Source organism: Mytilus californianus, unplaced genomic scaffold (assembly GCF_021869535.1).
Source record: "Mytilus californianus isolate M0D057914Y unplaced genomic scaffold, xbMytCali1.0.p SCAF_8, whole genome shotgun sequence".
Taxonomy (NCBI): Eukaryota; Metazoa; Mollusca; class Bivalvia; order Mytilida; family Mytilidae; genus Mytilus; species Mytilus californianus.
This window is the reverse complement of record NW_026262734.1, coordinates 46,799,218-46,871,306: the sequence shown is the minus strand read 5'-3', so window position 1 is coordinate 46,871,306 and position 72,089 is coordinate 46,799,218. Positions and strand designations below refer to the sequence as shown.

General features: G+C 31.6%; 2 protein-coding genes across 2 annotated transcripts; one reads left to right on the top strand and one right to left on the bottom strand.

Annotated features, from left to right (window-relative positions):
• Positions 1-38,029: 38,029 nt before the first annotated feature.
• LOC127711665 (uncharacterized) lies at positions 38,030-41,988 on the bottom strand. The gene is made up of 3 exons (XM_052217781.1): positions 41,894-41,988; positions 40,512-40,631; positions 38,030-38,982 (listed from the first exon to the last, which is right to left on the bottom strand). Exons 1-3 carry the CDS (start codon positions 41,918-41,920, stop codon positions 38,317-38,319), a joined length of 813 nt encoding a protein of 270 aa, XP_052073741.1. The 5' UTR covers positions 41,921-41,988; the 3' UTR covers positions 38,030-38,316.
• Positions 41,989-64,907: 22,919 nt separating this feature from the next.
• Positions 64,908-65,843, top strand: LOC127712052 (uncharacterized). Its single transcript, XM_052218244.1, has one exon. The coding sequence runs from the start codon at positions 64,908-64,910 to the stop codon at positions 65,841-65,843; it is 936 nt and encodes a 311-aa protein (XP_052074204.1).
• Positions 65,844-72,089: the final 6,246 nt, after the last annotated feature.

Here is a 72,089-nt window from a genome sequence, read left to right as displayed (position 1 = left end):
CTGATTCATATCATGATATTTTCTTTGATATTGACACAGATTGGGATAACTTTAAAACTATAATCTATGACAAACTTGATGATTTCAATTTTCTATATTTCAGCTTTCCATTTCTCACCAGTTATATACCCTCTGCTTTATCATATGACGTTTGAATAGCTCAGTTAATAAGTTACGCTCGTCCATGTTCATTCTATAAGAATTTCATAAACAGGGGTATTCTCCTTACAACAAAATTGTTTAAACAGAGTTAAGAGGAATGACGACTGAAATTAGCACATAGGTTTAACAGCCACAATCACAAATTGGTTGTTTCATTCGAATTGTCAGTTTCTAAACTAAGAAGCAATATGTTTGCCCGTTTTTATATCTGTAATTTAAGTTCTATTCTTGATATTAACAAGTTTACTGGATTTACATTCGCCTGGCTTGTGATGCATAGCATGATACGATTACCGTGTCGATGCATCCCTCCTCTCTCCCTTCGAAGATTGTGCGATTTCTTCAGGTTTTGTTCGTAACCTTGATTTGCCGCTTCTTAAGCGATTCTCAAAATTTACAAAAAATCGGTAAACTACTGTTGCCATGACCAATTAACAACGTCCACTCTAACCTGAAATAATAAAATTACCAAATGTATATTATTATTATCTCAGAGGTACACGAAGATACCTGTTTGTTTTCATCATTTTCAAGCAAAGATGCTTTTTTTATTTTTTTAAACCAAATTTGGAGGAAATCAATCGATTATTTGTTTTTGCTTCCAATTCTGTTAAATAATTAATTTATCGATTTGTCACTGCATTTCGTTGTTATTTGTCGTTTGAAATGTAAAAATAACCTTTTTAAAATGAGTTTTAGAGAGAAAAAAAAACAATGATCAATGATTTTAAACTTCTATGAAACGACATGTCAAAAACGTTTAAAGTATTATATTTACTTATAAGATATAAGTAAATATATTTAATTCAAGACGATCATCACAGAATTACTGAAGTTTAAGACAGACATAATTCTTTAAACGTTTGTGATTTTTAGGAATCTATTTTTAGGAACCTCATGTGGAATACGTTTTACAAATAAACAAGTGCATTGTGATGACAATAGTCAATGCATATATGCGTATCAGCTCTGCGATGGATATAGTCAGTGTCGAGACGGATAAGATGAACGAGAAGATTTCTGTACAGGTGCGGCAAAACATAATATATATTTATATGCAGAGAAACCTTGTGTAATTAGATAATTTTACTGTTGTTTTAAGCATACATAACATTTAATGATCGCCATGCTTGTCTTTTGTTTGACAAATATCACTCTAATTTGTATTTGTTTAATTATAAATACCTGGTGCATAACATATTTCTAAAATTTTGTCTTTTTTCGAAAGGTATGATTAAATTTTGACACAAAACAGAACAAAAACAAAAAAAAAAACATTTATTCCAAATCATCTCATATCTCTTTAAAACTGTGTAGATTTAACCAAAAAACATATCTGCATTTAAGGGTGAAAAAAAATAGGGAAAAAGAATAATAGGGTAGCCATAACCAATATAAATGTTTCGTAATAAAATTCTTCCTTTATCAGATTATCAGTGTCGTGAGGAATACATGTATGTCAAATGTGCTGATGGTCGCCAATGCATATGGAAGCCTGCTTTTTGTAATGAGCATATTGCATGTAACGATGGTTCGGATGAAAGCGAGGCTACCTGTAAAGGTAAACATAAAAGAAATAACATCAGTTCAGTATCAAGCTTTCTCTCTCAAAAGTAATGACATATTGTAACATATTCAATCACTATATCATCAGCGGTTTGTTTCCTCTTGAGATATATAAACGTTGAAAACTCTTTAAGTATAACTTCTTAATAGTCGTTTGACACTTCGTCGAATAGAAGAAACTATTCTATGTTTCAGCGATCGTTTTTGACAAAATATTCGGGATTCAAGAAGGAAAATATATAGTATGACACACACTGAATGTTTTTTACTGAATAAGAAGATACTTGTAGAAGTAAGACAATGTACAAAATGAAAACAACACGTATAAATGTAAAGCGTCGGAAGCGCTTTTCTGGATTTACTTTCATAAGGAAAGCTAAAAACTGAATATTTGAAAGACAAGGATGTGTAGAACCGAAATAGTTGAAGAGCTCTTTAATAAAAAATTACCTTAGAAAATAGCAAAATCTTTCTAAGGCCAACTTTGCCTGAGGGAGTTAAAACCTTAGTTTCTTTAAAATTTCAAATTTATAAACCGGCAAATTTAGAAAGGTTTGATATTAATCATGTCAATATCGAAGTACGGACTACTGAGCTGATGATACACTCGAGGACTGATAGTTCAATGTTCATTAGTTTATTGTGTCGTAAATTAAACGACGGCATTAAAAATAAAGCAATTTAAAAAGTAATTACAAACTAAGTATTAGTAGAGATACAACATTTTTTAACGCATTAGCAGATTTGGCCATTTAAGGGATATGTGTAGTATCAATGGGTTTTCCTGATATTGCAAGTTTGAAATTTTCCAACTCCACGTTTAAACCTGAAATTCCACCAGTAATATATCATGTAGTATCGTAAAGCATTAGCCATACACATTAAACAAAATGTTAAGATTCATCGACTTCTATCTAAAACCTAAAATATTATTTCCATCATAATCAACCTTTGATGAAGGCTTACTTTATGCTTCTAATTTAACCATTATACATTATGTTGCCATTCCTTTAACTGAAAACAAAATACAAAAACATTAATAAAAGCCATTAATTAAAAAAAAACAGTTTCAGTGGCAAAATAATAATAATTGACTACAGTTGTTTTAATGCTCAGTGTATTATTTTGTTCTATAGGTTTTGTCAATATCGTGGCCATTAAGGGACCACATCAAGATCGTCTCAAGTACAGGATCTCATTGGTCCGATTCAGCATTTTTTTTTTAAACAAAATAACATATAATAATAAATAAAATGAATGGCTGCTTCTAAGCATTACGGATCAAAAATAGAAGCTTTGTTTTAATTCAGTGGGGTTGACATGTCTTATAATAATATATGGTAGGATAAGTATATCGGCTTAGTTCCAAGTACAAAAAGAAAAACGTGTAGCTATTTTATCATACCAACAAATATGTTCCCGCTGTTACATGTACTGTACTGAAGTAGCTTGAAATTGCTTCTAACGGAACTAAATAATTATGAATTTGATGATTTACTTTAATTTATATTTTTTTATTAAACCAAAAAAGGAATAAAAGGCCAATTATTAGCTCCCTACAAATAAAGAATAAAAGATCGTTTAGTTTCTATTGTAGAATTTAACAAAGTTACTATAATCACAAATGTCCACTTCTCTTATGGTTGTAGCCTGTTATCTATTTCTTGCATGAATAGATATTTCTCGTATCACACTGCACGGAGTGTGATACGAAAAAGTGATACGAAAATCCGTTTTAATTTTATTGGCTTGTAGAGTATCACAAGACGATACTACGGCATTTCCATTGGCTATTCGTTTGGTCATTGATGACTTCCAAAGGTTAAGACGTATACATTTCGTCCGTGGCAACATACATCTATGTGATTTCTTCAAAATACTCACACATTTCACCTGACAATCTTCTATTTGTCAAACTTTATTACATTCTGAAGCGTACAAAAAGTCTTAAAATATTTGATGTTAAAGTTTGACACTGGAAAAGGAAATATGACGTCATTCTGGAATGTGCAAATGACTAGATCAACATTTCGTGGAATTTTTAATTTAACACATTGAGAGTATTGACCATAAGAGAAATAGGTTTAACAACTTGTGAAAATTGGATATCGCTTGATATCCCATTCTCATTCGTTATGAAACCTATAATTATACTTTTTTTTCTAAATATAACAACATACAAATGCACTTTGACGTCACAAATTTTTTTTTTTCTGTTATCGAGAAAATCATTTACACCTTATCAAAATTGATATTGTTTTAGAATTTACTACTGCATGTCAATATTTTCCCTTTTCCAATGTTTACAAACCTGCTCGTGCATTTTTCATTGTTATTCAACACAAAATAATTATTTAAGATACCTGGGATGATCTCATTTCATAAAGAATCTCTTTTGTTTACTTGTTGTACCTCGAACTTATTTACCCGGTGTAGGTCTTTAAGTTGAGGTTCAATTTACTTAAAGTTAATCGGGAATGACTAATTAGATACGCCCTCTTAAAATCAAGGGGTGCAAAATAGGATCGGGAAAAAACACCCAGCGAAATACCATAATTTACAATTTTTCAAAGTGCTTTTGGTCGCTTTAATATATCCGGACAATAATCAAACGGTGTTATAGTGGGAATACTAACCTGTTTTATTTACAAAAAAAAATCCATATTTCATTTACTTATAGTGGCCGTTATTGATTGTAAATGCATGACGTTTTGTTTTTGGCATTCGTCTACCGTGGAGAAAAAAGAGAGAAGGAGGGCTAATAGCTTAACTTACGACTTCGATCATGGTTCATCTTTATTTTATTACGGCATACGTTTTTCCTCTAGCGAACGCTCTGCCTTATTGTAAAAAGTGCCACTCTAAAATTGTAATAATTTGCTTCAGGTTGATCCACTTTGCATCTCGTCGTGAAAATGCATGACATATTTGCCACTTTACATTAAGGGAGCAATTAATTTATCAGCTTCATTCAGTGATGTATAATCATTTGTCTTCAATTGATAATTGACTCAAACAGTTTTCCAATTTTTATATATTTCATTTTTATTTACATTTGAATTTTTAAGCGTAAATTTAAGCATTTATTCCATCATTTTTCTTTTTGAATTTAATGTTTTTTTTTTCATTAAAAAACGTTGTCGTAGTCTACATCAGGGGTTATATTGTATCCTTTCCAGCAAAACTAAGAGGAGAGGGGATTAGAACAAAACAAATCTTCATTGAGTGGCAATAACTCATATATTGAAGTTTACAATGACAGCAGTCTCGCCTAGGTGACAACATTTGCTGTTACAAAGTTTATTTATATATCAGATTGGTATAATAGTTGTCATAAAAGCAAAAATGGATAAAAAAATTTTGACAACTATTCATAAAAGGATTCAACTTATTTCAGGCGTTTCATTATTTTTTTTAGATATTGTCTTGCTGATTTGTTTTGTTATTTATTTTTTTTTATCTACAATTCTCCTAGCAAAAGTCGCAAAAAATGTGTTAAAATCAGCCAAGCGACTTATTTGAAAAGATTTAGCTCACTTTGCTGTTGTTTACACATTTCAATCATTTATCTCGTGCGTAGATCGTATTTCCCTCTCATAGAGTTATTCAAATGTTTTTAACGCATAGATAGCGTAGAATTCTCACTACACCAGGCATCGGATATACATTTCTATTTCGATCGGACAAAGCTGCGTATTTATATATCCGATAAGCCAAACGAACGCACCCATTTAGCAAGGGTATACTGTGGGACGGGAGAGGTCCAGAGATGTCAATATTTCTATACTCAAGTGAATCATTTGGTTTTGAATAAAAGGAGATAAAGGTATACATTAATGCGACATCAACCCAACGACACAGACAAATCAAAACATTTAGAGTCAACATTCAGTCCTTTTTATAGAAAGATGCGTATACAGAATAATAAGCTCAAAACCGCCCCATGACTAATTAATAGTTATACGGAGTTAATTCAATAAAAGTTACCGTCAAATATTATATATCCCAAAAGGCACATTTGATTCAACATTTTGTTACCGTCAAAGATATCCCAACAATCACAAGTGTTTGGTTGAAAAATTTCACCTGCCCTATTTTAATTTCGATCAGTCAAAATTTAAGAAGGTGTAATATAAACCAGTAGAAGAAAAACACTTCACTGTATAGTATAACGGTAAAATAAATTATGATAATGGATGACGACCAGCGGCAAATAAAATGAATATTCAGGACGATAACATGTAAATATAATATGAGTATTAACCCTGCTTTTTTCTAGACTGACACGCTGATTCGGTTTTTTTAACGTGTAAGTTCACAAGATGATTTCAGTTCGCAGGAAGAAAGTCACCCTACCCTATTGTATTTAAAATGTATGTGTTCTCGTCATGAGCATGCATGAAATATTTGCCACTGGACGTAAAGCAAACAACAATTAATCAATTCAAATTGTTCCATGTACTTAACACACACAGACAATATCTTGTAAAATGCTATAATGTACAATTTCCATTTAAATTTATATGGTTTTTTTTTGGGTTTTTTTTTTCCTTCAATTAACTACATCACTGACTGTTTATAAAAAAGTTTTAAATATTTATTGACTATGATTCTTATCTACTGTTTTAATACGATATATAAGATTTTTTTGTCAGGCAAGGATAAAACTAAGAGAGGTAAAAGTTTTTTCAGGTGTTTTTGCTTCATTTTGACGTGAAAGGGGAATAACGGCAGACTAAAATAAAAGTGTTTGTTTTCATATAATACATTGAACTTGCGAAAATATCTCACCTAAACACGTTTTGATTGGGCCAGTGAAACCTACTTGATGCTATAGATGTTACATTTAGGCTTTTTAATACGATTTGATTCATTGAAGTTTGCATGCATAGTTTTTATTTAAAACAAAACAAACAAAGCAAGATCTATTAATTAATTGGACTGAACAGACAACACTAATTATTTGGATTCGCATGTAACATAGTGTAGGAAAATTACAGAAGCAAAACAAAATGAACATTTACCGGATGAATATTGTGACGGACCTTATGCATCTAGTTCTGTTCGATTAGAAGTTCTGAAACAAGCTGTTTAAATAGCTAATTGTTGGAAGAGTTTACTTACTATTTTCTAAGGTCTGGTCTTTACGAATCTATTTCATGATTACTGACAGATTAAAATCACCAAATATATATAGCAAGAAATTGTTGTGTAGAATATTCATTGGTCAGTTGTAAATGAGGTATGTATAGGGTTTTGATGGCCTCATTTATTAAATAAGAAATCGTTATTTTGAAAAGTTGGGTTCAAAATATAAATTTACCCCCTAATTTTGTAAAACTATCATTTAGTGTTATTTTATTGCTAACAAATTTGTAATAAATAAATAATTATATGATGTACTGTCATCTAATTGGTCCGTTTCCATTGCAATTAGGTAACTGTTAATTGTATATATCAGTCTGAGTACTGTTTAACTATCATTTAAGTTGAACATATTTAGACTCGTCCAATTCAGGGGAATTAGGTTTCTGCAAGTGCTTTTTATTTATTTTTCTTATGTTTTTGGCGGTTTGTAAGTCAGTAAAAGTTCAATGATTAATTTAATATTGACATTAAAAGACCTCCTCACAAAAAGCTCGGGGATCTGAACATACCTTTTTGTGAGGAGGTCTTTTAATATCAATATTAACTTATCATTGAGCTTTTACTATCACAAATGAGATATAGCAAAATAGTAACAGATTGGTTTTTTTTTGTGCAATGTCCATTTCATGTCACTTCACTTTTCTTCAAAACTTCCGGTTTCTTAAGGGATTGGAAATAAGTGTTATTTTTTTTGAACAATTTCCAAATTATAAGTGTATCCGTGTTTAGCTGCAGTGGTAAACAACATTATATTAATTAAAGACAAATATCCACATTTGTATTCAGCAGGATATTCTTGAAAGTCACGTTAAACCTCGCTCTCCGCGAATTTCTAAGCCTCATACATAAAAGTTGATTTTTTTTTTCTGACATTGACCTTCTGTTATATATGCGTAGGATTTTCAAGACAAAAACAATGATCAAAGTCGGTATGCCAATTTCAAAACGCTTTAATATAACAAGTTCTCTTTCATCTAGATTTGTTTGTTCTTTTTAAGATCATAAACTACAGGTATTGAGTGACTTAAAAAATCACAGAATTAATATCAGTGTGTTATTATTTTCCGATCACACATGTACACATGCAAGTGCTGACTTAAAATGTGCTGATGATTTACAGTGTTTTTCATATCTTCATCTGTGTGATGGGAAACAACATTGTAATGACGGATCAGATGAAACATTTAATGTCTGTAAAAGTTGGTATAGCCTTAATCTTCAAGATAAAGTTTTCACATGTTAATATACAAAATTAAAAAACAATTATTTTAACGGAATTGATTTACATAGATTAATGTATAATTCATGTAATTTTCCTTTTTAATTCTTAATTTTATACTGCACTTTGCCTGAATGGGATCATAGTAACACAAAGAAGTTTCTCTTTTTTTCATCCAAGTTGAACAATAATATCTAACGTTAAATTCTGATAGTAAACTAGGGTATGTAGCTTTCGTAGTTTGAAAATATAGTGGTCCGGTAAAACAATATTGTCATCGAAGGAGGTTTTGTGGATTACCACATTGTTATTGTTATTGACGTTTCAACAATTATTTTTGTATTATATGTTTTACTCGAATATTTTAGTTCTGTACACACTCTGTCAGATATTTAATAAAACTTAAACATTATTTTATAGAATTTTTGTAACAAGGATGATATGTGTTTAGATTTGAGGTAACAGCGGTAAAAGCTTGATTCACAATAGGAATAGAAAACACATATTAAAAAGATAAGAAGCTGTGTTTATAACTGTTACGTAGTCACAACTATCAGAAGAAACACTTTGACTACAGTATTCCCATTATATTTAGTTGACCATTCATGCCTGTTCATCTCACCTTTTCCTACCCCTTTTCGTCCATTTTATAACAATAACAGATCAATACGACTTCCTTATAGATGAGAGGTTTTGCTAGCCGTAAAACTAGATTTTTCCATTATTCTCTTCGTAAAATTTCTGTTCCACTATAGGAATATATTAAGAATATTTTAGTTGTTTACCAATCGTTCTGTTGATTGATATAGTCAAATGAAATGTCCTCTTTTTATATGATTCGGGTTTCGGAACTGTAAGCATTACATTTTTTCTAATCGATTGTAAAACATGTAAAAGTCTGCTCATATGAGTTATGTAACGCCTTTTGTAAATTTATGAATTGAGGCTCTTATATGTAATCCAATTTGATATTTAAAATTTTGGGTACAAATTGATTTTAACTAAATTGGTGTTTTGTCTTTTACTTTATAACAATATTGTGGATAACAACAATATTGTTCTGTCCCAATTGATGTTTTTCTGTTTTTTTACAGCCAGGTATTGTGGATGAAGACAACGTTCCTGTGATAATGGAAATTGTGTTTACATCAATCAGTTCTGTAACGGAAAGGATGACTGCGGAGATAATTCTGATGAAAAGGAACCTTGTTTTCGTAACAATCACTGATTTCATGTCCTTAATTCAATGTTCATATAACTACTTGTATTCAATGAATTTAAAAAAAAAAACACTATTATAATTCTGAGTTCTCTTACAAAAAATATAGAAAACACAGAATATAATCAATTTTGTTTGTTGAATGTTAATATTCCTGCATACACGGTGTAAGGTTGATCAGCTTTATTAGAACGTAAGTCCAATATTTCTGGAAGAGATGACACATGCTATCACAAAATTTACTCCGTCAGTGATATGTGGAAGCTAGGGTAGGGACGGTATATAATTTTTGGTTAACGTCTACAGGATTATATCTGTATTGATTGCAAATGACCTTAGATATCTTTTCGTAACCATTTCACGTTCTCCGCATTAAACAGTTTTTTATTGTTACATATGAGAGACAGAAATATACCAAAGGGACATTCAAACACATAAGTCGAAAATAAACTGACAGCACCATGTCGAAAAAAAGAAAAAAAAAAAAAAAAAAGACAAACAAGAGTATACAAAACACAACATACAAAACCAAAGACGGATCAACACAAACTCCACCAAATTCTTGGGGTGATCTCAAAAGCACACGGGATGATAGGCAGAACCTGCTCCGCATGTGGCACCCGTCGTGGTGCCCATGTGAGTACAAACTCGATGATTAGTCTAATTCGGTATTTCACATTCTTTTTTTAAAGCTTTTACAACTGACCAATGTATCGCTTACGAAGTATATCACTCTTACATTTGTGGAGCCCTTGGTGCCACTAACGGTTTTTATGAAATGGTGTATTGTCCCCGATAAAGTGTTTGGTATGTCTGCTTTCCCTTTAATATATTTCTACATCTTGCCAGTTGTATCTTTGACTTTGTGTACTACTTTTTGTCTGTCGCATCAGAATCTTCTGGTTTTATTTAATGACATCCAGTATCTAGTGGAAGTTATAAAATTTAACAGTGCATTCAAAAATATTTCATTGCATTAGATGACAAACAAAATTGAGACATAAAAATAAATGTATATCATCCCAAAAGCAAGTTAACTCTATATTAATGAAAATAATTATTTATAAGAAATTAAATTGGTTAGCTCTGATAGTGATTTATCTAGTACAATATAATCTTTTAGTATGTCTGTTTTGCGTTGAAATCCCATAATGTGTGTTATTTCCCTTGCTAGGGAACTTGTTATTCTATAAGTTGTAAGTGATGTTTTACTTAGATAGGTAGTGTATTATCATTTTTAAAACATTATGTCTGCTTATTAGTTCGTTTGGTATCAATCGTTTCCTTTCATCTTTGTGCTGAATATATATTTTCAAAATACAAACGATGTTTTCTTACATGTACGTTAAGTTATTATCTATTTATCAAATAGTTGTCAGTAAAAGTTGAATAATGGAACTGTTCTACGGAGACTACAAAACCAATCTGCTACAGTTTTTTTATCCGATTAGCCAAGGAAAACCTGCTACAAATTGGTCATCGTGATTTCAAATTATATACTTTTTACAGACTTATGAGGTATTGAGTGAAATTAAAACATTTATTCATCATTAAACACCATTTACATTCATTTAAATAAGTTGGTACGTGTGTACCGAGGTACGAGTTATCAGTGGTACGAGTTTGTAGTGGTACGGGTTTGTTTTTAGTGGTACTAGTTGACATTTGTACGAGCTTGCAATGGTACGAGATAACTATAATTCTATCATCACTTTGATTGATTGAGTGATTGATTTTTAGTGTTTGAATGCCACTTTCAGCACTATCAGTTATCATGTGGCGGCCAGGTTTTATTGTTGATGGAGGAAGTTGGAATGGTAGGATAATACCACCGACATTCGACAGGAAAACTGGCAATCTTTGTGAATTAAGATTGGAGTTGAACGCACCTACTACATGCGGGATTCGAAATAATTTCAGACCTGTGATTACCAAACACATTATCAATTTGTTACTGCTAATCATTTTGTACAATACTGTTTTCATTTCTAGACACACTACTGTATAATTGAATGATGGATCTAAGAGTGAAGAATTGACAGCACACATGGAAACTCAACTTATCCAAATCCACTGATTGCTAATAGTCTTCCTATACTTACAAGATAAACCCAAACATTGTTATCTAAAGGTTCGAAATATTCCTGACTTAAAGAGGCAATATCAACGGAAAACACAAAACTGAAAACCGTGAAAAAGCTGAAACTTTATTATTATCGCCGACAAAAAAGTGTGTGTCATGTCAATTTTTGAACTCCAATATAATCTCATTCAGAAAAAATACCCTTTTTTTAATCTGTTATATCGTAGCTCGTTTATCATTCTAGAATCTTTACTTCTGTCACGATCAGTTACCTAGATCGTTTTGAAGAATTAGCTCACAAATAAGATAAAATAATATTAACTCTTGATTTCATTTGCGTGATACACTTTTTAAAATCGTATATTAGTAGATTTGTTAAACTTTGAAAGTATCGTATGTAAATCAGTAAGGATTTCTATTTAGACAGAATAAATTTATTCACTTAATAAGTTCAAGCATTATTTTGCACAAGATGCTATCAAGAGTGATGTGTTTGCAATGGAGATAAAAAAAAAAACAAAAAAACAAAAAAACAACATATGTTGCCATATACGAGTGATTTCGGGTTTTTTTTCTATTATTTTTGAAACGGAGAAATGTAGATATAGCTTGCCAATTACGATACAGTTAAAAGGGTTTATCTCATTGAAACTTACTTTTATCAAAAATATTGAAGATGAGAAGAAAATTCTAAAAGGATTTTTTTTCTACAAATATATTGTAATCAGGAAATATGTTATCAAAATTCAAATATTTACTTAAACGGGTACACTGGATAGGGACATACATTTTCCATTTCAACAGGCCACCTACGGACTCCTCATATAGTTTTTTAAAGAATTGTTTAACGCGCAGAGAGGTGATAGTCATTCTACATAAAGTATCAAGTTCAAGAAAAAAAGATAAATATTTGTAATCTAGAATTTCAGACATTTGGAAATTGATCCGTTTATATCAAACATTATTAAAGAGGAAAACTAAGCAATAAATGGGCATTTGAATTATAAATGAACATATTTATTGGAACCTTTAGTTTTCATTCATAAACATTTGTGAGTTTCATTCGTTTTCATAGCCTGGTTTATTTTATTAGGCGTTTTCTCTAAGCTCCCTTACAAATGACTTGATTGTACCTCGTTTTTACATTTTTACTAGTTTGTAGTTTTTATTATTCAGATTCAAAATATTTGTAAAGCAACGAATGATACCATTGTGAAATAAATTGAACAATTTTGTATGCAATTAAGGCATTACTTCGCATAATTGCAAATTTAATTAACCTTATTATTTTTATTTATTGCATTTATTAAAACAAGCACTTCACTTTTCAAACTTACTTGTTTTGGCGTCCGTAAATATTTCGATGGAATGACTTTTACTTTTCCACTTAAAAAATCCTTGTTCACAAGTTTCCGAGTAAGCAGCAGCCCTCTACCAATTACTTGTATTTCTTTTAGTTGATAAACTATATGTATTCCAGAGCTTGCGTTTAAAATCATTATTCCTTTGATAGAAGGCTGCTTATTGAATTAATGACAGAGTCAATTAGCTGTCAGAAAAAAAGGAATGACTTGTGCAATGCAAAAATATAATATATTTATCTATACATGTTCATTGCTGCATAAGCTCTTTTATGTATTAATAACAAAATAAATACTATTTGAAAAATATGTAGGTGCCGATAAAGATACCTAATGAAAACCGATTTATAGACTCCCCGACGTTATAACGTGAATTAGCAATATATCTACATAGAAAGGAAACTTTACAATTGAGAAAAAATTGTAAGATGTGTGCAAGCATCAAACAATCTATTGATTTTATGGTATTTGAACAACATTATCTGCCTATCAATGTTATTAATTTTCGTTGAAAATGTATTTAAGATAAATGAAGACATGTTAATAATCTTATATATGAAGGTATATTATCAAAACATAATTTGACCATAATGATCACAGACATCCCCTTACATATCTACCTAAACGACCTTGAAAACAGATTTGTTTGTATGTTATCGGTTGCTATTAGTCTTTAATATTTTAATGTATTTTAAAAGGTGAAGGTACGATTTGAGACCAATTTCGACCTAAAAGCGAATATAATTTGAACTATCTCAGATTTTCTGAGTTTAACAGTGGATGTATGTGCAACATTTTGACTATATTTTAATAGAGTAAAACTTTTGCCAAAAACGATACTTAAACAGTATTTGTGTTTTGTGTATAAGTTCACTATCAACACTTTTGGTTGAAGCTTGTAACCTTTGTTTGTTTAGCCGAATTGTTTTTATATTTTTTTCTGCAAACAATCTGACCAATCTCGCTGATGATGCCATATTGCCAAACATCCATGTACAAAAAAAATATTCCAATGATGATCCTAATGATAACGAAAGGTAAATAAAATTCACTGTTTTATTGAGGTGTTTTTTTCAGTCGAGACAATTCTTTTAGAATGTGATTACTTTGTTTTACTGAACATCTTAATGATAACCCGTTAGTAGTTGTGAATATGTTATCAGACTTTAATAGGAAAATACAATATTCCAAAGAAGTCGCTTTGAAAAAAATAAATGAATGTATATAAAGTGGAGTAAAACGAATAGGAAAACAAAATAGTAATTATTATTCAATGACTTCTTATTTTATCGTACATTCAAGTTACATTTAGCCTATATAATTTTGGATACATTTCAAAACATTTTTTAGTAGATTTTACAATTGAGATGACCCCTCATTTCAAACAATTTTATATCACATGTTAATAGTCATATGTAGTTTTGGTTCGATATTTCTCATGCATTTCTGTCGTTTTCGTTTACCTGCACCATCTTACTTTTTTAAGTCGAATAGTAAATATTACAATAATTAGTCAACGAAACCAATCAAAAAACATTATACTTGGTTATTCTTTAATCACAAGCTAATGACATAAGCCTTAAGCCTTAGCTCGTCTTTTTAAGTGGTACAGTTTAGTTAATGATGGTACATGTACCTGATTTAAAAATGTACAGCATTTCATTTATGTACTTTCAAATTATGGTAATGATATGAGAAATTAAATTATGAATCAATTGAAATAAAAATCAAATTTATCTGTCCTAGTACAGGCACGGTTAACTGTTAACTGGGAAAGCAAGTTTTTACCATAATCATTCCCAAGTTATGAACTTATATCTTTGTTTTTTATATGATATTTCATTTAGATAAACAGAAAAGCCACTGAAAGAAGACAGACGATACCAATGGGACATTCAAACTCATTAATTGAAAATAAACTGACAACGCCATGGCAAAAAAAAAATGAAAATAAAACCAAAACACAAACAACAGTATACAAAACAAAACATAGAAAACCAAAGACTGAGCATCACGACCCCCCACACCCGAAAACGTGGAGTGATCTCAGGTGTTCCGGAACGATAAGCATATCCTTCTCCTCACGTGGCACCCGTCGTGCTGCTCATGAGAATACAAACCTAGTGAAAGTGATACGACATGATTATGATATATCATCATAAAAAGAGAGATGAGTGTCGTATTTCATTTTATAAGAAATGTTTCTTAAACAGTATCACAACAATTGGAATATTCATCAATATGTGATTGCAAGTGACAAATGTATTATCATGACTAATGTTTGTAACGTGGTATTTTGTATGATCAGATGATAGAACGATGTTTGTTTTAAATTTGTTATAACATAACCAAAATCATAATTGTTGGGGTAACTAAATATACTTGAATTAACCTATTGTAGTAGTTATCTTAAATAATTTCCTTGCCTTCGCATTATCGCATATGCTGTAAAATCCTTAAAAGAAATACTTCTTAACACAAATCATGTGCTTCCCTACGCACAACCAAATTTTCATGTTACCCTCCATCAGGTGGAATCGAAAATTAAAGTTTGTTGCTGGAAAGCATCAGATATGAAACTCAAGAGAACACAGACACATGGTTCATCAACAAAACTTAAAAAAACCATCAGAGGTCACCCATTCGTCTTATAGAGGCTTTTATGAGTTGAGTTAGAACACCACAAAACTTCGGGGAAAAAATTAAGACAACACCTTATGAATTTGATGCGTTGGAATCGCTTTTCTGGATTTACCTTCATCAGGAACGTTCAAAGCCGAATATTTGAAATGAAACAGCTGAAAAGCTATATTACTTAAAAATTACATTCCACAAGCACATGTGTTAACTGTATGCTTTGCAATAGAATTGTCCTACACACAGCACCTGTGTCTGGAAATATCTTTATAGGGTGTGCTACACATCAAAAGCTTGAAAGCCCTTATATTTAACGCTGCTTAATAGTACTTAACAAAAACTGTCTCAAGTCAGCTAAAATCCCTCGCTCTAGCACTAATGTATAATGGTGAGTGTAAAACTTGTATTGTCGATATCATTCGTACCAAGTCAGGAATATGACAGTTGTTATCCATTCGGTTGATGTATTTGAGCTTTTGATTTTGACATTTGATTAGGGACTTTCCGTTTTGATTTCCTCGGTAGTTTTGTTATGTTTTCTTTTTATTGATTGCTTGATTGTTGTTTACTTTACGTCGTTCTGAACTCTGAAAGAGCAGGGTTAGTGTAAGGAGCACACCCCTATTATTGACGTCCGTAAAGTGAGTGCGTATACGTGAAATTGATGAATTGTTGTTTTCATTTAACACACATGGAATAAAATATACTAGCGTTTACGGTGATGTTGTTTATAGAACTAGTAAAGTTAGATATGATACATGCAAACTTATCGATCTTTTTAATACATTTAACAATTAGACTATTTACCGGATTTGTAATAACATAAGCAACACTACGTGGAGCAGGATCTGCTTACCCTTCCGGAGCACCTGAGATCACCCCCAGTTTTTGGTGGGGTTCGTGTTGCTTAGTCTTTAGTTTTCTATGTTGTGTCATCTGTACTATTATTAGTCTCTTTGTCTTTTTATTTTTGGCCATTGCGTTGTCAGTTTGTTTTCGATCTTTGAGTTTGACTGTCCCTCTGGTATCTTTTGTCCTTCTTTTAATCTTAAAGGTTAACAATTTTAAATCTTAGTTCGATGTCGATTGTCTTTGGCTCTATCAAAATTTTACAAAATATTTCCAAACATGAACACTTACGTTCCTACATGCAGTCGATACATTGCACAATGGTCATGATTTTCTCAGAAATTTAATGATCTCTTTTCATCAAATCCGATAGATGTGTACGGATTGGTATTTTAGTCTTAGAAATCATAAGTTATTGATCAGTTGTAATTTGATTTGAACTGGTTTTCTGTTACTGCGAGTAATCTTGGTTATATTCTTTGTGTCGTTTGTCTTTTTCTTAGTTGTTTTGTGTGCTTTGTCCCGATTTTATAAGTGGCACCTTTTCCAACTATTGTTGACAATTTGTTTCTTTTTTGTGCTGTTACACAACTGTCTTAATTTCAGGAGAGTCATCACAAACATGTTTAACTCTACCATATTCCTGAATGTTTATTTCCAAAGTCAGGAGCCTGTGACTCGTTTTTTCATTGATTGCTACTTGCAAAATCTGTTTTTTTTTTGTATTGTTCTACCATAATGCAACGCGTGGTTTTTTATTTAGAATGTTTCACATATTTTTCTGCTTGGAATTTTAAAGCTTACTGAATATCTTCTATTTTGCTCATTGTTGAAGGCCGTTCGGTGACCTGTTGTTGCTTAAATCCACGTGCTGTGTCTCTTGGGGAAAGATGTCTCATTTATATTCACACCAAATCTTTTTTTCCAAATAGCATAACAAGTGTTTATTTTTTTGCAAAGGAACAGTTATTTTTTGTATATTTCTAAAACTCCCTAAAAGGCAAACAATAGTTTAGCATAGGTATTTCACAATCATCTGTTTTATAAAAAAAAAAACTTATACACATCGGATGCAACTTCTTCTTCTTCTTCTTCTGGTTAAGTGTAGGACTCATTTTGAGCATATTCACACTGATGCATACGTGCAATGGCAGTACAGCTCCCCTCTATATACAGCTTAAATCCAATAGTTACAAGTTCGGAGATGGTGGAGGTTTCCAGTGCCTGTTTGAACCAATCGATAGTTGGCAAACTGATCAGTGGCTGTGGCAGGTAGTTCCAAATTATGAAGGCACACGGGAAGAAGAAATGTTGGTATAATAGGGTTCGACAGTGTGGTTGAGGTATCTGATTTTATGTCCTCTAGTGGAAACATTTCTTGGTATGAGGTATGGTTCTGTTGGAATGTCTACGAGATGGTAGACTATTTTGTATATAAAGATGGTTTTTACTTTGGCTCTTCTAGATTTTAGGGCTTCCCATCCAAGACTGGTGACCATGGAACTAACACTGCTTGTTTGTTGATAGTCATTGGAAACGAACTTGCCCTGTCTACGTTGTACCATTTCAAGTTGGTTGATGTTCTGTTTTGTGTGGGGTCCCATGCACTTGTGTCGTACTCTACATTTGGTCTGACAAAGGTGTTAAATGCTCGTTCTTTAGCTTAAGGTGGGAAATGTCCGATGTTTCTTCTTAGGAAAGCCAGGGTGTTGTTACCTTCTTAGTAACAGCATCAGTGTGGGTGTTCCAAGATAAGTTTTTCAGTCAGTCAAACTTTGTTTGAGATTGGACTTTGCTGAATATTGCAAAACAGATACTATGTCAATTTAATTGAGTAGGTATCGTTACTCAGTTTTTAAACAGATGAATACTCAAGAAAACATGTTTGGTTAATCATAATACTACATATTACATAATACTACATATTACATAATACTACATATTACTGTGTTGGCAACACAGTTTTCATGAAATCATATCATAAGTTAAAAAGTTGGTCGTACATAATATTATAATCAGGGCACATCTAGTAATATTAGGGTATATAAGTGCCCATAATGAAAGTGGAAAAACCAAAACATACACATTTTTCTTCTTTTGTCATTTGTATCGCAATATGGAAAATGATTTACCCTAATTTGTTCGTAATTAAAATGAAAATAGACTAGTAAATATGCAAGATAATTTAATACCAATATCATATGATAAAATATCCTTTCAATTCATAATGTATTGTGTTCTATTGATATCACAGATAATGCTTCTGGAAAAATATAATCAGTAGCCGATTTAAATATCAATATTTGAAAATGAAAGGGTGTTTTTTCAGAAGCATTATCTATGATATTAATAGAAAACAAAACATTATGAATTGAAATGATATTTTATCATATGATATTGATGGATGACATTTTCAAATTATGATATTCAATTCGGCTACTAATTAAAGGATGGATAAAAAAAAAACAAACGAAAAAATAGCAGTAGTTTTAAACTAAAAGTAACAGTATAATGATATCTTGACAGGGCCAAAAATTGTAATTTGATTTAAAAAATAAACACACAGTTTGCTTAAATTACAACAAGGAGGACCAACGGTTAGGACTGCATCATACAAAAGTGAAATGAAAAGGTTTCAAGCACTTATATCATCATTGTTTGAAATCATGATTAATTTAATAAGTGTTAGTGATTACGCTGTAAACAAATATTTATTGGTCCATATTCATTTCCAGTATGGTCGGGATTAAGATTAAAATATCAAAGCTTATTAACAATATGGTTTTCTTTCTAAAACATCAACATCGTCATCACTGTCATCATACCTGTCTCCGGAGTAATGTCCCCTGACCGAATACTTAAGGACTCGGATTTTTATTTCTCTACTTCGATTTTTTATTTTGTCAGAACGATTTCTGAAACGCTTAACCACTCTTTTGAAGTCAGGATAGTCTTCGTCGTCAAAAAGATAGGTTTCAAGTATTTCAGATTCTTCATGATTTGTTTATGTAGCATTTTTACGGCAACTCCATTTCAAATGCAAGTCTTTTGGATTTATGCAATAAAGATTGTCACGTTTGGTTGTCAATCTCAAAGAAAGATTTTGATCTGTTTTCGGGTACACATTATTGTATCCGATTAGTATTTGTTCATTGTAACACGTAGCATATTCGCTGAGTTATCCTGAACACATGTGTTCAGGTACTGTGCAAGGAATAAAATGGAAAAATATATTTTTCATTCCCTCCAAATTGCTCAAAAAATTGTTCTTTAATTACTGCTAGAAAATTGTATGTTGGCTCCTTGTCAATTTTTATTTTGTATGGAGAGTCGTATATTTGCCTTCGTATTGTTCCATCTGGATCTAAAAGTCTCGCTTCTCCGTGTATGGATGGGTTTGGATGATTTAATAAGAACACCAATCGATTAAACGATAACGAATATTGATCAAACCTAACATACTCCATATTCCTATCGAGCCTTTCCCACTCTCCCTCGGACTGTCTGATTACTTTTGTATTCCTACATGCTATTTCACTGTATGACACTATTACTGATATGAGAAAATGAGCTGTTGGTTCCTCCAGGGTTCCTACAGTTTCTTAAGAATACGCCAACCAAGACCACTCAGGAGATATGGAAAGAACGAACTTGATTTTGCATCAAAGTAACCATATGGAAGTTTCATTATCCCTGGTATATTTATACCTGTTTCCATAGTCATTTAAATAATGCAGGAATCCAAGCACCAAAATTCAAAAATAATGAATCAAAAGTCTCTTATTTATATATTTTACAAAACTGCAGGTTAATACATGGAACAAACGCGGTATGGTTTGTATTTTTTTCCCCACAATTACATAATTCGTATATGACATGTGTAATATATGAACATTTTTGATTACAGAATTGAAATATAATTATTTATTTATTGATGATTATGTATTCATTATAGAGATGACATAATGGCCATTGTAATGTTTACCAATTAGAACAATGTATAATGCTTCAGAAGCCCAATATTTCCATTCTATAGGAAATCCGATTCACTAGGTATTATTTGAGGTTTTCACCACACATATTCTTATGTATATGTAAGATTCAGATCAACGTCTGGTTCCTAATCGAAGTCCGTTACTCTAATCGACGTCAAAATCTGACGTCATAATGAAATAAGAATCAAAATCAACGGCCAATTATTTAACCCTCTAATCGACGTCTTTTTGTCGTTGTCAAATGGACGTCCAATATTTGGCTTCTCTAATATACGTTCTTTTTACAGACTTGGTGCATTGACGTTACAACTTTATTTTATTTTTTTAAACCCTGTTATATTGCTGATTTGATACAGGCGTTTTCTGAATACAAATGGTTGACTGAACCTAAAACTCAAAAAGTGGTTAAAAAAGATCTTGCAGAGTTAAAATGATAATACTTTTCAAGGTTACATCTCCTTAAACGAAACTGATGTTTATAAGATGACGTCAGAGGATTATTAAATGAATGACTATATATAGTAACGTTAAATGTAATGAAGATTTGCAACGGTCTTACGAATATACAGATGATTGTGTACTGTATAACAACGCAGTGATCTTTAATGTTTCAAACAACAAACACAATTGAATCTTGTTATTCCTATAAAATAACAGAGGTCTTACCAAATACTATGCTTTAAAATTGTTCAGAGTCTAAAAACAGTAATTTAGAGTTAAAATGTTAAAATAAACAAAATACATTCATCCATGCGCCTATGTGTTATTTTAAAGAACTTTATAAGTTACTAGTTACTGTGAGCATCTGCAACTATAAACTCCTTATGTATTAACCAAGTAAGAAGTATTCAGGTAATGCATAAACTGGGATTAAAAGTTACTTGACAGCTGACTCACTCGAAACTGAATAAAGTCTGAAGTATCTACTAACCCAAAATTCAAAATCAAGTACAGAGGAGTAATGTCATTCTAAACACAGCACACAGATTCATCGGTCGCAGTGATGATGTGTCATGAAATACAAATTATTCATTGTGTGAAGCAATACAGACAAATAAATTGCTGAAAACAAATTTGAAAAACTATATTTAAGAAATTTGCAAAATGTTTTAAAAAAATGTGTTATATAAATAGCTAGATTGTGAACAATTACTTTATACTATAGTATCATTGTAAAAAATAACTACAACCAATTATTTTCTTTTTTTTTTCAAATACAATATCAGCTATATTTAAGATCGTGCTTTTTTTGTTGATATGTTTAGAGTAGTTTGTTTATCAAATACCAAGCATGATTCTAATTGTAATATGACTAACTGTTATATATATTTTCATACTAAATCATGTGTTAAAAGTACGTGATAGTGCAATCCGAAGTTTTGTTTGCATAATTAAATTAACCTTGTTACTCATTAATTTATACTGAAATTAATTTTTATGCAATATGCTAGTATTTATAGGCATTTAATCAAATAGATAAAAACAAATTTATAGTTCATTTGGTGCTCATTGTTTTATGCCACACGCTGATCTGTAGTTTGTAATTACATCTACGTCCTTTTGTCTGTTGTAAATAGTTGTCTCATTGGCAATAAAAACCGAATCTTCATATGTTTATATGATTTTTATAACTGCCGGTACAAATGAAGATAATAATACAATGCAACAAACATTGTCAACTGGCAGATAATATCAATAGATTATAATTTTTATTGAAATGAAAAATAGTATGTGATATTTCAGTAGTAAATGTATTGCGAATATCGGTGATTGCGTGTATACCTTAATGCAACAGCAACAAGTTATAATACATATAAATCAATTTTCCGCCTGTTTTTTTTTACGTTTGTTGACTGGTAAACAGTTGACAAAAAAGGACCACAAAATAACAGCCAATTCCATCTAAGGGCAACTTCTGAGGCGGTTAAAACCTTTGTTTCTCTACGAATTTATAAATTTATAAACGGACAATTATAGAAATGTTGTTTATAAATCAAGTTTGTACCAAAGTACTTAATACTGTCCTCGGATACAGAAAGTTCTTCAGCAGCGGTGTCGACCAATGTTGTACAAAATAAAAACAACACTTTATAAATGTCATGCGTTCAAAGCGCCTTTCTGGATTCTCCGCAATTATGATTAAATTGGAAATATGTTATAATATTTGAAATGAAAACAAATAGAGGACCATCCATTATGTCTTAATATCAGTCGATTCATGTACTGTAAACGATTTCCCAAAAAACTTACTTTTATTCAATAAAATTTGGCGGGAATAATATAGTAGAGGTTCTGTCTAGTATTCGAATAATCGTAGATAACAAAGGGTGCTAGAAAAGTTGGACACACTCATTTTGTTTATGTTTATCTTTCTGTACCAAATCTAAAAATAGTAGAAAATTTATTTTCATTTTATTAATTTCTCGAAGTCTACTTTCGTTTGATTCAAAATTGTAAACTGTATTGTGTCTAGAAATTTACTGATGCTAAAATCATAGAGAGCAAGTGACAATTTGCCTAAAAGTTTTACTTTTGAAAACATTTATGAAAATATTATGTGAAATAAATACGCTGCATATAAATATTAATCATTTTGTTTTTCTGCATTTATCATTTTACTGTGTTCTAAAAATTAAAATTAGTAGGCTTAAGACCATAGCTTTTGTTCATCGTTTAAAGTAGTACGAGATCCTATTATTGAATCAATCCACGTCGTTTGTACTCTGTTTGATAGGTTTCTCATCTTGCAATCATACCACATCTCATTATATCATGTACAATATAGTTTTAACAGAAAAATGTACTTGACACAATTATAAATATTATGACTATTGTCTTTCCTTGTGTGGGGCCTCTGTGGCCAAGTGGTCTAAGTAGTTCTACTACTGTAATCACTAGTCAGTCAACACTGAGGTTGTGAGTTCGAATCCCTCTCGTGCGGGTGCACTCGACTCCAATCTTAATTGACTAGGATTGTCAGTTTTCATATCGAAGGTCGGTGGTTTTCTCCGGGCACTCCGGCTTCACCCACCTCTTCCACGAAATAGCCCGAATACGGCGTTAAAACACCAACAATCAACCAATCAATCTTTCCGTGTATTTCATTACAATTATTTCAGATTAATACACGAGTGTTTGTTTCGTAAGAAAGCAGATTGAATGATCTTGATCTGAAAATTTGCATTCGGCGTGGTTTTTTTTTAACGGATCACCATTTGAAAGTTTTATCTATTTTGGGTTAGAAAGTTTAAAATTTTTGTTAAACTTGCATACTGTTATTTAATTTCATTAAACCAACCTAAAGTAGGATTTTTCGATCTGGTTTTTGTTCTTTGGTTTCTGTCTAAATGACGTTTATCTCCTGAACCGCTTTTTTTCATTTTTTTTTTTTGTTTTTTTTTTCATTGTAATACAGAAATACTTATAAAAAACATTTCAAGTAACAGTGATGTTTTGAACTACCAAGCATTGTCATATATTCCTGAATGGGCTAGTACTTTAAATGTTGCTTATTCAAGAGGACGAACAATGTGTTTCCTTTGTAAAACCCAGTGTGTATTAAAAATATTGAGTCCATAAAAAGAGGCAAAATCAAACGCTGTCAATCAACGGAACAAATGAAAGACAACTGTCATATTCCTGACTAGGTAGAAACATTATCCGAATTAAAATTAATGGGTTAAACTAGGTTTTATAGCTAGCTAGACTTCCCACTTGTAAGACATGGTATGAATTGTATAATTCAGTTATATTGAGTAAGCAACCTATACAGACATTTGTTTTGGGTAAGGGTGAAGGTTTGTACCTACTAAACTGTTTAAATCCGCTGCATTTGTTTGCACCTGTCCAAAGTCAGGAACCCTGATGTTCAGTAGTTGTCGTTTGTTGATGTGGTTCATAAGTGTTTCTCGTTTTTTTTATATAGATTAGACCGTTGATTTTTCCGTTTGAATGGTTTTACACAAGTCATTTTTGGGGCTTTTTATAGCTTACTGTTCGGTGTGAGCCAAAACCCCGTGTTGAAGACCGTACTTAATGGTTTTTCTTTTACAAGTTGTGACTTGGATGGAGAGTTGTCTCATTGGCACTCATACCACATCTTCTTATATCTATGACATTATAGGTTAATCATGTGTTAATGTGACAATGATTGGGATTCAGCAGCAACACTGTGTAAACATACATCACAGGCATACAACACAACTTACTAAAATATTAAAACAAGCATACAAATTAATCTTACAAAGGCGACAGCAATAAGGGTGAACATTGATTTAGAATAATAAAATATATAAAAAAAAATAATCTCAAGTCAAAGAAAGACAGAAGCATACATATAAAGCACTGTAATTTGTTGTATTCCTTTCCCAATATAGACACTTATATTTGGAGTTGATTAACCAATGCTGTGAGTAGAAATATGAAAAACTATTTGCTATGAGTGATATTTTTTCGTGAATTTGGGACAACATCTTAGACATATGCATCCATACCTTTTTCTATATTTCCTCATATTTCGGTAAAAAAAACCAACTCAAATAGATATTTTAAGTCATGCCAACTAATATTTGTTTAAGATATATATGTCTTTATTATGTTATCTAAAAAAGGTCCATTTGGACAACATCTGTCCTGTTCCTTTTTTTGTTGTTGGTTAAAAAGCGATTAGTCGCAAATTTTGATAGTCCGATCAGATAAAAATATCATTTAGATTGTGTTCATTTATCAGTATAATTATCATTTGCGTCATATTTTTGATAATGCTAATACAGAACATGATGTTATTCTGTGCATACATACTATTGTTTTCATTCAGTTCAATAGTTACAAATAACCTGACATAAAGGTAAGAACCATTTTAAAGCTTTTATTATATGAAAATGAGAGTTTTGGTTAAGAAATTTGTTTCGTAGCAGAGTGATAAAGATATATTTTTTAAATATTATTATTGTTATATTTTGTTTTGTTAATTTGAATTAATTTTGTTATATTATTACGCTATTTCGTAATATATTTTTGCAGAAAACCTTACAAAGTTTTCAACAACACGTTTGCTCTTCCAAGCATGACGAAAACATTCTGTAAACGTTGTAATACAGAAACAGATTCAGAAATAGCTATAGTTGGTCAGAAGAAGACCCTGATGGGAGGATACAGAATGACACAAGAGTGCGATGTGTCAAATGCAAACAATTTAGAACGGTTTTAGAAGATGATGTTTGAATTTATAACAGTTCTTTCAATAGTTTTCACGTTTGCAATAATTTCTTTTAAGATTTCGCTATAAGTGGTATAATTGATAGTGTAATAGATGATTCAAGGTTTATCATATTAAAACATTAGAATCATATATCCATAATTTCTAATGGATTGATATATTGTTATGCTTGTAAGATGCATCTCACATCAAAAATAAGTTCATATAAAACTTATAAACAGTAAAAAAGGGATTTAAACCAAACAGCATGTGTCAAATATAGACTTGAAATGGGGTATAAGTATGTTAATAAATCATGAGATTCTAATCTTTAAAATTGATTGAAATGCAAAACCTAGAGACGAGTTCGGCTGTTTTTTTTTTTGTTTTGTTTTTTTAACTCTTTGAAAAGAGGGGCGAAAGATACCAGAGGGACAGTCAAACTCATAGATCGAAAATAAACTGACAACGCCATGGCTAAAAAAGAAAAAGACAAACAGACAAATAATAGTACACAAGACACAACAAAGAACTAAAGACTAAGCAACACGAACCCCACCAAAAACTAGGGGTGATCTTAGGCGCTCCGGAAGGGTAAGCAGATCCTGCTTCACATATGGCACCCGTCGTGTTGTTCAGGTTATTACAAACCCGGTAAATAGTCTAATGCGGTAGGTCACATTCGTGATAAAGGGAAGGGGATTATAGTTACGACATAAAGAACATATCCGAAATCATCTGTGAGATAGTTATTCCATAACGGTCAACCAACTCGTGATGGCGTCCGTAAAATTTACGAAGGGATGATCTCAACTTCGCCATCTGGAACTCTTTGTTTAATAGCTTCCTTGTGAGCAGCAATCCTCTATCAAGGAAATTATGATAGGAAATACAAGCACAGGAATATCGTGTCAATCGGGAGATATATACTCCGTATGCAGGCGCTGCTTGAATGTTGCTACATAGAAATGGAAAGTTCACAATTGGGAAGCTGAAATCATCTCTTTTGTCGTAAAGTTTTGTTTTCAACCGACCCTCATTGTCAATTTCTGGATGTAAGTCAAGATATGAGGCAGACTTAACTGTATATGTTGTATCCTTTATCTCTAGTTCGATGGGATAGATGCGTTCAACATAGTCACCAAAGTTTGAGTTATTCAATGAGAAAACATCATCTATATAGCGGAAAGCAAAGTTAAAGGATATTGCTAACTTCTTATCTTTCTTCCTAAGAATTTTCTGTATGAAGTCAGCCTCATAATAATAAAGGAACAAGTCGGCAAGAAGAGGGGCACAATTGGTTCCCATTGGAATGCCGACAGTCTGTTGAAAAACACGTCCTCCAAACGTAACAAATATGTTGTCAATCAAGAAATCCGGCATCTTGATACTGTCAGTTTCAGAGATTGTCTCTTTGAAACATTCGTCATTTCCATTCTCAATTTTATTAAGATAAGTGCCTATTGATTCCGCAATCAAACAAATATATTAATATGTCGAATGGCAATTTTCAGATGTTAATAGCGCATTAGTCTGTCGAATACCAATTCTTCTTTACTAATTTCTTATTGCCCAAAACTGCAACATACCCCCTTCTGAAATCTTATTTTCAATATTAAGATTTCAACCAAAGTAAAATCCCAAACTGCTAGCTTTTGATGTCGTACCTTTTATCAAATAATGTCCAAAAGATTACAATCCCCTTTAAAGGATAAACTTTATAGTAATTAAACTTTCTTAATAACAATTTTCAATCATTAATCATAAGTATTTCCTTACTGAAAAAATGCTGTTGGAAAATTCATTTATTCTATGGTATAATAAACCTTCTGAAACATATACAAAAGATTTTTCAAACAATTTGCACATTTTTTGGATACTTGAATAATAAGACATACGATGTACCCTAAAATTTCAACTTCTTCAGTTTAACATTAGACACATCTCTTAATCAACATAGCTTAAAACATTTTGAAATGCGCATTAAAGCATGGGGATATATTAAATAAGAATATATATATCTTAAATGAACCAAAATATGTGTTATTCAGAAAAAATATTGACATACCCAACATTTGATCATATCCCTACAAATGTACCAGTATGTCATAGTTTAATATTTGTAAACAAAACCTATTGAAAAGTATGTATGATGAATAAACAATTATCAAATTGTCCAATTTCTCTGAACCTTTTTTGTTCTTATCTATTATTCTTGTAATGATTTGAGAAAAAAACAATATGCAAAACACTCTGAGATTTATCATTTACAGACATTCTTTTGTATAAACAAGATGTCATATGAAAGAAAAAAACAACAGCGGTGTTAGAGACGGGTACACGCTGGAGCTTAATATAAAATTATTAGGAAACAAATTAAGATTTGCACATTTTCTTCTTGCATATCTCTTACTGAGTAAAACATGTAAAAAAATACAAAATAATGTTTTGAGTTTTATTATCGTTATAATTATTCTACCTGTGATGTGTGTTTGTGTATCTTTATGATAACTAGTGTCATTGTTATATTTGCAGTATTGACAAATTATGTCATTAACAATCAATTATTACAAAAAATAATATTGTTATAATATTTTAGAAACTTTTTAAATTATAGAAATAAATAACTTTCATATGAAACATTGATTCCTGGTTATCCTATATCTTTGATCCCTTTTGATGTGATCAGTTATTCAGTGTTTAATATAGGTTTGAGATTTGTCAAATATTATGACCCTGAGAATCACTAATTGTCGAGAGGTAAATCTGGTATATACTGCAACAGTAGAATTGGTAATATTAATGTTTTTAGAAATGTATTTCTTACCTAGGAGTGCTTTTATTCGTAAGGCACTACTTTTTTGATTTTTGTCGTAAATCTAAACAATGATTTATAATTTGATTGATCGAATGTTGGTTGGTAAACGTCAAGTAGCAAATAGTTCATGCATGTTCAGGACGAGAACGATGAATACAGTAGGTAGGTCTTGTAATAGGGGACAAAGGTCGGGAATATTTGGATTGCTACTGAAAACTGAAGGTACATTGGATAAGGACGGAATTTTGCCATGCAACATGCCACCTATGGTCACCAACGAGTTGTTACAAGGGATATCAACGTGCAATGATTTAAACAATGAAATTTAGAAAATAATCATTTATTCTCTTATGATACCAATGAAAATAGTCATACCAGATAAACGTTGAACTACCTTTCAAGTTAATGTAACACATTGAATGTGTGCAAGATCAATTTTATCGAAATTATTTTAAAAAGATATGTTAAATACAATTTTGCCAATCTTTCGTATGATGCTAAAAACATTGACTAATTTCGACAGCAGTTTGTTATTAGTTCCAAATATTTATTTTGATTTCTTTTTTTTTTTTTTTTTTCAAAACACAAGCATTTTTACACAATCTGCTCTTGATAATAAAAAACATAAAAATCCGTTCTTAGACACAAAAATGTATTCAAAATAGGGAATATCATGTTCATCGGTGCCAATTTAACTGAAAAGTAATTAAATTACATTATGCTTCTGTTATCTAAAAAAAATACTCCCTGATAATAATTGTTATACACAATGTGGATCAATCCATGACACAATAAGACACAAAATCAGTACAGTTTTTATATCAGAAGATATATTAATTTGAAAAAGTAAAATCAACAAAAACGTGGCCATGTGACTCCAACAAGAGGTCAACTTTTAAAAATGATCAATTGAAATATGTTACAATTTCTTTAAAAAATGGATAGTATGTCAAATTGTTTTACCTTATTGTGTAAATAAAATAAAAATCAGTTATTCAATATTTAATGATTTAAGCATGGATCCAATTTGGGTACGTCTCATACAAAATCATGGATCGTGAAGAGGTCGGTTCACACCCAACTTACATCCAAGTTTTCTCTGGTCTCTGGTTTCTATAGGAAAAGTCACCTCATTTGCTTATTATTTTTATATTATAACATACACATTGTTTATGATTTTGCTTCAAACAGTTATTTTGTCTATCTCTTACACTCCTTCGAGGTCATAGAAATGTGTAAGTATTGATAGCTCACAATCATCTGTTTTATAGAAAATATACAAGTATACACTGGATTAATTTTTTTTTTTTTTTAAAGATTTAACATATATCGTGAAATGAATTTGTGCTCTTCCTTTGGATTTGTTCACATTTAAGTATTTTTCAAAACAGGTGCAATGTCAATGTGTTTTTGTTTGTTTTATCACGTTTTGTAAACAAAGACGATAAGCTAGGTATGATAATGACAGTTTTGTACTTATATTAAAAGCAAACAATTTCAGTACTACAAAAACTGACAACATATCTAACAGTGATCATGAAATTGACATATTTTGCATATTTTGGTGCTGGTACCTGCGATTTAAAAATCTTTTACTGCGAGTACGCTATTCTTTCATCATTTTAAAGTTTCTTTTTTATATTATCAAAGCTATATCTCAGGGAAAAAATGTGTTCAATCACTATATATGTAAGCCACAAAGTTTTAATGAAATCTTTCATACAACGAAAGTCACATCAATTGGTTGTACATAATATTTTCAGCGCATATCTAGTTATTTTTTTCTTCTAACGTTTTGTAAATGTACATCTGCTGAGTGCAATCAATTGTTCTGTTCATCTGTATATCATCCAACCATATCAATACTTCAATATCAGGAAGAAAATGTATTTTACGCGGTTTCCTGTATCCTTATTTTATGATAACATATCATTTTCATTCATAACTGTTTATGTTTTGATAATATGATTGGTAATAGTTTTCCAAAATCTGCTTTCATTTTCAAATGACAATATTTAAATCGACTTTTAGTTTTAGGATTGATATAAAAGGTATTCGTTTAATTCAAATAATTAATTATAATGACATATTTGCAGGGCTAAGAATTATAGATTTGATCTTAAAAAAAATCAAATTGCTTAATTTACGATTGTTTGATTGGTTGATTGTTGGTTGCTTAACGTCCAGTGGCAAATATTTCATGCATATTCAGGACGAGAACAAATTAACAATAAATACAATAGGTAGGGTCTGTAATGTAGGCCATCCAGGAAGAAGGTCGGGGAAATTTAGACTGCCACTGGAAAATGAGGGTAAATTGGATAGGGACAGCAATTTTGCCTTGCAACAGGTCACCTACGGACCCCTCAAAGAGTTGTTGCAAGGGTTCTTAACGTGTCGAGAGCGTGGCATTCTCTCTTTACGAGGCATCGGATTTAACGTCCCCATTCTGACCGGACGTGGCTGCGTACTTGTACATCCCGCACAGCCAAACGGACGCCCCACTTTAGAGAGGGTTTTACCGCCGGTCGGAAGAAGACCAATGGTGACCATATTTCTATTCCCCAGTCACCCTTGGGGGTTCTTAATTTACGATAAGGAGGACATATGGTAAGATACATATCAGATGAAATTGTTTGAAACACTTCTACAAAAATTATTTGAGGTTATGCTTACCAAAACAAGTGTGAGTGATAACGACTTTAAGAAATCTGCCCATATTGTTTTTCCAATATATGTGAGATACAACATAAAACAAAAGGGGATCAATGAGTTATATAGTTTTCTAAGATTAGTCTTGATGCTTATCTTTAGAATGAAATATTATAAGCTTAACAATCTGTTTTTCCTTCTAAAAAGTCAACATCGCGATCACTGTCATCATACCTCTCACCGGAGTAATGTCCCCTGTCCGAATGCTTAGGAATTCTGTATTTTATTTCTCTTTTTCGATTCTTAATTTTTGAAGAACGATTTCTGAAACATTTAACCATTCTTTTGAAGTCTGGATAGTCTTCGTCGTCAAATAGATAGGTTTCAAGTATTTCAGATTCTTCATGTTTTGTTTCTTTTGCATTTTTACGACACTTCAATTCTAAACGCAAGTCGTTTGGATTTGTACAATAAACATTATCACTTTTGGTCATCAATCTCAAAGAAAGGTTTTGATCTGTATCTGGGTACACATTATTGTATCCGATTAGTATTTGTTCATTGTAACGCGTAGCATATTCCTTTAGTATTTCAGAACAGTTGTGTCCAGGAGCAGTGCAAGGGATAAAGTTAGAAAACATTACTAATACAAATTTTTCATTTTCTCCAAATTCCTTAATAAATTGTTCTTTCATACCAGCTAACAAATTGTTCGTCGGCTCCTTGTCATTTTTTCTTTTGTATGAACTGTCGCATATTTGTCTTCGTATTGTATCATCTGGGTCTAGAAATCTCGCTTCTCCGTGTATAGATTGGTTGGAATGGTTCAATAATAACCCAATCTATAAAACGAAACCGAAAATTGATCATATTTCCATAAATACTTCAAATTCCACTCAAGGCTGTCCCAATCTTTCTCGGCTTGTCTTATTACTTTTGTTTTCTTAGTTGCAACTTCATTGTATGACTCTATAACGGATATAAGAAACTGCCTTATGATTCCTTCAGGGTTTTATTTAGTTTCCTTAGAATATACCAACCAAGGCCTCTAAGGAGATATGGAAAGTAAGCTATTGATTTAGCATCATAGTAACCATACGGAAGTTTCATTATTCCTTTACTGTATTTACCAGGATCCGTAGTACAATACAGACATTTGAACTAACTTTAAAATTAAAGACCTTACCTCGTTAATAAATTTCAACAATAAAAGTTAATACACGTAACAAAATCCAAACTCACTGTTTTAATAAATTTAACTTCCTTAATGAATTTTAACCAATACAACAAAAAAATGTGTAGGCATTTCACCAAAGTAAAATATTTAACATACTGCAGGTGTCATTTATTTATAAGCGATAACAAATAATAAGGAAGTAATGTGTCAGATCTATTTTAGTATTGTTAGGTTGGTTATCTATGTAGATTAATGATAATTTAGATGAATAGTTTCCTTGGCACAGAAAATCCGATAAAAAGCTATACTTTCCTATTGGTGCTACGCATAGAAAGATGAGTATGAATATAATCACAAAGTAACCCTATTCTGTTAATGTTCTTCCTTAAAACCTTTTAATCAGATGAGTAGATTAACATTCATGTGAACTTCGAATTCTTTGTGTAATATGATTTGTTGAGCCGAAACATTTGCAATAGCGAATATAACGCTATATTTAATGATTATTGCATAAAATGTAGATTATTTCACTTTGATTTTACATCAGAAGAACCGCTAATTCTTTGACATACCTTTGGGAATAGTAATACAATACTCACAAAATTCTAATTATTACAGACAATATACTTTTGGTAGTTGTACCTAGTCTGAATTACTATTTACGAAACGAATACGAGATAATTATGGGCTTATTGACCCTATTAATCATTTTTAAACGGGACAAACAACGATTAAATCAAAAACTATTTCTAAATGTTGATAATTTGTTTATATATTAGAATAATTATACGAAGTCATGATTTAACTTTTCTATTTTTGTCATTGTGTCATTGGATGTTTATAATTTGCACTTTAGTGTTTAATTGACCAAGTGAGCGAGATACACCTCAATTAATGTATATTGTTGACAAAGCAGGTTTTAATGAATTCCCATACAGTACGCTTCACATACGTTTATGATTAAATGTTGTAGTTTAAGATATATATATATTAGAAACTCAGTTATTTTCATTTTTCATTTTATAATTGGTTTATTTAACACGTATTACATGTATAAAAAACTCCTTACAGATAAATTTTTACTTTTCAATGAAAGTGATTTAATGCATCTTAAAGCCAACAATCGCACACGAATGTTTAACTTTACGATTTTATATCCATGAAATTTTACAAAACGCCTGATGAACACGACGGTGACGTAGAGTTGTCGGAAATATTTCCCTTTTTACATTATATTTCTTTTTATTCTACACGTTTTACACTTCAGTTTTCAAAAACTTTAATTACCGTTTAGGTTAATCCATTTACAATTTTTGTAATCGTTAACGCGTTCATCAAGTTTGCCTGATATTAAAAAAGAGGGCGAAAGATACCAAAAGGAAATTCAAAATCAACAGTAGAAAATAAACTGACAACGCAATGGCAACAACAAAAGACAAACAACAGTATGCAAAACACAACATAGAAAACTAAAGACTGAACAACACAAATTCCACAAAGATTGATTTTAGGTGCTCCGGAAGTGTAAAAGTTCAGGTGATTTAACAAAAGCTGAATATACCATATGTTCTATGCTTGTTGAAATTGGTGATGAAATCAGGAGACGTAATAATATCATCAAAAAGGCAACTACCGATAGACGAAAATGCATAGATGTTAATTATAACGTAGTCACTATCATGCCTTCAGTATTAAACAAAACCCATACGTATAGTAATTTTTAAAAGGCATAGAATGACCAAATAAAAAAATAATTGAAAGCAAAACCAAATAAATAACTCATCCTACAAGTCTACACCAACGGACGGCGTTAACAGACAATTCCTGCAAACTTTATTTAACAGATTCCTATTATGGGACCGACACTTTAGAAGGAGGTGTTGGAATAATTAAAAACCCCCATTAGGCAAAATGAAGTGATGTGACAACATGACATACGAAAAAACTGTTAAATGCAGGTGTACAGTGCTTGACTTCATAATGGTGCATAGCACAATACAAATATGAGAAAAAAACAATAAGTATAAATCTTAGAGTATAAATATATATTGCATGCTTGCACGAAGTCCAATTTTAACTAATGAAATGATTTTTGATACCCATGCACAATGTCTTAAAACAAGTATCGGTAGGATGTTTGACAAAAAGATAAAATCCTGGTTACTTCTTAATTATGTAATGTAGTATTAAAATGAAATCAATGTTAGTATCGATAACGAGTATGTTAGAAAAATTAACCACAGTACGATATCAATATAAAAAGAGACTAATGATTCCAAGGGACATTCAAAACTCATAAATATGACCGAGGCAAAAAGGACGACGAAAAAACAAACAAGGCCACAAAGCACTACATAGAAAACTAAAGACTAGGTTACATGACCCAGCTAATCGCTGAGGGTAACCTCAAGTGATACAGAAGGGTCTGAAGATACTGCTCCACTATAGTTAGTGGCACGCGTAATGTTGCTTATGGTTAGTATATATTTGATGATACGCCTCATTCGGTTAAACCAGGAAACCTGGAATATCGTATTAACTAAATAACCTTTCAGATAATTTGATTCAAAAATGTCACAGTAACAGTGCTAAGTTTATATTTTTACAGTAAGATACGAGTGTAAATAACCGTTGCATATACGATTCCGACAGTTTCAGGCTTACAAACTAATTGATATTGGTATCTACGTAACAAACTGGAATATATATATATATATATATATATATATATATATATCTTAAGTGGTTTGTTGTACTAGTAATCAAATTCATGATTTGATAATAAATTGTTTAACTTTGTCTCAATCTCAAACATTTGTTTTATAAGGGTTAGAAGGATGGACAGTGTGGTAGAGTAAAACGTCACCTAAATTGATATAACTTTGTGAAATCATTCTCCCCACGTACATCTAAACTTGTAAGTTGAAAGAAAAAGAAAATTTGTTCAAATGGGTTTTCTGGATTTTATTTTTTGTTGCTTTATTGGGTGATAGAGCTTTATCACTGGAAAAGAATAAGGAAGTAAAAAAAATGTATTTCATTCAAGATGAATGTTTAAATCGTTGTTCATATCGAAAACAAACAACAAACATGTTCTCGGATTAATTTGCACTTCTCGTGAGTGCAAATTGGAACCACATTTTTTTTTAATGTAGAATTATCAAACTTGGCAATAATATACCTATGCCTATAGGTAAAACAGTTAAAAAAAAAGTTTTGATATGGCTCGCCCCGTTCGGCATTACGAGTGAAATCAGTGTCAATATCCTATAGGATATTTTTTTTCCCCATAGGATTTTTAAAAATCCTACAGGATTTTTAGAAATCCTATAGGATAAAGTCATAATCCCGTAGGATATTTTTAATATCCTGTGGGATATTTAAATCCCTTAGGATAAAAATATCCTGTAGGAGATAAAATATCCTATGGGATAAAATTAATATCCTACAGGATTAAAATTCCTGTGGGATTTTTAAAAAAAAATTTCAATCCTATAGGATATAAATTATCCTATGGGATTATCATGAGAAACTTTTTTCCATAAAAAATGTCCCTTAGGATTATTTATTTCTCCTAAGGGATTTAATTTGTCCTATGGGATATTTTTTCTCCCTTAGAATTATTTATTTCTCCTAAGGGATTTAATTTGTCCTATGGGATATTTTTTCTCCCTTAGGATTATTTATTTCTCCTAAGGGATTTAATTTGTCCTTTGGGATATTTTTTTTCCCTTAGGATTTTCTTCTTTCCCTTAAAATTTTCTTCTCTCCCTTAGGATTAATTTTGTCCCTTAGGTTTTTTTTTTATCTCCCTTAGGATATCTTTTGTCTTGTATGATTTCTTTCAATTTGATAAATGTTAATTTTGTGCTGTAGGTCAGTTTTATCCGATTTGCTTTTTTTCTATAAATATATTTATGGTGTTGTTTGTATCAGTGTTTTGATTTTGATTAAAAAACAACCGTGCAAGACCCTCACAGGTAGTCAAGTCAAGTAGGAAAAACCTTGTTGTTGATTAAAAAAATCTCAATATACTACATCATGCACTTCAAATATTACAATACTTTTAGCTCATCTATGCGAAAAAGTCAAGAATACAGAATATTAAACATCATTAGGAAAGGTAAATTTAGATCTAGTGACAATAAAGATTTTTTTTAACTTGTATTGATAGCTTACAACCTCATAGATATATATTACTCCAACCAAGAGTTACAAACTATACCTCAGAATATGCAACAGAATACTGTGGATTCATTTGTACGTCAGAAAACAATTTTCTGTTTTGGTGGGTACTGAGTACAAATTATTGACAGTGATATGTTTTGTCCGACTCAATTTTTATATTATAATGTGATTGTTTAAAATTAAAATTGGGCAAATCATTCAGTCAATTAACCACAACTGAAGGTGCAGGGCTAAATAACCATCTTGGAAATGAGAAATGACAATTCTTAATATACAATTGCATACCAAATTTCACAAGTGTTTACTTTCATTAGAAATGACATAGACACAAACTTTAACATTTAGACTATGCAAAAGTTTCAAAGCAAAAAGACCATGACTGAAGTAGAGGTGCTAACACTATCCCTGGAAATGAGATTTGCCAATGTCAACTCAACTGCATACTAAATATATTTGACTTTAGTACAAACAAGTAAAATAAAGGGGAATATTTCAAAGAGACAACCCGACCAAAGGGCAGAAAACAACTGATGTCCACCATTGGGTCTTAAACACAGCTAAAAAGTCCTGCACCTAAAGGCGTGTGTCCGTGTTTCCTAATATTTCATCAAAATGTTTCTACCCAACATCCATTCTATCCAATAGCAAGGACCACATTTCTCATGAATTGAATTGAAAGAACATTTAGAATATTTCAATCCTAAACTATTTCTCATATTTCATTTATCATAAAAATACTTTTTATATATTTCACTTGTCAGAATAATAAAAAAAACAATTTATTGGTTTCCAACTTGGTCTTAAATTCTGTTACTTAGACCATTAAATGATTAAAATTAAAAACTTTAGAAATATATCACACATTCTCTTTTTTTCTTTTAATACACAAGCTATAGCACAATGAGGTGCATTGGTCATAAATTGAAAATGAAGGACCAGTAAGTTGATGAAAGGCCAACCTAGAAACTTTTACAAACTATAAATTAAAACCTATTCTATTATATTAAGACAAACAAATAATAAAAAAGACAATTGTTGACATAACATATGTATTTTGTATTTACAAAAGAACTATGCAAAATATACATATAAACACATTTCTTTCTATTTGAAAGTTGTTTTTTACACAGGTAAATTATCTCAGATATATATATTTTCATTAAATGTCAATACTTCAATGCAAAAAAGCATGACTAAAAAAAGAAATACATGTAAGAAAAGTATGTTCTATTGTCTACAATGTTACATGCATACATTTCAATTGAAGATTTCCATTTCTCATCTTGTACAAAAGAGAAGGTTCAATAAGGCTCGGACTACTAAATCTTATTACAATTCTCATTGAATGACTAATTAATACAATGCATTCTAGTTAAACGATGAATCAATCAATAGGAAAATATGTATCAGTATTGATTTAAGCATAAGAAATAAGCATTACTTTTTCCCTACCAATTAAAACAGGCTAATTTCAATATGTTTTAATCAGCAACTTAAAAAGCTTTTAGCCAGAAAATTGACACTTACCCAATCTACTTTCAGAATACAAATAACTTTTCAAAATTTTCAAAATAAATAATACTAACATTGACTTAACTTGTCAAAACACTTACTGTAGCAATTGAAATATTATTTACAAATTAGTTTTTTATATTAACATTTGTACATTTGTGAACATTAAAGATATAGCACTGCTATACAAAAACACTTAGTTTTCAAAATAATCATGAATCAAAATTCCATACAAAAATTGCAAACTACAGTACTGTACATTAATGTGAATGATATTTAGTTTCATACAGTCAACTGCTTAAACATGTTGTCACTTATCATGCTTATAAAATGCTGAACTGTCTTCACTAAAGGACAGCAGCTACAAGTTTCTACGAATTAATCTTTGAAACAAACATACAGAAGTCATTTCATTTATAGACACAAAATTTGGTGCTCATATGACATAAGAAGATTATCTATCAAATGTTCCTAGGAGGTAAATATATATACAAAATATATAAAATATACAAAATAGAATTAGTTTTGAGGACTTAAACCCGTGGTCGGTGTGTAACAATCCTAACTGCGGTGTTTCTCTCAAAAGTCTGGATATGGTTGTTGATCGCAGCCAACAAATTACCTTCCATAGCTGGTTGTTCATGTTGTGGTTTCTTGTAACGTCCCATATTTTGTGGCAAAGGAGTCTTTGGTGCAGGGCGTCTTGTTTTCTCGAGGGTAGATAGGTAGTTGATCCACCAAAGTTCATCTTCTCTGTTTAACTTTCCATTTTGAACCCATTTTGGAAGATCTCGTCTCATCAACTGTATGATACCACCAATCTTTTCCATGTTTGGTTCCACCTTCCTCGGCATGTCGAGATTCTGTAATATATTAGTCAGCTCCAATGTTTTGTATGGTGCTGACTCCAATGGCCATTCTTTCATTGCCAAGAAAACTTTGTCTCCATCCTTTGTCAATTTGAATACGTGCTGACTTTTGATTCCAGCTAGACTGGATGGATATGCCATCTGATCCCGGAAATCATACAGTGATTCTACATGCTTTGCAATAGGTTGCGGTGTGTAAGACCTTTTGATCAGATCCAAAAGGCTTGGGATGGTTGTTGTCTTTTCTTTTGAAGCTTTAACAGAAATCCTACTGAATAACTGATCAACATCCTCATGGGTGTGACCCACCATGAGGAATGTCAGCTTTATCTGTAAAAAAAAAAGATATAGATTTGTAATAAGTTATTAAAGCTTCAATTCCAAATTTCACATTGTTCAACTAAAATTTCATAAGTGCCAATACTCTTTGGTGCACATTAATAATAATAAGAGTCAACATACTGAATGTATTGCCTGCTTTACTGACCATGGAATTTATTTTGATAGCCCTAAATATGAAGCATTATTACATGTATCATCATTAACAAGACTCTGATGATGATAATGGAAGTATTAACGACCTTGACTTGCTATACAGCCCTCACACGGTCGGTAGGCTCTGTGTTGAAGACCGTACTTTGACCTATAATGGTTTACTTTTACTAATTGTGACTTGGATGGAGAGTTGTCTCATTGGCATTCATACCACATCTTCTTATATCTATATACATATAAACATCTTACAATCATTCCATAAACCAAATATTAGTATAAGTGACTTACTGCTTATAGTTTAAGAAAAACAGACCAAAACACAAAAACTTAGCATTGAGCAATGAACCATAAAAATGAGGTGGAGGTCAATAAAACTTGCTGGACAGGTATCTACACTGGAAATATTTCTATACACCTAATATAGTTGACCTATTGCATACAGTATTGGAAAAACAGACTATAACACACAAACTAAACTTTTAACTAGTGAACCATGAAAATGACGTCAAAGTCAGATGACACCTGGATATGTACACATAAAAATCATTCCATTCACCAAATATAGTAGTTCAACACAAAAAATAAACTGAACAACAAAAAGCAGAATATGGTTAATATTCATTATAGTCGTGAAATAACTTCAATGACTGAAAATCGTAATTATTGGCATCTCTGAATTTTACTGACAATTTTTTAAAATTGACTAGTTTCCCAAGGAAGTGCCACTTAGCTACGAATAGATGATAAATAAGTTGACTCTAGACAAAAATACACACATCATGAAGATACATATTATCAGTCCATACATAAAAAATTCTAGATTTTTTTACAATTTGGATATTCATTTTATTATGTTAGAAATCAAACATGAAAATTTGAGTCAAATCAGTGAAAATGAATTAGCTGGGTTTTACCCCTTTAAGTGATTGCCTTAAATGTATTTTTTGGAATCTGTGACTACAACATGCACTTTTGTTTTGTTTTATGAAACATTTTCTTTTTTTCTTTTCATAAGTTAGTGATTTTTTGTTATTGTTGATGAAATGACAAGCACATATATGATATATACATGACATATATATCTGCTCTTTGGTAGGGTTGTTGTCTCTTTGACACATTCCCCATTTCCATTCTCAATTTTATGTTATAGCAAAAAAGTGTTTTAATTTGCAACAAACAAATATTGGAACTAAAAATGTATTGCATGCTGTTATGTCTGAATTTATGCCCTTGTGATTTGAAGTAAGAATAACAAAAATGCATGTATGCTAACAAATTCCAATAAAAGTTTCAAATACTAAATTTTATTACCATGGTAACTCCATCTATCAATAAATTAAATAAATGCAAAAAAAATAAATTACCTTTTTTACAATTTCCATTTTCACCAACATTGCTAGGAATATTATCACATATTTATTTTTGTTGTCTTTTGGGGAATTATCAGCTTGAATATATAGTGTAGGAGGTAAACCACCATTTTCCTAAAAAGAAAAAAAAGGGAATCAGGTTTACATATTATACATCATATCATCACAGTTAAAAGATATCCAACCCTATTATACCAAACATAATATATTTTTCTAGCATATGAAGTATTTTAGTCATAAAAGTATTTAAGTCAAAGCTTATTTTTGAGAAAAGAAGTTTGTTCACCGATAAAACTGCATGAATAAATTGTTTCATTTTCATCTCTTATCATGAGAAGCGCAATTTGTTCCCAACTTTTATAAACTTCTCACATTTCTTTGAAAAATTACAGATTATTGCTTATATTTCCATTACATTTTTGGTAAAAAGCAAAATAAATAATGTTCATGCATTTATATATATATATATTCCCTTGCTGGGATTTCGAACTCATGCTACTGAGATATCGTGCCACCAAATCACATTGTACTGTGAACGACGCACTAGACCACTCGACCACCTAGGCTCTTTATTATTATATATATATTCAGAAATGGGAATGTGAAAATTAACCTCATTATCAAACGAGAATAACATAGCGGTCTAGTGCACATGTAAAAACAAAATAAGCCATGAAATATGTTTTTTTTCTAAAAATCAGTTTTGAATTTGTTTTCCATTTTGTCAACACTTGGCGTTTTAGCTTTTTATAGGGTATGGGTTTTGCTCACTGTAGAAGGCCATACTTTGACCTGCAATAGTCTACAACATTGTCTCTATGCATAATTAGTTCATTGGCAACCATACCCATCGTTCTTACTTTTTTTATATGCAACCCTGTCCAATTATTATTTCTAATTGAATAGTAATGCTAGCTTAGATTAATCTGTAATTTTTCAGTGTCTGTGTCATGTGAAATCTTTGGAGATATGTCTAATTGGCAGTCATACCACATCTCTTAACTTTCATATCTTTGATGTTTAAAATTAATGGACTAAAGGTGGCTTCTATACACTTAGACGTTCTTGTTGTTGAATAAATTGTAAAATAAATGAAAATGTGTTACTGTGGATTAATTATCATTCGTTGGATACCAATTTTCGTGGCTTTCGTTGATACTGGTAAACCACGAATTCAAATGGTCAATGAATTACAAATTTTCTTTAGGCTTTGTATCCAAGGTATGGCAAAACCACGAAATCAAATATCCAGGAAAATGCAAGTTTTCCTCAATCCACGAAAATTGATACCCACGAAAATAAATGAATCCACAGTATTCTCTTACATGAGAACTTTAGCTAATTGTTTCACTTTAAACTTGATAATAGATACTTACTGTTGCTACATCGCCCAACACAGACATCAAACAATTCAAGGTGATATTACAATCAGAGGAAAACTGATCTGTCCATGTAAATGTTAATGCCTTATTTAATCCATGACATAAAACACCTGTAACATGGTGGTGCATTTTTTCAAGTGTTGTTTCATTCTGAAAAAAAAAAAAGTTTAAAAACATGTGCTCATAACTTAAACAAGAATGCAATCATAATTCAAAATATTGGCTAACAGGAAGTAGTTATATGACTTATCTGAAGGTGCACTCTTAACATGCTTAACTCATCTATATTGAGCGGCTGACCAAATAAAGTCATTGATTTCAGTAGTTTCTGAGAAAAATATGACAAAAAAAGTTGAATTCCTTCCAATATTGAAAAATTCAAAGTAATTGCAAACAAGAGTTAGGTATCTGACAAATCTCCAGATTCTTTTTTATATCACATGTCATCACTGTCAAGCTGATGACCAAATAGCAAATATGAGGTCATTTTATTTTAATAGTAGTTCCTTGAAAAGTTGGACGAAAGTGTTGTACCAACAGATAGACTAGGTGCTACCAATAAAGCCCCCTTCTTATCTAGAATGGTAAAATATTTGTCTCATATAAAATGCTCAAAGAAAATAAATACTGCAAGAAGTCATTTTCACTACACATCCTGTTAGTTCATATGATTGCTGCTTTGCGTTAAGTTAATCAATCATTTAATTACAATGTAAATATAGTGCAAGATACAATTCAATACAGAGAAAGGTTAGGAGTTTGACCAGACCAAATTCTATTAATTGCAGATGCTAACACCACTTAGATCTTCACGATTATGTGTCATTTCCTAGATATTCATAGCAAAATAGAACATTCAAATGATATACCAAACAAGAATGTGTCCATAGTACACAGATTCCCATATCGCACTATCATTTTCTATGTTCAGTGGACCGTGAAATTGGGGTCAAAACTCTAATTTAAAAATTAGAAAGATCATATCATAAGGAACATGTGTACTAAGTTTCAAGTTGATTGGACTTCAACTTCATCAAAAACTAACTTGACGAAAAACTTTAACCTGTAGCGGGACAGACGGACGGACAAAAAAAAAGACGCACAGACCAGAAAACATAATGCCCATAAATGGGGCATAAAAATGGACCTTTTTTGTTGTTTTTATTTTATAATTTTACAAATAAGATGAATCTAACACTGCGAGCCTGCTTTCAACATTGAAATTGATTATTGCATTGAAATATCATGTTCTAAATATAACCCTTATAATAAAAATATGCCCTTCCAAAACAAACTCACCTTAAAATGTAATGGAAACCTTGGTAGATTGGTTTTGGACTGATCCATATTGTCAATGATAACAGAAGTGTACATGCTTGGATGTTCTTTGGATTTCTTTATGTGTTTATAATATTTTTCCCTGCAGATTCTGAAAAAAAATCAAAAATATATACATTACACTCACAAATGATTAATAGTTGTGGTAATTCCATGACCATGACTTCCCTACAACCAACACATTTTCTAGAAGTGGTGAGTAATCATAAATGGTTTCATTGCCCAACATCATGGTGTAGTAATGTTAGGAAGAATACACTTTCTTTGTACTTGTGCACAGTAGGGACTTAACTAACTAAAAAGCCTGTGTCGCTCACCAAGGTCTATTTGCATCTTCAATTATGAACACTCACAAACATTGGAGACCAGAATAGAATTTATGACAATTATCTTTTTTTTGCTGATATTGTATCATTGATAATTTTTTCTTTTTATAGTTTCTCTCTATCTTCTTGAGTTTTTGCCCAAACACCAAAAAGGGTAAAAAAAATCTTAATTTAAGACTACTTACTCATATCATATTGGCTTTTTTAAGTGTCTATCTATCTTTCATAATTTTCAAGATAATAGTCAAATTAATTGTTGTTTGTTACTGTGTTCCATTATCTGTTTTTTGTTCATTCTTTTGTGCATAAATTAGGCCATTAGTTTTCTTGTTTGAATTGTTTTACATGTGTCATTTGGGGGCCTTTTTATAGCTGACTATGCTGTATGGGATCTGCTCATTGTTAAATGCAGTTGGTGTCCCTAAAGTTGTTAATTTCTGTGTCATTTGGTCTCTAGTGGAGAGTTGTATCATTGGCAATCAATACCACATCTTCTTTTTTATAAAAACAGTAAAAAAAATAACCAAGAGCAATAACTCCATAACAAGTCAACTGAGGGTTTTGTACAAATGGGCAGATCACAACATAACATCTCTCTCATCATGTTTTCCCCAATTATAGCAGCTTTCAAGATAATCAGACAAATTTGCATTTAACCCCCACTGTTCTATTTTAAGCTATGTTGGCAATTTTGGTTGGCAGGCATGGTCATAGGCCACCTTTTTTGTATACTAAAAACCTAAGAAGATTGTTGCAGAGTTTGGTAAATTTGGTTCAGTACTTGCAGTTGAGCTAATAATGTAGATGTATTTGCATCAATCATGAAAAGTACAAAAAAAAAACATTTTTAAGAGTGGATAAAATTCTTACTCTTGAAGAAGAAAGTGTGCTCTTCTCTTGTCCTTCAGCTCTCCCAAATCGATCTTTGTCAGTTTTTTGCTGATGGTCTCTTTAAAGATTACGCACTCATTACATTTGCTGAGCTTCTGATACTATAAACAAAAAGATTACATCTATTTAATTCTATGAATGTTTCTTAATGTATGCATGACTGAACATTTGTTAATATGACGAAGGAATTAATTATGTGACATAAAGCAGGAGATATGATATATAAAGTCACTGTCATACCAATGAACTATTAAAGACTTGCAACATAAATTTCATTTTTTTATTAATAAAAGATTGAAATATAGTTTAGTTTCATTTTGAAGGTCCAATGTGACCTTTAGTTGCTTAAATCCATGTCAATTGGACTCTATAGGATAGTTGTCTCATCATTCATGTGTCATACAACATGACCTTTATTTAACATAAAGTGCAGAAAGTAATTTTTATGTCATAAACATGCATATATATGTTGACTTTGACATAATTGACAATTTTACACATAATTATTGAAAAAAAATTGATGTTTGTCATGACTTTACCAAAACATATATTTTGTACATATTAAACAGCTTTGTAAAATACAGTTGATACCATATGTTTTATGTGCATTGGCATCATAACTGTCAAGATGTGTCAGACTGTGATGATTTCCTACTTTTCAGTTATAATTTAGACATCTGCATATTATTTTATCCCTTCATCATGTTCATAAACCAACACCTTTGTTCTGAATATTACTCCATACAAACCTTTGGAATCTTAACATGAGGAAACTCTTCAATCCACATTCCATAGAACCTCTGGTATGATAAATAGGGTGATCCTAAATTCTCACAGGAAAATTTGTAATCTGTCTAAACTTGTAGTATAGAGAGACATGATGGCAAATGTATTTCCAGAATATCAGGCTGATCATCACCATATCTCTTGCATAGACCTGTAACAAAACTCTTTGCTTCAAGGTACTGGCGACTCTTGTATTGTTGGCTACATCTTTTGTCAGAATTGTCTAAATCTTCATTAGTAGACCTACATTTCTTTTTCATGTAGTAATACCTGAAATTTAAAAATGTAAAAAATATAACAGGCTGATACCACTACTAATTTATGTGGTTTTATTTTCTCGGATTATTTGACATCAATTTTAAAAATCCTTTTAAGGAAATGTGTTTTTTTGTCATAAAAATCATTTTTCAATTTGTTTTATCTGTGAAAAATGAACACAAATCAAGTAAATTGTTAAAGAAACCACCCTAGACTTGATTCAAACAAATAATTCTACAGATCCTGTTTTGAGACTGTCAAAGTTTCATAAATTACATAGCAAATTGACCTTTAGAAGTTTTTTATGTCTAAAAAAAACTAAGCCACAGACTGAATATAACATGTATAAGAAGAGTGTTCATCTGTTTGGATATATGTTAAACCCCGCCACATACTTTATGGGCCTGTCCCTAGGACCCTGTAAATTAATGGTTGTTCCTTGCTGTCTGTCATATCTTTTTTTGATGGTGGCTTTAGCATATATCTGGCTATTTGATTTCTCAATTGAATCGCTTCCCATTCTGTGAGCATAAATAGTTTACTATACAATATGGGATTTTCATTGTTAAAGACCTAACAGTGACATGTAGTTGCTTACAACCTCCTCATGGATAGCTGTTTGATTGGTATTTTAAAACAAATGTATATATATACATTAAAAATTAACCAGGTAGACTACAACAGAATGTGGGATCACTACTTTTGATTTGAATTGATTTTGATTTTTTGTGTTTTTAACATCACTTAGAAGCACCCCTTTTGGGCAATCTTGTGGCAGCCAGTTTTTATTGGTGGAGGAAGCAGTAGCGCCCAAATAAAACAACCGACCTTTGATAGGAAAACTGACAATCCTAGTCAATTAAGATTGGAGTCAAGCACACCCGCACAAGCGGGGTTCTAACTCACAACCTCAGTGTTGACTGGCTAGTGATTACAGTAGTAACTACTAAGATCACAAACCACCGAGGCCCCCTCACTACTTTGATGTTGGGTTGCTGTCATAAGGATGTGTAGCCCATGAACTAATTTATTTATACTTTTAAGGTATTATACCTCCTCCTTTTTATGCCATACACAATCCTCCATGCATATTCACATACTCTCCTACCAGTCAGCACAAAAGTCAACTGTTTATCTTCTAAACTGGCATCATTGCACCTGTGTACATAATTAAAAAAAAAAACATTTGAAAAAAGTAGATCTCAAGACCACACGTTTTACGGTTTAGGTTTTACGAACTGGTGTTAAGATATGGTATCTATGTCAAAGGTACTACACCAACAATATAACATATTTTTACCAAATGGTTTTTGAATGTTTAAAACTTTTCATGAGAAGTGAATTTTTACCTATCTTCAACATTTTCATAACACATGTCCATTTGGTTATAGATTAAGTCTTATAAAATTGGTCAATAAGAATGAGGCCCTTCATGGGGGTGTCCAAGTAATCGCATAATCACAAATCTTTTGCCAATATAATCTTATAATCATTAATTATTTTTTTAAACAAGATAATCAAATAATCAAAAATACAGTCCTAGATAATCAACTAATCAAATAATCATGAAATATTTGGTCTGGTAATCAAATATTCACTATAAAATCACATTATCAAAAACCCCATTAGGAGGCTCAAGAACCAAAGATTCTCTTTTTTCTTTTTCATCTGATTTGAAAGAAACGAGTAAAATTTATAAAAGATTTCATGTTATTTGTATACATGTATCATGAGACAAATTTTTTTAAAGAAAATTAACATCAGAGCTCATCTATCTTTGTTGGGGAAAAAAACCCAAACAAAATGGGTTTTTTTTAAATTACTTTAAATCAAGTTTTATTAGACTTCTTGTAATTAAGTTAAGGCAGCTTTAATCAACAGAAACATGTACAAATGCATATCAGTATGCGAATGTACACGTATTTGCCATATATATATATATTCTTTTACTGACTCTGCGAAGGCTGTATAGCCAGTCAAGATCATTAAAACACTCTTGTAGTAAATAAAAATCTATTCATATATAAATATACCTTATGTTTCTTTCAATGAAATCTGACTGTTCTTCTTGTGTCTTTTTATAGAACATAGCTCTACAGGTCTGAATTGTCTGAACATTACTGGTGCTTAAACATTTTTTCTCACAGCATGGCGAATTCACAAGGTTGCAAATAACATTGAAGTCTGTCTCCTTATCTTTTAATACATTTGATGTTTTTTCACGTTTCCTGGCTAAAATTAAAAAGAATAAATAAAAATACAAGTATTCAGGAGAAATATCAGAGCCTTACATTTTAAAAAAAACCACTTGCCACTCTTTTCTTTTTAAAAACATGACAAAGATTAGGGGAACAGACTGTTTAAGATATCTCCTGGTCTAAATAGGAACAAGAGTGCACACGCTGAAATGTCTCGCCTTCTTTTCTAACCATTGATTTTATGTTGATAGTCCTAAATATAAAGCTTTACTACAAGTAACACATAAACTTAACATGATCCAATAAAATGAGGTCAAGGTCAGATAAACCAAACGAGAAATACATGTACACCTTACAATCATTCAATAAACCAAACATAGTTGACCTATTGCTTATAGTTTCTAAGAAACAGTCTTAACCAAGAAAACTGAACATTGACCAATGAACCATGAAAATGAGGTCAAGGTCAGATGCACCATGCCAGACAGACATGTACACCTTACAATCAATTGCATTAAATATAGTTGACCTATTGCTTATAGTATCTAAGAAACAAACTTAACCATGAAAACTTAACATTGACCAATGAACCATGAAAATGAGGTCAAGGTCAGATGATACCTGCCAGACAGACATATACACCTTACAATCCTTCCATACAACAAATATAGTTGATCTATTGCTTATAGTTGAAGAAAAACAGACCAAAACACAAAAACTTAACACTGAGAAATGAACCATGAAAATGAGGTCAAAGTCAAATAAAACCTGCGAGACTGACACTAAAATATTTCCATACACCAAATATAGTTGACCTATTGCATATAGTATTAAAAAAAGACCAAAACGCAAAAAATTAACTTTGACCACTGAACCATGAAAATGAGGTCAAGGTCAGATGACACCTACCAGTTGGTCATGTACACCATACAATAATTCCATATACCAAATATAGTAGACCTACTACTTATAGTATCTGATATATGGACTTGACCTCGAAAACTTAACCTTGTTCACTGATCCATGAAATGAGGTTGAGGTCAATTGAAAATTATCTGACGGGCATGAGGACCTTGCAAGGTACGCATATACTAAATATAGTTATCCTATTACTCATAATAAGAAAGAAATTAACATTACAAAAAATGTTGACTTTTTTTTCAAGTAGTCACTGAACCATGAAAATGAGGTCAAGGACAATGGACATATGACAGATGGAAACTTCGTAACATAAGGCATCTATATACAAAGTATGAAGCATCTAGGTCTTCTAGCTTATAAAATATAAAGCTTTTAAGAAGTTAGCTAACGCTGCCGCCGGATCACTATCCCTATGTCGAGCTTTCAGCGACAAAAGTCGCAGGCTCGACAAAAATAGTGAAGTCTCATTGATACATTTATATATATATGCTAAATCTTTTAATCAGTGACAATATAAAAAACTTTTATTTTTTGACACTGGGACTATTATACTACAGACTTGTAAACTGATTGATCTGTCATGTCTGTTGAGATTTCATTGTCCTGATAGTAGATTATTGATTTTTTTTAATTGACCCCTTATCGTTTCACATGGTTAATAAGCCTTCAGTACATTAAACAAATAGATTTCGGCATACAAGTCAGCATATACATAGAATACTGTTAAAATTGTTTGATTAAAAATCAAAACAAATAATTAAATGCAAAAAATTAAAATATATATGAATAATTAAAACTATTTTATCAAATTAAATACATTTACTAGACATGCCAGAAAGAAATGTTTTACACTGGGATAAACTAATGCTGATTAAAACATTTCTTATTGTTTAGGAAAAAGTATTAATAAAGAAGTCAATATATTAGTGTGTCCGTAGTACATGGATGCCCCACTAGCACTATCATTTTCTAATAAGACTTATGTTCAGTGGTCTGTGAACAAAATAATTTAAAAATATCGTTCTTGATTCAATCTTTTGATCACAAGGAAGCATCTGTCAAAGTTTCATAAAATCTCATAATGGTTATTGTGTTGAAAAACTTAAATAATACCGTATACATATCAATGTTAAATACAGAAAAAAATGTCCTATTATCCATTAAACATGGAAAATGAGATGAAATAGTTTTTCCAATTTCCCTCTAACTTAGAAAATACTGTCAGGCTTGTGTCCAAGCTTCATGTCTTAAACATACATGATACATGTGATATACATAATATATAAATATCTTAAATACTTCTTTGTTCTTACCTATTTTGCGCTTTGCATTTCTAACATCAATGTAGTCATCTTCAAATTCGGTGTCACTATCTACAAAACAACAATAATTATGTCATGCAAGATAAATAAAATTATTCATGTTCACTCCTCTTATTCTATAGTAGGAGTCCAAAGGACAAGTAATTAATTTGGTGCGGTCTTTCAACTTCTTGTTTAACAAATAAGTCTTCTTCATATACATGTATGTTATAGAATATTTTTTTTCTAATAGAATAAAGCTGAAAATAGATATTTGTCACGAGAAAAAAATTGTCCAACCCATAAAAGTATATCCCCACTTTTAAATCAAAATATATGAACACAGGAACTTGATGTCTGACATCCAAAAAGCAGGAGAACACAACAACTCATCATTATTGATCTGCTGAACAAATATAGACATTCTGATTTGAAGTTTTTAAAGAAAAGTGTGTAGAAAATTTCTAGTTCATACAATAAATCAAAATGTCAATGTATTAGTAAACAGAATACCTGTATATGACAAATTTGAAGTGTTTACATATTAACACTCACTACTGTCAAGTTTGTCAACTATGTATGAAGGCATTCGGTTCGGTAGTTTCTACGAAAAGTGTGATGAAAATATCTATTGAACATACAAATGAGCTGAATAGAGAGTCATTACAAAATAGCCCTTATTCTAGACTAAGAGCAGGGTATCAACAAGAAACATAATCATACCTTCAACATGATCAGCAGACTCTAACTGTTTAAATGTAGTAACTTTTACACGCTTCATGGCATAAATTCATTAGAAAGCTGAAAATAAAGAAAATATATATGGTACGCTCAAACCACTATATTGGGATAATGAGACATATTTCCATGATTAACAAGATGAACAGTCCTGTAAGGTGTTGCTCTCAAATGATACAGTATCTTGGATGATTTTATTATAGAATGTTATTTAAGGTGGCTCTGGTGTCTTCCTCCATCTTGGATTTTGAAGTAGCAGATAACAAGTGGTCTAGATCTTTAATGAAATGTGCTAATTTTGAATGTAGTATGTAATTCATGTGTAAGACTTTTAATGTAAATATGCAAATTATGTATTTTATCATATTTACAGCTGTAATTTTAAAAAAAACCACCATATTTCAATATCTGTGTTTGATTCATTTTTTTCAACTTTGACAAATAAGGAGAGATAACTAAGATAGTAGGGGAGAAAACTCAGATAAAGTAATTTTATAATAGAAAGTGTTGTGAAATTACCTATTTTTAATATGCATGATATGTAGCAAGAAAACAAGTTTGGTGACCCTATTTTTTTCTTTTTCTTATCTGAAAGCATGTTATAAGTCTATCTTCTCACATTTTATCTTAAACTTCTATGGTGTAGTTTTCTTTTTATCACACAAAATTGGATTTTCCATGCAGAATCTATACAAAATCTGACAACTTTGCACAACCTGTAGCGTGAAAAAAAGTCTGGTGACCCATACTTTTTATTATATTTTTGAATCAAAGAGCTGATAGCTCTGAGGTGGAAGATGCATAAAAGGTAGCTAAGGACCACCTCCGGGTGCGGGATTTTCTTGCTGCATTGAAGACCCATTGGTGGCCTTCAGCTGTAATCTGCTCTTTGGTCGGGTTGTTGTCTCTTTGACATATTCCTCATTTCAATTCTCAATTTTATTTTTATTGAATTCCCATGAAAGCAGCCCACACCAACCCAGTCTGTTCTGTCACATTATTGCTTCCGACATGTTTTTTTCTTCCAAAAATAATTTTCTTTAATAATACTATAGTCTCAACCAAAACTGACAATACTAAACATAAAAATCTACAAATACTGTTGATTCAAATTAATTTTTTTATATAATTCCATATGATCGTCTCAGCATGGTCAACTTTATACATGCAATTATACCAGTAATTGATAAGGTTTCATTTGGTTTTTTTCTGTCAAAGGTAAATACATGTAGTTCACTTTGGGTATTCCAACTTCCTTAGTATTAAATTATCAAAGCACCAAGGGCGCTATAGGCAATTAATTAAAACATAGGTTGTTTACTACAAAAAAAATTGTCGTTGTGAAGATTTTATTAAATTATTTGATTTACATGTTATGTCATTGCGTCATTCTATGTATTTGGCAGATAGCATAGCTTATGGTAACAAGAGTGCACATGCTGAAATGTCTCGCCTTCTTTAATAACCATTGATATTATGTTGATAGTCCTTAATATAAAGCTTTACTATCAACCTTACAATCATTCAATACACAAAATATAGTTGACCTATTGCTTACAGTTTCTAAGAAACAGACTTAACCAAGAAAACTAAACATTGTTTAAGATAAGTACTCTGAACTGTTACGAGTATGATGGTATTAATAAATACATTTAAGACAATTTACGTATAATCAACTGTTTCGTCGACTGTGGTTTTACTTCGGTCAAATAGGGAAGTAAATCACACATGTTCAAGGAGCAACTATTTTATATAACGAGGGTACATGCATTGGGAACATCACGTCTGAATCCATGGGTTATCATGAACAGAGACGTTTCCGTTTTCAATGTCACGTCTTATTTTCCTGTTCTTCTTTAATGTGTTTTTTTTTTTTTTTGTATGGTGATAGCATGTTTCTTAATCTAAGAATGACACTATTTAACTATCTCTTAGCAAGGCATTAAGCTTAGCGCTAAGATACAGATCTTCTAGTCATACTGACCTGAATTTACCTGAGAATGATTTTTCCACATAGAAGACGCCTGTACCAAGTCAGGAATATGACATTTGTAATTCATTCGTTTGAATAGTTTGAGCTTTTGATTTTGCTATTTGATTAGGGATTTTTCGTTTTGAATTTTTTCGGATTTAGGTATTTTTGTTACTTTACTTTCATTAAGTGACGTCCATTAATGTTACTTGGTCTTAATTCGTGCATACATTTTAACTTCTATAAACAAACTTAATTTCTTGTATACTGTTATACATGTTATATTCGAAACACTTAGGTCTTTTCTACCCCAAGGCATTGCCGACCTTAGCCGTATTTGGAACAGTGTTTGGTATACATTAGTATGTATTATATTAATGGACCTTAATTGCGTTATCGATTTTGCCTTTCAACTGGTTTGATTCGAGTGACATATATAAGTCTTATGCAGATGAAACGCACATCTGATGTAAATAATTAACCAGCAATCTTTGCGTATGAAACTGGTTAAGACCTAAATCATGAATAATTCAATTGCTTCAGAAAGTTGAAAAGTAACTTAAAGTGGATGTAACATTGTTGTAACACACCTGAGTGAACGGATGTCTGATGTAGTTTAAAAATTGCACGATTAAACAGTCTTTTAAAGTTTATCATTCTCACATATGAATAGATTTAGAAAAAAACAGCTGTCGCAGTTCATTGTTATATATCTGTTGTGGCTTCAAAGTGCTCTTTAAGTTTTGCTGGGAAGGAACAGGATTAAGATGGAAGTAACTTCAGTGGCTAAAGTAAGTTTGTGCCCCATGTTGCTATGCCATTGTATCTATGAAATCAATATTCAAAAAAATTATGGAGGTGTTAATAACATGCAATAACAACAAAAGCTATATCATGTACTACTAATTTTGACCTTTGCAAACACGATCTAATCTTGTGAGGTCTACAAATTCTTTTAAGAGTTCTTGTTGTAAATAATCTTCAATATATATTATATACAATCAATAGGTTAGGAATTTACATTTTGCACTAAAAATTAAACACCATAATCATTGCCACCGCTGATGTCTTTATGGCTTAAAACGATGTTCTTTTTCTTAAATACTTATGGATTTCTATGCTTTCAATATATTTACAAGCTATTATTGAGATATGATCTCTTAAAAGTCTCAACATTCTTCTTAAAACAGCATACTCTTCGTTGTCAATAAGAAACGTTTGGTTATTTTCAATTCTAAGTTTGCTGTAGCTCTTTTGGACTTATAAAGTCAATATTATCACTTTTTCACATTTATTTCAAAGATTGATTTGGTACCAGAAAAGACAACATTAAAACTGATAAAATTGAGGTTGCTGTAACGTGTAGCATATTCGATTAGTAGTTCAGATCACGTGTGTCCAGGGACTGTGGACGAGATAAAATGAGGAAACATTATCTATGCACATTTTTCATTTTATTCAAATTGCTTGGACAATTGTTTTTCATTGCCATTAACAGATCTATTTGTGGTCGTCCGTCATTTTTTTTCATATTTGAACTGCTGCATATACTTGTCTTCGTATTGAACAATCTGGGTCTAGATGTCTGGCTCATCCACGATTGAATGGATAGGGTAGGTTCAGTCATAACACTAAGCTTTTGAACGATTGAGAATATTGATCATGTCTCTATAGATACTCGAGATTCCAATCAAGACTTTCTCATTCTTTCCCATTCTTTCTTGGCCTGTCTTGCCATTTTGTAGTTCTATTTCATGTATTTGCTTTTACCATTACTGATATGAGAAACTGCTCTGTTGGTTCTGCAAGTGTTTTATTTAGTTTTTTCGATATTCAAAGCAAGGCCACTGAAGAGAATTGGGGAAAAAGGCAATTGCATCATAGTTACCATTCAAAAGTTTCAATATTCTGTGACTGTTACTTACTTTCTTATTAATGTAATTTTCTTCCATGACAAATATAAGCAATGAAAGATGATTCTAGGAACAAAAACATAAACTGGTAGTGCGGACTTGGAAGATCCACACCATTATCAATATCATATAATTTATCAAATAGCATTCTTAACTTCTTCACGGGACTCACGTTTGTAACATACTAGAATTGATTTTGTTTGGCATATTTGCAAACTACGTGTATTCAATGAAAACTGTCTAATATAAATAAATAATCTGCTGGAAATATTTTCATTCTACTTTAAATTAGTCTTTCCTACAGGAGGTTTAGGCATGGCATGACGTCCTGTCGTATTCTATTGACGTCCTGTCCTTTTTTTAAAAATAAATGTGGCACCATGCGCGTTTTCCATCATATTTTATAATGCCCTGCTGTGATTTAAGATAGGTTCTGCGATTCATCTTTTAGCAAGACCATTTCCTTTAGACGAAATAAACATTTTAATGGCCAACATTTTATTGAATTTCGAAAGTCTGTTTAAACATTTTTGAAATGACCGCGTACAAATACGTTTTATGATTATATCTAACAAGGGCATTATCGACTTTGTACCTCTACGAATTTCAATTAAAGACAATTTGAAAGGGAACCAGGCGATCGTTTGAGTTATACTTTTACGACGCATGGGATGAACATAATGTAAACAATCAGATGTTTGTTTATATTTTCTTACTAAAGTTTGACCACTTTTACTATTCAACCAGTTGAGACGACGGAGTGGGTGTGAATTAACGACGGGTTTCTTGATGTTGTTATCTAAATAAAAAGAACTTAAATTAAATTAAGAGAAAAGCTAGTATAATTTTGATTAGTACGTTTCAATCAAGTAAAAAAAATACAAAATTAAATGGAACAAAAGATGAAAAGCATAAAAAGTTTTGTGCAGTTATGAGCCAAGGTAATTCTGGGACATTATATATTTAAGGAATGACTAATATTTTTTTCTATCTATGAAGAAATAACCTCAAAAATGTGGAGCACACTGAATAACTTGCGTAGCGGGTTATTTAAAAGTGGGAACAACATTTTTAGGTTATTTAAAAAATACAGTCATTCCTTATAATTTAATTATATATTCCATTTCTAAGGAGTAAATCATAAAAAAAACGTTGATGACGTTACGGTAACATGACAAAATTATATCTATGAGCTGATGGACAAATAAACTTTACCCAATCAGAAGACGTCTTACATCCAAAATTAAATTATTGTATAATAATCCCAGGGTAGATTGGATTGGTATAAACATGTCAGATCCAAAAGGTATTTGGCACTATCTATTTTTTTTTGTGCAGCTAAAAGCAATGCATATGCTCCTTTTCATGCAAGTCTTGACACTTTCATTACACATACGTAGCTATATATAGACAATCAGCAGCAATGATTTAGTATAAAAGTGTTAAACTGGTGTTATTGATGAAACAGTTGCACCATCAAGATTCTATTAGCTGAGTCTAGAAGTGTTAATTTTATTACAAAAATGAATTAAATTAATAACCTTATATGCAATTTGTACATATCTGTATTTTTTACCTGTAAACATGGTAAATATGAAACAATGGTACACTAGTATTTGATCAAATCCCTATCTGTAACAGTAACGTTATATCAATGTAAAGGGTGCCCAAAGCGTAGTCCACCACGCCAAGGGTGCCCGTAAAGCGTAGTCCACCACGCGAAGGGTGCCCTCAAAACATAACACTAGTAACTAATTTGTATTACTGAAACGGTCATTTTAAACTGAACAACTCTTAAATGCCTGAAATTACCGCAAGGAAAAACGTCAAGATCTTTTTCAGGTGTTCAGTACGTGTTCAGTACACCAACTATCGCGATAGATTAAGTACCAGTCGGTACTGGTTTAGGTAATTATGAAAAAACGCCTTGCAGTAAATCCAGTACTGTTAAGTACATTTTAGTACACGTCAGTTCATCGATAGAATGTTTATCCAGTACTTTTCAGTGTATTAAAATTACATGAGGATTGTTTCCCTTTGAATAGCAGAGGAATCGAAATTATAAAAAAAAACGCAAAAACATAATGAATAACATTAAATAATAACCAGACATTATCGGCAACTGGACTGTAGATACACGTCTTTGTTTTCTTTGTTAACATTTGTTTCTCTTCCATAAATAGCTAATAGATAACACAAATAATAACTGTTTAAATATTTGTATGGAATAACTAAGGATTTGTATATAGCAATACTATATTAAATCCTTGCACCAACCAAGGTCGTATAACTAACTAATATACGTCCTTTTAATAACCAAATAAAATTCTGATAATTATTCTTTAATGGTTACGCAAATATAAAATATTGATGACTGTAAAATGAGTCTACTATAGTACTATCCAGCGGGGTATACAGCTGTACGTATAAAGATTCGAATGGTGAAAAACCCCGATAGCTTTCGAAATTATTTACCCTATAGTTTCGCGCCATTTGTCTGCTGTGTCCGATTGAAAGTGTCCGATTGAAGTAACGTAAGTATATATTTTGAAGACATTTTGACAGTTTTGATTGATATTTATATACATTCCTCCCTTAACAAGAGTTTTTGTTTGATTTGTGAACCTTGAATGATCATTAACTGTTGATATGATCGACGACTTTCATAAAAAAAAAGGGGTGAGGGGTTGCTATTCATTGAAATTCCCGTTCTTCGACATTTACATTTAAAAACAAAATAATCTGAAACTAGCAGCTGATCATGGTGTTAAATTTAGCCTAAGCATAAAAATAATGATGGACAGCAAGGGCGGATCCAGCTATCTCATAGAGGGGGTCAAACCCAGGATAAAAAGGGGGGAATGCTCCAATTCAAAAGTATAATATTTATCGTCAAAAAGGGGAATTCCAACGAGAAAGGTCACGTTGAGTTCACTGCATACGGAAAACATATCGGCGAATTGTTTACTGGAAGCAACCAATAAAACAAAGTTAATGATTGGACTAATTATAGATTTATTTTGGAAAATAGAGTATATGTACATAAGTGTTATAATTAAAACTAGCCATTTAGATATAGAAACCATATGCATTATTTTTTTTTTTAATTTGAAGTTTCATATGACTTTAATAACTTTAACTTTCAAGTGTTGGGAAAAAATTCGGGATTAAAAACAATATATGTACATTGTCTGAAAATATAAAATTTATTTGTACTCGCTACAAAACATGAGAAAAGTTCGGCGAGCCTCGCTTTTTGTCCTGTTTCAACTAAATTTTATATTTTCCGACATTGTACATATATAGTGAGGGTCATCCACAAAAAATCTAAATATTTACAGGGAATCTGGGAGCGGTAGTTTTAAAGTGAACTTCTACTCATTGTATTTTTTTCAAACTGTTATCGATTTTCGTAAAAAAATGCATTTGTCTTCTACAGTATTTATTCTTTTTGTCTGCAAAATTTCATCAAAATTGATAAAAAAGTAAAAAGGTTATGAGGTGATGAAGTTGCAGATGCAGAGCATCCCGGTTATCGATCGATTAGCGTCTCGTCGATTACGGTTTAATTATAGATTAATCTATATTAATCCTAAGCGGGTGTTCACGCTTTTTTTTTAAAACGATAATTTTCATTGGCGCTGTGCGGCGAGCCTTTTGCATTTCGACCAATGAAAACGAGTTTAACGGGATGTCGCACCAGAAAATTCGATCATGGGGTTCAGAGCTGGTAAGTTTTTTGTGATTTGCCGACTTACAACAGACAGCACATCTTAGTGCGTTCACAGATGAAAGTAATTATTATTTCCGAAGAAAATGATGTATAACATTACAAGATTGGACAAACATTGAAGTTGCACGAGTCAATTTAGTCGCGAGGGGGTCAGTGAATTTTCCGAAAATGGAAACCGGAAGTTGACAATCGCAATGAAAATTTATATTCGACATTGCATATTTCGCTTTATTTTGATACAAGGTTACATAGATTAGCCACAAGTACCCTCATGAGTTACAATTTCAATCAATAAATGTTTGTTCTTTGAAAATTATAAATGTTTGAAATCATGGAGGAAAAAGGGGGAGGTTCAGGTATACTTAAATTAACAGTGGCTGAATAAAAAAATAATGTTCCATCTAAACTAATAAACAATTAACTATTCCATACAACTGATCAATCTTCACCCATCCAGTTCAGAAAATATATTAAAATGTTTTACCTACCTACCCTACCAAATTTTTTTTCAAGTGAAATAGGAAACACTATTTATTTTGGCCTGACTGTACATGTACCGACATGTACATGTGTATTTTCAATGAAAGATTATGAACGATTTATCCTGGAATATCAATCTCTCCTGAAAAAAAACATAGCATGCAGTTTTTATGACTATTCTTTATTTTTATCTATTTTCTTTCAGTTTACTCCCATCTGGTTTTCACCTTAACCAGCCTTACACTTGAAGACTCTGAAGATCCGATCCCGAACTGGCCAATTAGGCATCCAGAGAATTTATATGACCTCAGTAACACTGCGTCAGACGACTCATTCTATTACTTCTCAGACCTAACTACTGGACAATTCATATGTTTAATACATACAGCAAAGAATTTTGAAATTTACAATTTAAAAGTTAAGAAGGAAGTTCCTCATTTGACAAATGGATTGACATTGCAACTATTTGGCTTTCTCACTTTACAAAAACTGCATTGAATGTAAAAGCTATATGGACGCTCTTTACCAGAAGATAAAAAAAATTTAAGGAATTGCAAAAGTGCTTCAATGCCAGAAATGATACAAAAGTTAAAGAAAAACTTATAAGTTTTCTAAATGACAAACTTGTTCTGCCGGAAGAAAAGAAAGAATCCTTTCAAAATGAAATTACTAAAGCTACAACAGACACATCTTCTACCTCCTTAAACCGGGAGTATGGACCGGTGAACTGGTAGGGTAAGCTTCCTCTGCTTTTCATAAAACATCCGCTGATTCATGTGATTTCGTGTCAAGTAGTAATCAAAATTCAGCCATTTCTATCTGAACTGATTTTATATGATAATATATGAAATTTGATTGTCAAGAACACACTGTTCAGAAATGTTTATTTTTCAGGAAAATGAAACTAGCTCCATCTTCAAACCCAGTAAATGTTAACAGTCTTATAACTGCACAGAAAGATAAACCTGTACAGTGGTTAAATACTTCAAAGCTCTCTATTCAGAATGTTTGCGAAATAGCAATGACAAAAGCATCACAAAAAAGTAAAAAAGAAGGAACACGAACAGAACAAATGAAAAAGCGATTTCTTGAAAATAAAGAAGAGAGAGAACAAAAAAAAGCTAAACGAAGGAAGATAAGACAGTAACGAAAGCGTAGACTTGATGAAAGTCTAAAAGAAGCTAAGCTTCACCTGTGCCGTAGAACAAAAATATGTTAACAACATGAACAAGACACAACTGTTAAAGCAGGTTAAATTATGGAGAGCCTTAGCTGAGGTTCAGCATGTGAATTCTAATGATGTTTTGAAAAATTTCAATAAACTAAGTCCCACGGAACAGGTTCTTCATCTCAAAACAATCATTATAGCTAACAAACAATTAATAATACAGGAATGGGAATCCTCTGATGAAAAAACTTTGCCAAATGTAAAAGGAGCTCAAAAACGACTCTTTCACGAAAATGATGAGTGGAGTTCTTTAGATGAAGAAACATTGGATATGGCATGTGCTCTAGTTCATTTGTAACTGTTTTATTATAATAGCTTAACTTTTTCGTTCTCCCACTTAGAGTTTGTTATATTTTATGTGTGCCAAAGAACCAATTGCAAATAATTGGGGATTTTTTTTGTTTATTTATTCCAGTGCCAATCTATTTTATGCGTTGATCAGTCTGTTAAGTATGCTCCGTCCAAGCACTTTTATTTTTACATAAATGCAGATGTATTGAAATTTATTTTTTTGTATTCATGAAATTGAACAAATGAATGCTGAATATTAGATTTTAATGAATAGCTTTGCAATGTTTATTTTTTAGCAAAGTTATTGTTATCAGTGGTTATCATTTTATCATTGATTTTTTAAAATGTAGAATCTAATCTATAGTACATGTACGTGTAGTGGTAGTTATGTTTTGATATCAATGACATTGTGCATTTTACATTTTAATATTTATATTCATGATGTTTGTTATTTGTGCTTTTATTATACCCCGCCACACATAGTGGCGTTATATTTTGTGATACCCTCCGAACAAAAATTGCAGTTTTGTGTCCGTCTGTCTGTACGTGCATCCGTCCCCCAGTGGTTTTCCGAAAAGCACTTTAGAAAGGATGAATGATTTATGTTGAAACTTTGCACATATGTTAAGTACAATAAATAGCAAGTAAAGTTCAATTTTAAGCTAGATCCAAAAAACATTTTTCAACTTATGCCATATTTTTACTTTTTGCCACTCCCGTTTTTTCAACCAAAACATGGCAGGGTATCACTAAATGTTTCATTTATGCCATATTTTTTTACATTAAATAAGTAATAATTGTTTATATGTAACTCAGGTTTAAAAGAAATATATATTTACATAATTTGTATTGTGAAAAGAAAACTTTAACATATTTTTTTTTAATTTGATGAATTCTGACGGAATGAACTATCTCCCCTTTTTAAGAAGTTTTCATTTATTTATTTATTTATTGAAAAGGAATTTATGAGATATAAAATAATACAAACTATCATATCAATGCTTTCATTTAAAAAAGTGATTCATAGAATTGCAATCGAATCAATATATAAATATTTTTCGAATTTTTTTGTTCAGTCTGTAATTAATTCAAGGTAAAGATATTTCAAACTCTTTGACATTTTTTTCTTAACTTTATGTTAAATTGTAGCTTTTACTTCAAATAATAAGTAGAAATAATTATCGTTAATATTTAATTTTGTTTCCCTTTATTTAGAGTTGTAGAATTTCAGAAAAAAATAAAATGCAAAAGTTGCTATTGTTTCTATACAAATTTTGTAATATTTATTACTTCCCTTTGCTATTATCAAAAAAAATATTTTGCTAATTTAGATAAGATACAATTATTGAAATGAGTTTTATTGTAAGATTCTGTTATTTGGTGATAAATATGACATAATTTTAGCAATAATGTCTTATATTTTATTGAAATAAAAAAAAAATTGATATGGACACATGAACTTATTTTTTTTTAATACTTTGATAGGTGTTTTTCTCACATATTTAGAATCATGTATCTTCCTTCTTTTAATTCACACAAGCAAAATTTATTTTGTTTCATCACTTTGCTTATATTTGTATAGAAAACTGTAACTTGGTGTATCATTGCTGTTTTACTTTTTTGTTGAATAAAGTTTTAAAATGGACATTTATCACTTTTTGGCTAATTTCAAACATTCATATCTTTAAAAGTATAAAAGATATCACCATGAAACTTTGCAGAGTTGTTCTGTGCATGCTTGTTAGTTATAATAAATAAAAATGTGGTCAATTGATGAAGTATGTCATCAAGCTGTTCTCAACAAAAGCGCTTGGGCCTCACTAACATATATTTTATATATAATATGCCACTTAGGACTAGAAGGGATGTTGTTATATGTACATTGTTTTCATATTATGGTAGAGATTGATATTTAATACATAAATTCAAAATTCTATAGAAAAAGAACCATGTGAACAATATATAGGCAGAGACATATATGTCTCTGATATAGGCACGTACCGGTTTGTATTTGATATTCCCGAAAATCGGTGAACCGATTGAGAGGAGCCAACTTACAGAAAAACTGATTAAATAGCCATAATCTTTTTTTATATTTCAAGTTATTAACAATTGTAAAGACTATAATACAAAAAATGTATAATCATATGTTTTGTTCTTATCTACAAAGATTAAAAGGACAAAAAATTATGCTTTTGTTTTATTTCTCTTCCGATAAAGTTATTGGCGTGCATGGCTTTGATTTGTGTCAACTATTCTAAAGTTGGAATGTGGTCAGTTTTTAAAATGTGTATGTATTATAGAAATATCAAGACAAAAGGAATAAAAATGTCGACAATAAAAAAGAATTGATATTCTATGGTCAAAATAGATATAGGAAGTTGTTGTATGAGTGCTAATAAGACAACTCTCCATCCAAGTCACAATTTGTAAAAAAATAACCATTATCAAACACCGAACAACAAGCTATAAATAGCCCAAAAATGACTAGTGTAAAACCATAAAAAAACGACAACCACTGAACAACAGGTTCCTGACTTAGGACAGGTGCAAACAAATGCAAACAAAAAACACTCAATCAATCAAATTTTGCTCTAAAAATGAATTAAACAGTATAAGCCACAATTGTATTCATTAATGGTGTTGTGCCTGTTTGTACCGTAAACATACTGAATTCGTTTTTGTCCATAAATGTATTCCTTGGACGAGTTCAAGTAACTATGTAAATAAATTAATTTATAGGGTTATGTGGTCAGTTACAATTATTCAGTACAATCATTTTGTGTCCGTCGATCGTCGTCTTTCATACATGTCAAATGTTGTATCCACTGTATGATGTTCGTCGTCTGTTGTTTATGGCAGTCGGGCCTCGGTATTCAAATTTCAGCCCCCACTAAGCTGACGACCAATCATAGGGTGGGGGGAGGTCGTTTCGGTTATTCTCGGGGTAAAAATATGGTTGTACTTCTGGTTCAATCCAAATGAGACATTGCCAAGGTCAGGAATTGAACGCATTAATAAGTTCAACAAGGTTAAATATCAAAACATGTTTTCATTCTCAATATTTGTGCACGATAGTATAACCAGCACCTTAAGTGAAAGTTCGTATAATGGGATTTTGCATCTATTTTTTTTATGTGCAAGCATAGACAAAATGGATAAGCACTTATGCACGTGCATTATGATTTACACTTGGACTTTGGTATGGTCGTTTACACTTTGCATGTCGACATCAAACTTTATTTGAGGTCCAGTCCGTGATCTTGATTAATATATAATTAAATGAACATAATATCAACATTTAAAAGGCAATAATATATAAAATAACGAACATGTATCTCTGAAGGGGGAGATGGATCATTCTGATTTTCTTGTACCACACAAGCATTATTTTTTGTCGCGATTTTTGCTTTATAAATTTTATGACAAAAAAACTCACATTACGAAATATAGTCCCCTTTTCCCTGATAAGATATTTAAAATAAAAAAATAATAAATCAAGTTACAGTTGAATGGTGGTTCCCGAAGACCTAATTACGTTAAGAGCCGTGTGAAAAGGAAAGAGGACCGAATATATATATACAAATTAGAAGATGCAAGTGGTATGATTGCCAAAATGAGACAAATCTCCGCAACAGACCAAACGACACAGAAAAAAATATATAAGTCATCGTATATACTGAGAGGACCTATAGAAATATTCAATTCAAATTCCAATGTTTAAATATGTTCAATATATATTCAAAATATACAGATAAAGATAAATATAGCAACCTAAAATTAGTGTATACTGACAATTGAGGAAACACGATATAGTGTTTGATTCAAAATTAATCCAAGTGCTGTATATCGATTACTATTATTTTTTTTTTTATTTTTCGATTACTGTTGACTTCAAGTCTAGGTGTTTGGTGTTTAGTGATCCGTGTCGGTTCACTCTATACATGTACGACTGTCGTCTTAACAAATTAACAAAAAAGCTAATTGCAATCACATATACACAGGATGTCCACCTCCGGCTTTCACCACATATTTAATACATCCAGATGTAAGTTACCTGTGTATAGACACATTTTTCAAGATCTGACCTAATTATCATGTGCGCTGACTTTAATCTATCACGTGGTGCCGCAGCCATAGCACTAATGATAGATAACGCACGTGTTTTAATCACAACAATATCGATCTTCTGTTTACATTTTGTTTGCCACTATTTTCCTTTTCGTTTTGTTATGGAGAGTAAAAATAATTACAAAGAGCTGGTGGGAACTCATGTTCAGTTCATGGTTGTTCCAATAATTGGAAAAAAAAACTGTATGGAAGGAATCAATGTGTGAATTACATGGTGAAATGCACGACTATTGTCCCTGTTTAATTCCTTACAGACTACATGTAACGCCATCCAAAGAATTGATTCGACTTGAGTGGATAAAAGCTTTAAATCGGAAAGATCTTCCGAAAACGTATATGTATGTTCTGAACATTTTATTGACGGAAAACCTACAGATCGGAATCCTTCTCCTAAGTTAAAGATGGGGTACGAAAACAAGACAACTCCGGGTAGAAGAAACATTTTAAAACATAAATTGACAGTGAAAAAAAGAAAACTAGAAACTGGTGATTCTGATTCCGATATGGAAATAACAGAATTAGATACTACTTTAGAAAGTGAACCAGGCACAAGTACGTCGTCTGAGAATCTACAGGAGGCTATTTGTAGTTTTAATGTTGTAGAAGATTCATCTACTGTTAGTACACAATATCTTGAATCGGACTTCTTACCGCAGAAAGATCACACGTACGGGAAAGAATGGACCGATTTTCAGACTAAATTGTCTCAAACAAATATAGTTTTAACGGAAGATAAGGGACTTCAAAGTAAATCTGATGGAGCAACTATGTCTGCTGCACAAAATGTATTAACGGACAATGACGCTTTATTGTATACAGGGGTCACAAAAGAGGTCTTTTTCACGCTGGTGAAATGCTTTACTCCTTTCAATACATTCAGTTTTCAATTAGAGGTAGCAGATGGATTACTCCTTGTGCTCATGAAACTAAAGTTAAATTTAATTTTTGACGATCTATGCAGAATATTTGATATATCAAGTGGTTTAGCTTGCAAAACATTAAATTCGTGGTTTCCTGTGTTGGCAGAAAAGTTAAAGTCCTTGATTGTTTGGCTCCCTGGACAAGCAATAAGAGACTGTTGTCCCGAATCATTTAGGGAAAATTATCCCAGAACTACTTGTACTATTGACTGTGCTGAAACATTTATTCAGATACCAACTAATTTAAGGAGTAGGGGTAAAACTTACAGCAAATACAAGTCCCATAATACAGCTAAATATTTAGTAGGAATATCCCCACATGGACAAATTATTTTCATATCCAAAGCTTTTGGTGGTCGTGCTAGTGACAAATTTATTGTAGAAAAAAGTGGATTCATGAATTACTTGCTTCCAGGCGACGAGATTATGGCAGATCGTGGCTTTACAATAGACGACTTATTGTTTCCATTGAGTGTCAAGCTGAACATGCCAGCGTTCACAAAAACAAACCTCAGTTAAGTGCAGAGAATGTGACAACCACAAGAAGGATTGCCAGAGCACGGATAATTGTTGAAAGGGTAATAGGACCATTGAAGGGCTTCAAAATTCTAAGTGGGACTGTGCCTGTATCATCTTTTAAACTGTTTGATGACATTTTGCTTTTATGCTCTGCTTTGGTTAATTTACGGTCAGATCTGATCAAAGATACTAATGAAAGTAAAGAGTGAAATAATTTTGTTATTTTTTCTCTTTTTATATTGAACAGGTCGGGTATACACTGTACATGTACATGTATATTTAAGTTGTTGGATAATGTAATTGATATATACGTACAATGTACATTGCATCATTATTGTATTATATTACAGATCAATTGATTAGTGGTTGTTTAACGTCCAGTGGCAAATAGTTTATGCATATTCAGGATGACATATACATGAATTGAATAGAATTCAGTTTGTTTCCCTCTAGACGTCTTTTAGTTATTTTATGAACTCTCCCTTTTTTAATTTACCTTGGTGTTTGTTTTGTTTAGGGTCAAATTTATTTTGTAATTGGGTGTCTGTCGCATTGATGTATAGCATTGTCCCACTCATCTACTTTTGTTCATAATTTATAATAAAACTGTCATCGCAATACATCAATCAAAGAGTAAAAACATCATTGGAGGTATTTAAAAGAAAACACTAAACTTGGACACCTTTTTAGATCAATAAATGGTTTCATGATAAACCTTTTAAGATCTTTTACTCTTTAACTGATGTAATGGGATGAAATTGTTACAACCGACAAGCACTTTAAATGTCCTTAAAAATAACACAGGGTTCTATGTGATATGCCAGACCACACAACTATGGTTGGAATCAGTGTTAGATAATTAAGACACATAATGGTATTAATTGTGTAAATATAACTTAACACAGTAGGGCAATTAATTGACATATTTCTGATTGAAGAATGTAAACAAACAAGCACAACTAAAGGCTCCCTGCTATCATCATCTGAACCAAACTAGACACATATGTTTTAATTTATCCTAAGAGATGTAGAAAGACTGACCATACAATAATATAATTAAAATAAAAGTACATGTATCAAGAGCAACAAAAGGTCTCCTAAAATGATCAATCCAAGTGTAAAGGCTTGAATGTTTAAGGGGGTACACAACACATAAGAAAGATAACTCTAACTCATGGTCTGTTTCATTGCAGTGTTTCAAAATCACATGCAATATGCAAGAACTTAAAAGATCCTGATCAGAATGTTTACTTTGTTGCTACGAGCAGATGTACACTTATTGTTATTCATTTAATCTTTTAATCCATTTATAGTTACACATTTTCCATCAATTAATTCAAAGAGACAAATATAGGAAAGAAAACCAGGAGGTAAGATTTTTCCAAAGTGGCAAATGAAGGGAAACAGAAAGGACCATAACTGTTTTTGTTTTTTGACCCAGGCCTTACATATGATATAATAAAGTGTAGAGTATAAAAAGTAAAAAAGCCTTACAATAAAATTATAACCAAATAAAAAAATAAACAAAGGACAACTATTCTTCTATTTGTACCAAATTGATTAAAATTAAACCAGAATGGACTCCACGATACTTTTTTTTTTTGCAAAACCGCAGTTTTGAATGAAATACACTCCATAGTGTAAAATTGTAGTTTACGAATAATTTATACATGACATGTGTAATTGTGTGTTGAAAAAACGCTGGCATTTTTTTTATGGAATTTTAGGACATGATTTATATTCATATAAAAAGTCAGAAGATACCAAGGCGATAATCAACCACTAGTGCATCATTTACAAATCAATACAAGGAACAAAGACAACAATAAGGGAAAAAAACCCATCAGATTCAGTCCACGAAACATTACACTATATCATTCAAATCTCTGTTTTCGACCTTAATCCTTGCAGGTGTAGAAAATAAACAGGTGTCTTCTATTCCGTCCGCAGTTTTTGGAGAAAGTAAATTCTAAATTTAGAACCATGGTCGAAACTGAAACTACACATGTATGATAAAAACAGAACATGTGAGTTTTGCCTTATCAAATTCTAATTTCGAAGGGATAGCGAAATTTGTTTTCTTTTGTTGTGCTTTTGTGTATCTTCCTAAATTAGGCCTAGTGAATGCAATTTTGAAGTAAATATAAAAAAGAAGATGTGGTACGATTGCCAATGAGACAACTCTCCACAAGAGATCAAATGACACAGAAATTAACAGCTATAGGTCACCGTACGGCCTTCAACAATGAGCAAAGCCCATACCGCATAGTCAGCTATAAAAGGCCCCGAAATCTTAAATGTAAAACAATTCAAACGAGAAATCTAACAGCCTAGTTTATGTACAAAAAAAATGAACGAAAAACAAATATGTAACACAGCAACAAACGACAATCACTGTATTAAAGGCTCCTGACTTGGGACAGACACATACATACAGAACGTGGCGGGGTTAAACATGTAAGCGAGATCCCAATTAACCCTCCCCCTAACCTAGGACAGTGGTGGAACAGTACAACATAAGAACGAACTATACAAATCAGTTGAAAAAAGTTTAGTTCATCAGATGGATACAAATGGAAATACATATTACAAACTGGACTGATCGTGGCCAGGTACTTGAACATCCCAACAAGTAACAATTATTAAAAAAAATAACAATTATTAAAAAAATCATGCATCTTAGACTACATAATCAATCAGTACAAATCCAACATCCAATGGATTTATTGTAAAGACGTCATAAACAAAGTTTTCTTCTCAAGTCTCAATTCAAGATAATGACTGAATAGAGTATAAGGGGGCCAAAAAATAATGTAAGACTTGTAACTGCAGTTTGATATTTCGTGGAATGAGATGTGAAATGAGTTAAAGACTCTCACATTTTGATAGCATTTTTAAGACTGATTGTTTTAAATAAATCTAATTTTCATAACCTCACCAGAAATACTATCAAATTAAATGTTTAACGAACTTGCTTATACATTAGGATCTTGCACGTTCAGTTCTATTTTATCACCTAGTTCGGATTTTCAGGAGCCGTGGTTCTTTGCACCAATGGATTCGTCGTTCATTTTTGAATCGTTTATCTTTTATTTTTAAATCTGTAGACCAACGGAATTGAAAAACTTGTTCATGTAACATATCTGCCGATTTATAGAATTTCCCTATGTATCCTATGTATTTTTGGTGTCTTCTGCTGTTAATTTCAACAGCTCATATCTCAAAAATGTAAAACGATTACTCCCTTTTTTATTTTATTATCTCGTGTACTTTTACACGTAGAATTCATATGTGTAATTAAAAAAAAAACATTCTGTGGATTTATTAAGTACATTCACTTCGCCTCACTAGAAACTATACCTTTTTTGATTGTTTTATGTAACTACATGTCTTTTATGTATTCCGTGTGCATGGAATTTGTTGATATGTCATAATGTGTGTCTATATTGTTGTATGGTCGAGTAGAGCTTGAGTAATATGTATTTGTTAACTAAATATTGACTCTAAATAAAACTTAGAGTTTAATTGAATTGAAATAACAAGCTACAAATTTCAGGCCTAGGTCAAAAGACAACAGTCATGGCCTGCTCAAGTGGTTCTTGCCAAAAAATACAGTTATCGTCCTCGAGGTCAAAGTTCAATGTCACATTAAGTCAAAACTGTAAGTGGCACATCACCTCATAATGATACATCCACATGCCAAAGATGTAAGGTATAGGTCAAAAGACGAAGAAGTTATTGCCTGGTTTTGTTTCAAATTTGAATGTCACATGAAGGTTATCATGATAGAAGACACTTAACCTCATGACTATACATCCACATGACAAATATCTAAGGCCTAGATCAAAAGACAAAAAAGTTATGGCCCTTATGTACTATCAGAATGGAACTTGCTCTAATTTATTGAGGGTGGGGATATATTTTAACCTTGAATTGAAAACAATCTGACTGGTGAATTGTTATAATTTTTTGCGAGAATAACAGACTGATATAGTACTACGAATGGTTAGTTTTTCAAAAAAAAAATAAACGACACATTTTTTTTTTTTAATTAACATTTGTATCTAAAATTATTTTACAAATCATAGTAATTTTTAGTTGATTCATCTTAGACCCCCCATTTTATTTCAGACTAAAATTTAAATTTAGAAACAAAAACTTACAAGTAAAGGGTATCAATCAACTTAAAATTAACTGATTAATCACTATTAACTATGCTTTAGTCAATTTAGGTTTAATTAAAAAAAAAAAATAACATGTAATCCCCTATACCCATATTTCTGGAACTTCAAAAATCGACCGAAATTAGCATGTGACCCATGCAATTTTCGGTGGCCATATCTTTTTTACCAACGGTTCAAATCTTTAAAAAATTTTACATGATGTTCAGCTAGGCCTAACTTATCAATGAGATAAAAACAAGAAAAATTTAACGACAGGTTTTTTTTTTTTTTTGGGGGGGGGGGGGGGGGTATAGTGTTGGGTACCCCCTTAATTTACACAACAAGTGATGCTTTTTACATAATATACATGTAAAAAATGTACATGACTATACATTGTAATCACACAAGTGACAATCAAGTTGTTTGAAGAATACACACATTGGCAATCATACCACATCTTACGAATAATATACAGTCCGCCAAAAGTTAAGCACCACCCAAATATAACTGGGAATATTTTTTTAACTATTGCGAAAATAATATTTATGTTTGGTGTTATGAATTGCCTATAACATACACTAAGAAAATTCATTACGACCAAAAAAAAAAATTCGATCAACACGTCAAGCAATTTCTTATCAAAGGTCATCTGCTCTTTTTCGAATACACTGTTTCAATGCCTTTAAATCATCTTCCTAATGCCCCGCGTACATGTGAAATTTGACCTTCACCAAGTCACTGTGAAATAGGGCAGGGGGTAAGTTATATGTGACTGAACCTTGACAAGCAATTGACATGTCAAATGCCGGTAGGAGCACTAGTTGCATAGGTAACCATTTCAATGTTAAACACACCGTCATTTTCAGATTTTTACAACGTCATGTTGACACAGGAACTGTAATTGATACACCAAGGTCCGGAAGACCCCGTTTAAGTACTGATCGTGATGACAGACTCCTTATTGGTTGCAAAAGCCAACCCATTTACTCCTGCCCCACAACTTAGACACCACTGGCGTCAAAGTGGTCATGTTAGTGTTCGAACATTGGTCCGTCGACTTCATAGAGGCTACCTAAGAGCACGTCGTGTTGTCAAGAGACCTGCCCTAACAGCCAGGCACCGTATAATCAGGTTTCAAAAGGCTAATGACCATCGACGCTGGGACATGAGAAGCTGGCAAAATGTTCATTGGTCAAATGAGAGTCAGTTTCTGTTACGACCAATAGACGGCAGAATACGAATTTTCCGTGGAAATAAAACTGCTAATGACCAAAACATCATTTGCCCAACGACTGCATACGTTGCTGGTGGTGTTACAGTATGGGGTTTCTTATCATACTGTTGTAAGGTGGGTATGCATATTTTGCAGGGTAACATGAACGGACAGACATACAGGGATTTGGTGCTAACAAACATTGTAGTCCCTCATTTTGATAATCCTCTATTTGCTTCAAGACCCTTGTGCATGTACGACAATGCTAGACCACACAGGGCAAGGATTGTAACCGAGTACAAAGAGTACAAAGAGCAAGAAGCCATTGACACTATCTTTTGTCCTTCCATGTCTCCAGACATGAATCCTATCGAACATGTCTGGGATGCCATTGGCAGAAATCTCAATCGCAGAGATCCACCTTTGCAAAATCTTAGCGATTTAAGAAGCGCAATTGTTGCTGAATGGAATAAATTTGCTCAACTAAAGTTCAGAAGGCTTGTACAGAGTATGAGACTCCGTGTTATGAAACTGTACCGGAAGAGAGGGTGTTACACATCCTATTGACTCAAATATTGACATTAAATTTGCCGAACATACCAAAGATTATTTGTAGAGACTTTTAATGATATTGGGTGATTAATTGTTGTAAAAAAATTAAATCACAGTGAAACTTAAATTCCTTTTCTGATTTGTGTAATTTTCAGTATTTCTATGAACGCAAATTTCAAATGCATAGAACCTGCATACGTGAACAAACTTAAGTCTGCTGTTTGTTTATGGTATATTTTAGCAAAATTGCTACATGAATATTTTCTCTTTTTCGAGGATTAACTGATTTTTTTAAATGAAAAACATTTCGATGCAATA

Coding starts and splice junctions, on each gene's coding strand:
- LOC127711665 (XM_052217781.1), bottom strand. CDS start 41,920: ATGTCTGTGTTGGGCGATGTAGCAACA. Junction 40,632..41,893: donor TGTTGGGCGATGTAGCAACA/GTAAGTATCTAT, acceptor TTTTCTTTTTAG/GAAAATGGTGGTTTACCTCC. Junction 38,983..40,511: donor AAATGGAAATTGTAAAAAAG/GTAATTTATTTT, acceptor TTTTTTTTACAG/ATAAAGCTGACATTCCTCAT.
- LOC127712052 (XM_052218244.1), top strand. CDS start 64,908: ATGGAAATAACAGAATTAGATACTACTTTAGAAAGTGAACCAGGCACA.